The following is a 60,948-nucleotide window of genomic DNA, read 5'->3' on the forward strand; positions in this document are numbered from 1 at the left end:
GATGTATGTATTATGTATATTATATTGTTTTCTTACACAAATAAATTTTCATTACATTGTATTAAATTAAAATAATCACTATACCCGATTATACCGTGTGTTAATTAATTGGAAAGTCACTAACCCTTTAGTTCAAAATGTAGTGCAAATATTTTAGTCCAAGTTGTTTTAATGTAACATATGAGTATATGACTAACGACCTTTCTTTTACTATAATATATATGTCAAATATTACATTAAAAACTGTACTAAAATATCCTCACTATGTTCATGAACAGAGGTTACTGACTTTCCAATTAATTAACAATGTGTATTATACTATAATACTGCAACTTCCATGTAATACATTCAATAATATGGCTCAAAGTATTATCTTCGGTATTGAAAACTAAAAAGTTCAGTTTGTAAGAAATATATTGTTATATAGAATATGGATGCTCATTCGTAAGTATTATGTAATTTTGTGATTTATGCTTAATATGTGCTAATAAATAAAAATATTGATGAAATGTATATTAAGTGTTACATTTTGAACTTCAATATTAGTGCCAGTCGTGAAATTTAGATTAAATTTCATAATAATTAATAATCGTTAGTATAAAAATGTGTGGTTGAAGACGTTGAAGTACAATAATGAATGATTATAATAATTGATAGTATTTACCTATACGGCTATGCATGCCTATACATTTATCAGGTTGTTTGATATGCATATATATTATATACACTCAAATGTTAAATTTTTAAAACAAAAGGTCAATACAATTTATTATTATATCGTACTTCGGTGACGTTTAAGGGATTTGTATTTAGTAAGAAATTATTTGAAATCAATAATAACTAGGTAAGTAATAATAATTATAAATATGTGATCATGGTATTGTGAGTTTTACTAGGATTAAATTCTGGAGATCTGTTCGTTAAGATAAGTCAAACATAAAATCAGTCACCTATAATCTATGCTTATAATATATTATTATAATATAAATATAATATAATACATGCATAAATTTTTATAGCTGTATTTTTTTTAGTAAGTATAAAGGCTCAAATAAACTAGATATTTGCTTCACTTACCTATGCGTTGTTATTATATAAATATACATAGAATCATTGAAATCTCATACAGTCAATATTTCCGAAAATATAATAGTTACATATATGACACTTAGAAATATAAAATTACATTTTTAATTAATTATAATAAATAGGTATCTAGTATAAAAACATATAATGGCAAAAATATCAACTAGATTTTTTATGTTTCAATTGCACAAATTAATAAATAACAATAACAGTAAATACTAAATAAGTACCTATGATAGGAAAAGATTAAAAATATAAAACAAAAACCCCATTTATTAGGATTATACAATTACATTTGGTATTTAATTACCTATAAACTTACAAAATAATATAGAAATAATTAATAAACCCCATGAAGAAATTAATAGGTAAATTACAATATTTTTCATTGACTGAGTTTTTCTCAATAAAATTTTGTGCGTGCAACTTTCTGAAATCTATTATTATTTATAAATCTATGTTTGATTAGCAAACTTCTTATAAAATTTGTTGGATTCGGTATTGAAACTGGTGACTTATTAATCTTTACATAAGCATTAGACTAAAAATCTATGAATGTTAGTAACGGAACCTAATAGGTCTGAACATATAAAATGCATTTGGTTTAATCCCCCTTTCACATTCCTCTATGGAAATAAGCGATGTTTTCATTAAAATGTCCAAATATTTTAATTCTCTATTGGTATTCATCATCCTGTTGATATTTTCAAAATCCTTTAATCGAATTATCTGTTTTTAATAAAAATAGTCCATAACTCCGAGTGTTATTTTCCCTCAATTCATCAATAATGCAACAAAGTAATTGAATACATTTTTAATACATTCGATAAATTTAACTATAGTTTAAATTTTTTACACATTAATGCTAAGTCTAACACAAATTCTGGACTCCCAATCGCTTAAAATGTATATAAGCTCTACATAATCCAAGATATTTATAGATCTAGATTTTTGATCTCTTATTTTGATGAGTTAAGTAAGTGATTATATAATGCCACAAAATGTTCCATACGATTTCTACAGCTCTAACTATAATGATGTTTTGATTATGGAAATCGATAAGATTTGTTCAGCATTTTTATTTACACATGGGATTGATGAATTTATTGAAAACATGCCTTCATATACCCATATTGTATATACTTATCTGCCATCAAATATTCACATATACATATTATTTTATACTTATGCGTACTAACGAAAATTAGAGAAGTGTATTATAGTCACATATAGGCCCCACTATAGCTGCATGTATATCAGATTATTATGTAAGTCAAGTTTGTAGATTTATTTATTAATACTTGCCTAATTGTAATTGATAAATATTAATAACGCATTTAAGTTATAATATATCTTAACACATAACCTACTCATTAACCATTCCTCATTATGTTAATACTATTTATATTTAAAAAATTCTACGATTAGAATATTGTATTTAACAGTGTGATAATTTAAATAATTAACTTTTGTTGTAAAACAATGGAATATAATAAATAGTACCTACGTGATTACAAACACATTTAACCTTTATGATTTATATACTATTCTGTTCAATACGACAATATCTAGTATGATGTTATAAAGCTATACAAATAACAAATTATATCATTACAATATATAATAAATATATAATACCTATTTAAAACCAAATATTTTAAGTTAGAAGTGTAAACAGTGTTGTAATGTGGGGAGCGAACGATCTGAGATTTATTTCCCTGCCTTTCGCGCTCCTTTCCAATCTCTATAGACTTAGATTTTATTGGATTTTTTAACTTTCAAGATCTTAAAGTCTTCATATAAAATTATAAAAATCCTGTGTACAGTATAATAAATAATAGTTACGTGCTTGTAAATTAGTAACACGCGCCGTATCATACCTATCCTTCAGTCTACTCCTATTCCTACCCTTTTATTTCTTATATGAAAGTAGGTACTAAGGAGTGATGACGGTCCGTGATCCCACAACTTGATAAAAATTCTGGAAACTAAAAAATAATACTAACTACAACTAATAAAAATATAACAAACGACCGAATAACATAACGTTTTTATTCATTCAGTTGCTTATAACTTACATAAGTCATAAATATTAGTCTTATGTATAACCGAAACTCGTAGGTGCTCTTTATAAATTATAATTCTATACGTTTTATCCTTGGAACGAATATTACATCATGTTTCATGTGGTACTGGTACTATACTAAACGTATAATATAATTATGGTAGATTGACATATTTCAATTTCAATTCATATTATATATATGATTAATACAAGACACCATATAATTAAGTTGATTATTGATGATAAATTAGCACTAGCAGATATAAAATTATGAATGTTTAAATAATTAAGTATAATATCTTGACATATTGCATCTCGTAGTCAGAGGGTTAGGGTGTTAACCTTCAACCCATCCCACGTTGAATTTTTTATATTATTTATGTATGAAAACTATAAAACTTAACTCCCTCCCATATCATAATCATGACTAAGTCATCGGCATCCTTTTATTCACACTTTTCAGCAGGACAGCTGAAACTTTTGAGTATTCTTAGATTTTTTTCTACACATCCATAAAATATTCTAAAGTAGAAGGATATTTTGTGTAATTATACCATGTTTTATATTTCCTATACAACTATTAAACTCAATACTCAAATAGGGGAATAGGGAGCTTAGGAGCAAAGCGCCTCAAATGGTTTTTGTTGTATTACTTTTATAGTTTTATGTAATAATTCTTTTTCAATAATTATTGATGAGTATTATCTATCGATAGATTATAAACAATATAAGCCATATTTGTATATAATAATACATCATTGTATAACTACTTAATCAGTACATGCATCGCTCCGTTAAGAATCTATAAAAATTAATATAAATAGGTATTAACTACAGATTGTTATATACTATATTATGCAGCTCCAAATTATTACGTTTATATTAAAAATATTTACCCTCTTTTAAATTATAATGATAATTTCTATTTCCTGGATATGATTCAACAATTCCATATGATATTACTATATTTAATATTATAGTATATAATACCATTTATCATCATGCATATATTAGTTATTATATATTTATTCTGCGAGTTATATGTTATTTAACCCTGATTGCTGGTTTAATCATGGAATTATCTTAACAATTATACTAAAATTAATATCCAGTATTTTTATTTATATATGAATTAATAAATAATTAGAATTAGAATTGTGTAGGTATATGCATATTAAATAAAATATTAACATTTATTATAATTAGGGCCAGGATTGAAATGGAAAGTGCATCTTTTTTGGTTGATCATAGACAATGCTTTCCAAGTACATAATTTGTTTCATGAAACGAGTGTTTCAAAGCCTTATTTTAATCTGCATTATTAGCATTATTGGGTTATTTTTATGGTTTTTTAATGCATATTTTTTCAATATATACCTACTATAGCAATTTAGCGTATTTATTAATATGTATTTTAGTATCTAGGTTTAGAATGAATAATATTATACCCAAAAACATCATATGCGTGTCAACATCATAGCAGCATCAAGTCAATTTTTCAAATTATTTTATTTTATTTTTTATATTTTAGTAGATACAGGATATTTTTACTTTAGATTCGTTTAATATATAAGATATTATAACCCTGTGTAATTTGACTGTATAATACCTACATATTTTTAAGTAGCCCACCCTGCTGCAGCAGAGTGCAGTGTAATTTGTATTATGTATATATACCGTGACGAATAACTGTGTGTAGAGGGCAGTTTGCAGTACCCATTGTACCCAAAAGACCGCCAATTTTGTATGTCCTCCCACGCACTGTAGTCTGTATAGGTACGTACACAAAAGAATACCGATAGTACTGCGTGTATATAATGGGTTCAGTATATATATATACACGAATACGTGCCGATGTTAAGTATGTGTGGCCATTATAATAATACGAAATAATACGAAATATTATAATAGAATGGAGAGAAGAATAGAAACTAACATAGCGCCGGCACTGACCCTATACAACATGTACACATCTTATAGTGTTCGCTATATACGTAGACGTATAGATATTAAACGACTACGTCACGCTGGGGTTGTTCCAAATAACAAAAACAAAATATTTTATACCTGGAAAAAGGGAAAAGTGATTTATTGAAGGGCCCATGGATAGTGGGAATCGTTTTTATCCCTATTATATATATATATTATATATATATTTAAACATGTACCTTCCTCTCATTTTTAAAATTTTCATATTTCACTGTTTTAATGGACCGTCTAAAATATACCTACTGTCAAGATTTATATCTCAACTATTTTCACACGTTTTTTTTACCCATTTCAATAATTTTTACAATACAACGGCGTTCAAATGTTCAATATTAATGTATAATAATATATATTTTTGATGTATTGTAGTATTTATGTTTTTGTAAGCATTTGTTTAATATTCGCTTACGACACTAGACTAAATACAAAACATCATGCATAATACATGTAGGTATACATCTACATGATTATTTATATGTATATTATATATATATATATATATACATAATACATTGAATTATTGTACCTAGTATAATACATATATTATTAGCTGTTTCATTGTAAGTAGTAAGTACCTATACCTATCACCTATGTGATACTATATGTTATGTTAATAAATAAAGATGTGATTTCATAATTAGCTATCGTCTAGAATTCTAGATACTAGATCTAGAACAGTCAACAACAACATATTGAACTCGCGACCGACTTTAATTATTATTTAATTTTAGCGACCCATATTTAAAAAAAATAATTGATTCATAAATACTGTTTTAAATGTGTAAAAGTTGACCAACTTATAATCAATCAGCACCATTATTTTATTTATTTTATTTGCATCGTATAACTAGGATACTCGTTAACTGAATGTATTGTTTTAAAATTATTTTAGGTACGTCGCGTTACAAGCCAATTTTGAAAGTTACTCAACTCACCGGTTGACGTGTACAAAATCCAATATTTCAACACAGTGCCCACAATTATTTTCCGTTTATAATTTATGCCTAATGTAGGTACTATGAAATTTGATCCAGTATTATAAATTTATAAAGCTTAATATTACATTTTATAAAAATAAAATTGTATATTTGTATAATACCTATATATTATTGGTCATATATTAGCGCAACTTGAAATTTGAGAAATGTTATGTTGTAAGCATATCAAATTTCATATTTACTTCAGTTTTCAATTCTATTGTGCTACCAACATTCTCTATCTCTTATATTTAGTTTTTGATTAGTTTAAAATTAATTAATCAAAAAAGTTTAAATATAGTGAATAGCAAACAGATTCGATGGACCATAACTCCCTTACACCTCCATCTGTGGACTATATATTACCGTAACAATATTTTACTTTTTTATAGAACTTTAACTAATGTTAATGATCGGACCTAACTAAACAGAATTAATAAATAATTTTATGGAATTAGACAATTACATTCTAATAATTTCTATAGGATCTCACCTAATAAATTATTCTTTCAATATCCACTATAAAAACACAAAATGTATGAATACGACTTGTATACTTGCACCTATTATTGTAGTAAAATTTCTGTTGTTTTATGAGTTTTGTCTTTTTAGTAATAGACAATAGTTTAGACTATATCTATTTATTACAATAGTTGTGTAAGTGTGAATATAAAAAACAGAGAGGGTGAGCATCATGTAAGCGTCCGCATAAAAGCAATTTTTTAAAATTGAATCATCCGTTTATGAAATTGTAGGTACCGTGGCTAAAATGTGTTAGAATATGTATTTATATGCATTCTTTAGCTTAAACTTATGGGATTTAGCTATAGCTTAAATACTAGGCAAAACCTTTGACTATAGGGCTAGAGGAGAACCATGACCTCTAAACATAAATATAAGTGGCATCTCTTATACTTGGTGTATCTTATGTCATTGTACACACGGTTTTTTTAATGATTATGGATCGATGATAGGGAATTTAAAAAAAAGAAATATACCATCTTTTCATACACTTCAATCAGTAATCTAATGGCACGTTCCAAAAAACCTAAGAAAAATAACTATGATGTAAAAATGTACAGTAATTGATTAATTACGATAATAATAATAATACACAATAATATTTCTGATTTTGATAGTTGTATGTTAAAAGAAAAATAATTAACTTTATATTTGGCATTTGCCAACAATTTTGTAAGTATTTACCCCATACATTTTTTTGGAGCGTGCTATTAGATTACTGATTGAAGTGTATACAAAGATAGTAAAAAGAAAAATAATATTTAAGTCTTGTAAATTAAATTTATAAAAATTATTTCAATTCAAAGTATTAAAGCATTCAGTATTCACTAAACTTTAGAGAACCATGGTTAATTAACTAGTAAATCAAAATTTATGATTTGATTATCAAGATATAATTGTTACCATTTAAGAAAAAAATTGATTTTGCTATTTATAAAACTGCATGTTTAAAATTTTTGGAATCGTTATAAAAAATTACCAGTTAAAATTAAAGAAACATGTCTTCTTTCGTTTTTTTCGAGATTCTTTAGGTATCATTGATATATAATAGCTAAAAAAACCCCACGTATACAAATACAATGATATAAGATATACTGTTATATCAGTCATATACTTTGCTACTAAGTAACCAAGCATCAATGTTTATTTTGATTGATTTAAATTATTGTGCTCACAGAAAACAACAAATGTACTATTGTTTTGAAAATAATATCAAAATATAACAATGTTGTGTATTGTATAATAATCCAATCAAAGGCAAATAGTGTAATAAAATATAAATCAGAACTATAATAATTATTCAATTTTTAATTAGTATAACCAAGAATGTTAATTTAATTGATTAGTTTATAATGTTTTGTAATAACATTATCAAGTCTTTTATTAAAAAAATAACTGATATAAAAGTGTAACAGTAATATTGTATTTAACTTAGATAATTAAAATGACAAAATTTGCGATATTCCTGTTTATATTATTACTGTAACTATATAATAACAATTTATATTATGTAGACTAATGATTAATGATAATTATTTAAACATTTTAAACATAATATTTACTGTAAAACAAGTATAAAGACTATAGAATATAGTTAAATGTATTATAATGACGTATCCAGTTATTTTGGTAATAATATTATTAAACTATTAAATACTGATGTGTGATTTTACTACATTAATTAATCTTGTCTTATGTTGCCATCTGTAATTTAAACTCAGATTGTAACATAAATTTGTTAAACTAATGATGAATATAGGTATTGACCGTTTATCTAAATGTCAATATGCAAGTATAAATAATCAGACAAAATAATAATTTAACAAACATAAATTTCCTTCTAATAACGTTTGTATAATTTTACACGTGTCACGTACATTATTAATGTGATATGTATTCGATCACTTGTTTGGGTTAAATCTGATATGAAGAATATACTATTAATATTGAATTTAATTCTTCAGGCTAAGATAAAATTTAACATCTATTATTATTTATTCAAAATCGAACACAATAGTTTATAGTATCACGTTGTCTGTCGTGGAACTCACTGGGTATAAAATAAACTATTTTTGTTTTCGTAATAGTCATGATATATACCGCAGACAACCGGTGGGATCTGGGACAACACGAAATATCGTAAAATGACGAGGAACCCCCCCCCCCCCCATGAGAAAACCTGAAATTTGTAGGCATTTTGCATATTGTGTCCGGGCGGAACAACAACAGTCCAAGAAGTCTAACAATCGATTTACGCGCGTAAACAATATCGCCGAGACGTGGGGAAATTCCTATGCGTGCCAAACACCGTTTTGGAGCCACATCAATCTATTTGCTCTGACGGTGCTCAGATGGTGAAAATCGGGTGCGCGTGCTCGCACTTCGGGGAAATCGTTCATGGCGCCCACTCCACCACGCACCCGGCTGAAACGAACAACCCGCTCGCCGATCCACCGACACGTCCGCGGCCGGCGACGACGCGTTGGAGCGTCTCGGGAGTGTGAATGGACCGCGCTAACCTGCGTACCGTTGCGGTGGGGAGGAGGCGCACACACACACGGTATTTCGATCACGGCGTATGGATCCACCTGCTGTACGGCGAGCTGCGTCGTGCCGGTGTCGCGGCCCGCAGTCGGTCGGGGTCGGGGCCGGAGCACCACTATGGTCGGGTATTCGGGCGGGTGGGTTACGATAGTGGAATGCCGTCGTAGTCGTCGAACGCCACCGCCACTCTCCCTCGTCGCCAAAGAACGCGCCCGCACGCACACCGAGCACGGTCCATTGTGCGTATGCGTTTGTGTGCGCGCGCGCACATAGTATTCTCCGGCGGCGGCGGCGTCCCATAGGAAAACAACACCACCGGCCACAGCCTACCCTACCCAGTACCCACGACTACCCACTGACGCCGATACGTAAACGCGTGTATACACACTCCACCGGCCGTTCATCGTGGTGCGCGTTGTTCTCTCATCGTTATTTGCGTGCGCTGTCACTGCGTCGCGGTGTACAGTGTCAGCGCGCGGGCGCGCGCGTGTGTGCATACGTGTGCGCGCGCGTATAATAATACACTTTGTTCAATCCGGGAGCGTGCGCTGCGTGTAGAGCGAGTGGCGTGCTCCGTCGCCATGCGCCGTAGTATGTAACGTAGTAGTATATCGTTGTTGTAGTAGTGTAGTAGTTGTAGTAATAATAATAGTAGTAGTAGTAGTAGTGTAGTAGTAGTAATAGTAGTAGTAGTAGTAGTGGTGGTGGTGGTGGTAGTGGTAGTCGTCGCCATCCAATGCAAGTGACCGTGTGTGTACTCGCGTGTAGGTCTGTGTGTATGTGTCTGCCGCGTCTTTCTCGCTCGCTCCTCGACGCGCGCGACCTTCTCTCCTCTGCCGACGGCGAGGATATATACTATATAAAACATACTAACGTAACGTCGTAACCGCCGTCGCGCGAGTTAGTCGTTGACCGGCGTTGTAATTGTCGTGACGCGTGTGTGTTCGACGGAAAATGCTTATCAGCACCAGTGGCTGCACGACTATTAATATTATTAATAACAACTTGTCCGGTAAGTAGTGGCGTTATGAACGGATATTATTTTTAAATGTTGCTTTATAAAAATAGTGTTTCTCACGAGTGCTGTTGCGTTTAAATTTAATTTTATCTCTTGTATACCACGGTATTCGTGTGTTTTTATTTTTCTCTTTCACGGATCCGTGTGTGGTCGAATGCTTTGAAAGTTTGAACACGCAAACCGACACGGCCGTGTCGTTTACGAATCTTTCAATCTGTCATTGTCCACTTCCAGGACTCCAGTCCAGCGTACCTGTACGTACGCCAGGTTAGGCGTAAAGTCAGGTGTACGTACGGATAAAAATAGTGTACAGGTGCTAAACTCGTCCCGAGCTCTTAGCCTTGGACGTTTGGGACTGGTTTCCTGCCGCGTTAATTTTGAAGACTGGTCACTGAGATATTATTAAGCTAGGAGCGTAAAATAATTAGTGTTTCAGCCGTCCTAAAAACGAACGGATATCGGTTTTCGCGTGTCTTACGGGTGTTCGGTAAACATCTAACGTAGTATTTATCTGCCCGTAAGTGTTAGTGTGTGTTGTGATTGTGTAGAGTGCGTGCGTGCGTGCGTGCGAGCGTGTGTAGAGTGTCGTTAGTGGAAACGAGCTCTCTAATCGGCTATTCATTGACACTTATGCACAACTATTTCGCGATGAGGTGTTGCGCGCCCGAGTTTTCGGCGGTTGTTTTTCGTTCCGCCTCAAGGTCGTCGTCGTCACTGCCGCCGCCGTAGTGCGATGGTGGTGTCCCGTTTTGCACGCCGAATTTGTATCGTTTACGGCGTTCGTGTAAGTTTTCCGTTTCGCCAATCACGATAAATAAAATCAACCGATTGTATTTCTCGTGCGCGCAGTCGCTGTGCACGTATCTATACTGTATCACAACATTTAATACGGCTCTTTCCGATGACGTAAACAACGGTTCTGCTCAATTGTTTATTATAGTACGCGTACTCGAATCGCTGTGATGTAAAAAAAAACCAGACGAACGCGGCTCAGTGCTCGATCTGAATGTAAATAATAATATATTATGATTTCGTTGGTCGTCCGTTTAACAATACATATTCAATTAAACAAATCGAGTGCGATAAGAGCGGAGTGGAGCAGTCTTTCTGTTTAGAGTTAATACGAGAATCGGACACGTGGACTATATGCAGTTTCCAAACACAATACACTATGCACACGCAGTGTTCTGTTTTAATTTGTTTAAATGTATAGCAATATGTTATTATCGTCGTCAACTGGTGCGTTGACGTTTATTTATTTAGTTCGCCAATTGTCTGCAATAAACTAATCAGGTATAAAAATAATACAACTTTAAAACGTATTCCGTCCCGAGTGTGTTATGTATATTATTAATAATATTATACTCTATTATATTAAAACCATTAACCTTGCAGCCGACAGTCCAGTGCATCTTTAATTAGTCATAATGTTATAAGTCACTTTACCTACGTGCTTGGTGTAGCGTACGTTATCGTCTATATTATGATAACAATATCATCCGCGTAACAGAATACTACGAAAGAAATTAGCGCAAACAATGTTGATGTTGCCAATATCATATCCGATTTCGCCCGCAGGATCTTGTATTGAAGCAACGTAAATAGGAAACTAATGGTGGTTGTGAATGCTGAGCTATTCAAAATTTTTTTCGGGGGGATTTGACTAATTTAAGTGTTTATTCCAGTACTCTTATCGTATTCCTTTTGTTATCCGTATCGATAAGTCGTTATTCGATGATAACAGTGGATGAAACGTTAATATTAATAATTTGGATATAGTGACTAATGAGTCCGTCACGCGACGCCGTAAACGGACGAATAAGTGCGTTCGCGGGCGAGTGGCGAATGTGTAACTAGAGGTGTAAATGTGTAATGTGTATATTAAACACATCGTTTGCGCGCGTACAAAGGGCAATTATCTATCAGTGTTGTTCTTATCGTAGATAAATTGGCCCGATTAATACTAATAATTGTTGTAGTACGAATATTTTAAGTGCGTGATGCATTTATTGTGATATTTGCAAAATACTCTACTCATTTCCAAGAATACAATTTTACAGATAAGGCTCTTCGCTCTTATTGTATGTTTTTTCTCCACACATTGAATATATATTATTATGTTCACAATCCTGCTGAACAAGCCTGTTTTCGAGCCTATTGTGTACGATGTTTTGTTGTGTACGGTTTTTTTTTTTATTAATTTTTTGCCGTTTATTTAAGATTTGTTTGAAACAAGATAAGCACGCCATACAGTAAAGTTGCTGTTGGCGTATTGTTCGAGAAACTGTGTGTATAAAAATTATTAGCACGCACGTGTCGAGTACGACTCTTTTTGTCTTTTATTGTTGTGGTGTTTTACACTACAGTATGTCTCCGGTATATACATAATAAGATATACTATGTACATACATACGCTTAATAATGAAATATATTATAATAATAATAATATAGTATAATGTTATGCCAAACTCGTTGAATGAAATTGTATTTTATCAGTTGATACTTGTGTGTGTGTCGAGAGGACGTCATAACAATCTCCCAACAATTATTTATTGCTTTCTTTGTCTTATTTCTTGCACACGCGTGCGTGCAACCAAGTCAACGGAAAATTTACACCAACTGCATAATCGATATAAAAACTTTATTAAATCTTAAATTATTATCATTACTGATGATCACTAATTCTGTCGACTACTATTACTAACAGAAATTCATTGTGGATTTTTCTATACATTTTATAAATAATGTAATTAAATCATTCATTGTGTTTTTTAAGTCCATATTCCTATGTTTAAGACGTAAAATAATATTTTAAAAATAGTGACAACTATCACATCTTTCAAATAATTCTACTTCTTATTGATTTTACCATGATGTGTGTTTTTTAAATTTTTTTATTAAATTTTTTTTTTGTCTGCCATCACGTTTTAGGGCAGTAAAAATGATTCGAATTACGACTTCAGTACCTCATTCGATCAAAAAGTAAATACAGTTGGTACTTTGGGGGGTCAAAAAATTCTTTTTAAATCTAAGATTTGAAAATTTAATACAAGATTTCTTACAAGTTTGTCAACCATTATCATAAAATGAATATCCACCGGAAGGTCAAATTAGGTTTTTATGAGCTTATGAAATTGAAATTTTTACAACATCAGATTTTCACTAGATTTCTTATTTAGCTATTTTCTTATTTTGGGGTAACTCTAAAACAAATTATCGCAGATAGGTACTTGAAATTTTCACTGAAAATTTAATTTTTCAACTTTTTTAGTTTTTTTTCTATTGTCAATATTGTCCTTATGTCAATAAAATTGTATTGGTTAGGTCAAAAAGCTTCACAATTTAATACAAGGCTTCCAACATATTGTTACAATAGCAGTTGAAAAATATTAAAAATACATAGGCACAAATTTTTTTTAAGCATTTATAAAGTTTAAATTTTTACTAAATACGTGAAAATTACGACAATGTTTAAATTATCTTAGATAGAAATTCATAAAAAACTTTCTTTTTAAATCTAAGATTTGAAAATTTAATTCAACATTCCTTATAAGTTTGTCTACCTTTATAAAAAAAAAAAAAAAAAAAAAATGTCCACCTAACCGGAAAGGCAAATATCTTAATAAGTATTAATAATCTATAATATATATTCTAAAAAGATAAACCGTCTCCGCTCAGAATCGCTTTTCTTATACAATGATACAATATCATTAGGTTCAAATTTAATTTCATCCATTACAGTAACCCACTTGTAACCTACTGTATAGCAGAGCGATATATCCACTTTCCCGTTTTTTTTTAGTACTGAAAAAAAAATTAATTTAATAAAATTTTTTTGGATAAATTCAAAATAGCCTATTTGTGAATCTGACTATAAGAGCAATTTTTATGGTAAAAAGATTTATCTAAGTCGAGTAGTTTATTTTTAGAATTTTTTTTTAAATTCAATATTTTTAGATGTCTATGCTGTTAATTTAGCCTCATTCTAATTTTGTAAACGGAACCCATTTTACGTTTAGTTTTGAAAAGCCTGCTCGTTATTCTCGTGGTTCCTCGATATATCGTGGCATTTTCATTTTCCATAAGAAATTACCGATGAGAAAAAGACAAAAACTTGTACACACAACTCGTGCTCAAGTAATTGACTACGTTTTCGTTGGCTTCTTTCATAGTTCATTTTTATTTTTTTTTAATGGTTTGTCGCGCATGTAATGATACGCCCCAAGTCAACAACATTCGCAAACACACGTACACACAATGCATGTCCCGTGACAATAATTCTGTTTTTGATATCGCTCTCAACAGTTTCCGTTATTTTGCTGTCTTATCAATAAATAATTTTTAAATAATATATAGCGATAACGTGGATTAAAAAGTTTCCCGTCCAAAACTATTTACTATACATTAACTTGTTTTCAAGTTAGATTCAGAAGTCTGTGACTTTACTATTATCGCATCGTCATGTCAATAATTGTCATAATGATATACTATATTATTATTTATTAGATTTTAATTTCTAACCTGTGTGATTGGATTTATTTTAGGTGTTTCTCAAAAATACGTGTAATGATCACCAGCGGTCTCGTGGTGGACGGCGTTAGCCACGGACTCCAGGCCCATTTGCCGTATAACCACCAGGCTGTTCATAACCACCACCGTATGTCATATGTAGAACCGTCGGCATACATGAAATCGGTGGGACCGCCACCTCCTTCACCGCAGCAACAGCAGCAACAACAACAGTCTTCCGAGCTGCCATCCACGCCAGAGTTCCTGCGGCCGTTGCCGAAACCGGCACCCGTGAACCCTCTAAAGGCACCTCGGGCGTCCTCAAAGTACGCAGTGGATTGCCGTCCGGTCAACCTGACGGCCCCTAAAGAACCGTTGCCGCCACCGTCAGTTGACCACCACATCAGGTTGGACGATCGGCATCATCCATACCCAGTGTACGGACATCCTCGGCTCTATGTCAGTACGACGCCGTACCACCCGTACCATCCCATGCACCAGCCGCCGGCGCCATACGGTGTGTACACTAGCCCGTACGCACCTGTCATCCCGCGAGATACTAGGCACCATCTTATGCAGCCACCGCAAGAACGGAGATACCCAAGTCCACCGAATAAGAACGGCAGTGTTAGCGTCGGGAGTCGGACTAGCCCATCGTCGTCGCCTCCCGAACAGTTCAAAGTTCCAAACGGTAGGGACAATAAACCACCCCTACAGCTGCAACACCAGCGAATCCTACCGCCTCCTCAACCGGTCACTACAGTGGCCGCCGCTCCTGCCGTCAACCACAACAACAACATCAACAACAATAACAACAACAACAACAACAACAACAACCACATAGGCGCAGCCGCGGAACCATCGCCGAAAAAACTGCGGCGTATCACGCCCGAACCGCTGTCACCGCCGACGCCCAAAACGTCAAACTTCACCAAGGGTTCGCTGATACGGTTGGCCAACGGCAATATAAAAAAAGTCGAAGACATGAGGACCGAAGACTTTTTGAACTCTGTGGAAAACAGCGACCTGCACAGGATCGATCCTAGTACGGTAGTGAGAATCGAACCCGTGGCGGATTCGGCGGTCAAAGGCAACATAAAGATCACACTTAGCTACGGTGACCAAAGAAATCATCAGGTAAGCGATATTTCAAACATTATTACTATTGCACATTATATTTTTCATCGATAAGGAAGTCGTCGTAGTAGTTTTCGTAATAATAGTAATAACAGTAGTAGTAGTAGTAGTAGTAGTAGTAGTAGTAATATAGTAGTAGTATTTTCGACCGACCGCACTCTTCATCACTCCCACCACTCGGGCTGTACCATCCCGAGATCTCGTCGTATATTAAACGTGTATAGTAAAATAATATGGTCTCTACATGGAACCGGGTTTGGCGAAAGACGGCGTAGTAGAAGGCGGTGAGACTATAATACGAATAGTAGGTGGATGACGTTGTAGTGGAGTAGGAGTACCATTAGCGCGGCGGTTTTAAAAACGAACCACTCGTCGCCGCCGCCGCGGTAAATTCTGTATGTAATAATAACTTCTGGAATGCAACCAAGACGATACGGGTTTTTTATTATTATTATTAAATTTTATCATGACGACGGTGCGCGCAGTGGGTGTCGCGAGGCGGTGGTGGTACGAGTGCAATGGGCATGTAATCTTGCTACGACCTTGGGAGTCCACGAGAGGAACGCGGCGGCGGCCCCCGTTCTACGAGGCGAGTTGTAATGAGTGACATTGTTCCGGACTGGTTCTAGTTCAAGAGGTGTGGAAAAACCCGGAGCTTGTGGAGGCGGCCATATTGCGTGGCACGAGTTTGGCTTGGCGTGCGCGAGTTTGTATGTGTAAAAATGTTAGTCTTAGTTTTTGTGTGTGAGTGTAATAATATTATACTACGCGCTCGTTGGAATTCCTTGTCCGCCGACGACCACACGACAAACCAACGCGCGCGCGTGTGTATATTCGACGCCGTTTTATCTCCAACTACCTTTTTAACGAAATTGAATTATAAAGTGTAATATAATTATGCACGTATCACCTACCTATGTAGTATTTAAATAATTTTTGAACTTCGTTTTAAGGCCACTGCCGTGCGCCGGGACAGATTTTCCCGACATGTTCCACCGGTTGGTTTTGCGTAATATATTGTTCACAGTCAACACTTCACATGTGAAGTCTTCTTGTACGACCTCCCCTCTCACACACCCACGACTGATACTCAACGACTATTGCCAAACGACGTTGACTCGGTGGCGCATACGTCCGTCGAAGTATAAACGAAATTTGTTAACGGTTAACACGTTTTTAGTAGTTTTCCTACGATCTCCGAGAACGAACATAATGCGTCCCTTCAGTCCCTTGTTGTTGTTGAAATGTGCGTGTCTGGGGTCCAAGCATCACAAACATCTGGTATCACATGTTCAAATATCGAACACTATTAGTGTAAATGTACTGCACGTTTTTTTTTATTCCTGAATTTCGAATTATATAGAAACGAATTTAAAATTATCGTTGTCTAGATAGAACATATTGTATACTCTTTCTACTATATAATATTGTAATTATAATTTTATATTCTTTGAAATATTAAAATTAAATTATTAATTTTCAATTATTGTTATTTTTTTAATTAATGACTATTATTATTATTATTACTTAATATTATATAATTATTTATTTATTATTTTATTTTTTAATATTAATTTAAATTATTATATTATTATATAATATTATAATTATTATTAAAATATTATTTTGTTTTATTCATTAACCCACTACAACATAGGTCAACATACTTATTTGGTTACAATATCATATTGATATCGGTATTTTATTAAATTTTTCAAAAGCGTATAATTGATATTAAAGTATCGTGACGTTTACTTGCTCGCAGTTGTTCGAAAAAAGAACGAAAATTTTAAACACTTATAATAACTTATATACATGAAACTATATTACTGATTTTTCTTATATTTTATCGGTATTAATATATTATATATTTTTAATGCTCTAATTTTAATACACTGGTAAAATTATTATTTCGAAGACTTGAGTTTGTAATATTTTTTTATGTAAATTTGTTAAACAAATTCAATAATAAATACTATTACACTAAATTATTAATACCTGTGTTCCCTGAATGCGTAAAGTGGTAAAAAGTGTATTATAAGTGCATACGTGTTAAAAACTAATCTGTTCATAATAATTATTTTAAGTTTTTAAATAATTATTGATTGGATACCGTTTGTACTTTGTAGGGACATATCTCACGACAATTACAAATTACATCACTTGAATTTCAAATTATCCAAATGTATAGTTGTGTACAAATGCGTGCAAATTTATTTCAATTAATAATTTAATTTGGTCCGAGAACTCTGATGAATTCGGAGAATGTTTTAATGTTTTAATGATATATAGTATTAAGTCGTAATTGAATTATAAATGTACCTACTAATATGATATTTATCAATTTATCTACGAATTTGTATGTTAAACCCATTCAAATGACATTTTTAACTATATGCAACGGTCTTTGTTACATTATTCAATTTCAATCGTGTTCATTGTCCAAAGCTAATTAATACATATTACATAGTACATGCCATACAATTTTATTGGAAGTGTTATAACCGAATGCTTGATTTCAAAATATTTCTAATTAGTTCAATATTGTTGTATTATTATTTATGAGTGTCGTCGGAAACATTGGAGTAAGATTGTAAAAATGTAAATTCTTGATTTATTTGATAAGTCTTCATTTAATATTATAATGGCCCAGACTTTTTTGTACGTCTATCATCAACATGATAAAATCCAAATATAATATGATGTACTTTCTCATTTCGTAGAATTCTTGGTGCCGAGAATTATATTGCATGTTATTTTTTTATCTTGTGCGTAGTGTTCATTTTCGTCAAGAATTCCTATTAAGCAATCACAGGACCGTTTCCACTAACTCGTTCAAGCCATATAACCGAGCATTTAATAAAAAAATGTTTATATCACAATTTATCTTAATAGATGTGTCGTTTTAACCGATTATCATTTTTAAAAATCGTTCCCCGTAATTGTTTTTGCATTTCGCATTTCATTATTTTTGATTTCTAAAGAAAAATAAGTACACATGTTTAATGCACATACAATATACATGTTTATCTGTACATGGTATATTGGCATGTGCAGTTTGCACTGTGGTTAGTAATGAATAATGACAAATGAATAATAATGATAATGATAGTAATATGTGTCGACCAGGTTTGCGGCACGGCTAAATCGTTGCCGATGGGCGATAAATAAAATCCATTCTTCGGCAAGCGTTTTATTATAAGAAAAAAAAATATATTATCCAGTTCAAAGAGCAAATAATTAATGTAGTTTAGGTGCGTTTTATTTTTTTTCAACTCATTTATTTCGACGGCGGTGGCGCCGGTCGCATTTCATTACGTAACACGTATTTTTCTTACTCCGGTAGGTGCGATCTCTATGGCAGTCTTGCTATCGAAAACGCATAAATTTCATTCAGTAATAGTAATTAGATATTACGCACGGTCGCGTTTTCGTGATACGTGGTTACCGGTTAGCGCGGGCGGGCGGCGTGCAAGTGATGTATATAGTCACCATCGTTTTCTCTAAACGCGCAACACGCGCTATTCGCGAGTTGCGGTCAACCCTCCTCTACATTCGGTTGTATGCATACTCCCTCACCTCGCCGTCCACTTTGTTTTTCTCATCGTTAGTTACGCTTTTTTTCTACGTTCGTGCAAACTAGTTTCGATAATGGAAATAAAAAGATGCCCGAGAAAGGAAAGAACGAGTAAAACGACAGCAGCACACGTATATAGAGAAAGAAAAGATGGCGAAAAAAGCTGATATTAAACACAATACCTAAACGAACTCGTTGCCCCTTCTAACTCCCTTCACCATAACCCGATTCAGTGCTATGGAGAGTATTGTTTGTGTGCGTGTGTGACCTTTTTAAGTCTGAAGGTCGGAATGTAGACATCGATTGGAAATGCTAATACGGTGCCCCTTCCCAACTCCTCCCGCGTGATAATCGCAATGCTCGAGTGCACCCGCCGCGCATGTGCACCAAATAACTTCCCTGCCGATGATATAGAGGGTGAATGCGTGTGACCCCTTTCGGTACCCCCTTCATACACTCTTCAGCAATAGTGTAGTGAAAGATTGTTTTTCTTTTTATACTCAATGAACCGATTCTAGTATTCTATTATGCAAAAGCTAAATACCTTATTTCATTATGCAGCATTACTACTTCTATATACTTATATCTTTATGTATTTGCATTTGGATTTTATCCGGCACACGCAGTCACGACTTGAATACATACTCGTAACTCCACTAATATTGCCATTTGCCAATCACGCGTGCTGAGTTAAAAAAAAATGCAAAAACCATGGTCATAAATTGTAATCGATAATCATGGCGGACAAATAATAAACGCGTGCACTTTACGTTCAGACGAGATCAAACTACTCGATAGTCCATATAGTTGTCGAAGTTAGGATTTTAGTTTATCTTTTCGACATGGGTCATGCCAGGGAAGTGAGGATTAAATTCTTGAACTTGTTCAGAGTTCTAAACTATAAATAATATTATATAATATTATTGTCTTGCTATTATCAAACTCATGGGTAAAACAATAAATTATATTATATATATCGAACCATTTATGGATCCTATTAGTATCATCTTATTCTTAAAGGTTGGAGAAATGCTAAGATTTCAAACATATTTAAATAACAATACAATTTATAAAATTTATAACATTATTGGACTCAGGACACGGATCAATGGTGATTTATACGGTTTATAACTGTGTTCGCTTAGATTTCTCAAGACCTTCTATAATCGTTCGGGCAAATTATGAATCCCTATTTTATTTCACGTTTAATAATGTAAAGTTACACGTAGGTATAGCTCCATATTCCTATTTTCTACTGTACAAAAATGTACCTATACATATCGTTATCGCACACCGTTGACGTCAGTCGCCGTCCGACTAGTACATAATCATCTGAGACAACATACAGATAACGCACAACTCGGTCAACGTTCGTGTAGAAATATATGTTGTGAGTTGTTTCCAAATTCTTTCATTGCTTAGAATTTTTAATACTTTAAAATGTTTTAATAAAGATTGCTCAAAAGTCGTCATTAGTGGAATTATAGGTAGGTAGTAAAAAAAGTTAAAATCATAGCAACTATTTGTAAGAGCATTTGAAGTTTAAATTTTATAAAATTGTTAAATTATAATTTTTGCTCTATCTTTTTCAGAATGACTTTTTTCCAACTGTTCTAAACATTAAAACATGATGCTTTATTCGTTATATGCATATTAATCCGTATACATACACGTGATAATAATATAATAATATCGTAGTAACGATGTGCTACATTGTATGGATGGCCGTTTATTGGTGGGGGCATCGGGTTATGTGGAGCAATGTCAGTGTTGTTGTTGAAGGGGTGCTTGAGTGATGTTTTCTCGCATGACACATGGTTTAGACACAAACATCGCATGTGTTGGTCGTAAAAACGAAGAGAAAACATGTCGTAAACGATCGCGGTGCCGCGGTGGGTTGGTTTTACTATATTATATTGTGTATACGTACTATACGTCTTGTACTGAAAAACAATGTCGTGCGAATACATGACAGTCACTCGTTTCAACATTTTATAAGTTATAACAACTCGACGATCACACGTTTTCTAGTGATGACATACAAATTGTTACTAATAATAAAACTTGTAGCGGCGTAAACGAAATACTGATAGGCGATAGTTAAGTACTCATGTCTTATATCGAGACGGTGAGACATAATTATATTAATCCTCGTATTTTGCTGATATTTTTAAAAGAAAAAATGTATTAACGCAGTCAGAAAATCAAAGAAATTTTGGAAATTTTAGAAAAATGCATAGCACACGGAGACGGAGGTTTGGTGGTGGTTACGAAAATTTTGTGTGGCGTCGACAGCTTTTCTTTGTTATTGTTCACCCTGCGGGACCGACCAAACCCTGGCAACAGCAGGTTGCCCACGCATGCGCCTCGTCTGTTGGAGCTTATGAATTGTGTAGGGGAATTCATTCATACAACCCACCACCCGCGTAATTTCCGCGACGCCGCTGTTAGTGCCTGGTGGTCGTGACTCGTGCTCAATGGCGGTCGGATAGCGCGCCCGCCACTTTAACGCCGCGCTTGCGTGTTTATTATTATTATTCTACACGCCGGGTGCTTTTTCTAATCACGTATAACGTTTTTTATACTCCATCTCGTTCCGGTTAGCGTTCGATGATTTTAAGTTTAAAACAATACTCAAACATATTTTATAATAATAATAGTATAATACAAATACAATACATTGAATATAAAATATTAATACTATATATACATAAAATATGTTTGACGCTGCGATCTACATCCATAACACAGAAAACATACTTTATCATCAAATTTCCATAAGTACGATTCACGCTGTCTGTAATGTTGTAGCGTCAAACACAGTTTTACTAAATTTTCATTTTATGACCCGTTGTATATTAGATATAAACACAATATATATAATTATTGTTGAAAAATTAAAATATTAGAGTAAACTATATGTTTTAGTCTTTTAGATAAATTATATTATTATTATATATGCATAATGCATATATCTTATTACCGTAATCAATAAATTGTAGAAAAATGAAAAAAAGTGATATTAGGTTAATTATTAAATGTTAATATTGACCTAGAACTCTTGTAGTAATTTTCCTAGGAAACAACCCATACATATTCATTGATAAAACCGTGAATAAGTTATCCGTATCCGCATTTAAGCTTAATGGGTGATAGATGTTATAGGTACGATTTGACGTGTTAAGTTTTAAATCTATTTCAATGGTTTTCGGGTGTTTCATGTTTCGATTCGACTGCTGAAATGACATAGCAATGATAATAAATAGTATTAGCAATGTATGCCTAATGCCTATAATACAGTAATAATAATATACATATACAGCAATACCTAACCGTCTGATACAACCGATGAACAATCTAATTATCTACTGATTAGTAATTTATTATATTAATGATAATGTAGAACACTTAAAAAACCCATTTAGTTATATAATTATTACTAAATTACATATTACTTATATAATATGAGCTAGGTACTCTGGGTACTTACGTTCCGGAAAATTTGACATACCTACTTGCCATACTTATATAAGGTTATGTACCTTATATAAATTGTAATAGGTACATAAAATCTATTTGAAACGTTAGAAGTTCGAAACGTGCAAAACATATTTATGTAAAGTTTCAGTAAATAACAATGAATAACTAAAACATACTAAAAGAACAAACATGTTTAGCGTATGCTAAAAAGTATAAATTATTGTATAAATAGTAGTCGGAAAAATATATTTAGATATTAATATCAGACTAACAAATTAAATAATAAAACAAACCCGAAGTGAAATTGAAACATATTATAAACTGCGATACGAGCCAGAGAAAGAGTCGCCTCTCTCCGCATTGACCTCGGCATTGACGTTTTCGGCGTAATCGGTAATTTGCTGTCACACGTCATTCATAAAAAAATGTATAATAAGCTCTCAAAACATCGTATACAAAATGTATTATTACATATATACAGGTTTCTAGTCCTTAGCACTTTATCAGAACCCACACATGCGTGTTTCTGAAGTTCTTCTTTATTTTCTCCGTCGTTTCCCTTACTGTTCAATTTGTCATGTAATTTTGAACTCGAGTTTTCGATTGCCGAAATCTCATTATCTAGTGGATGTTGTTTATGCGTGTGCGATATCTCGATTCTCGATAGCTTAAAATTTGTATTGTTATTATTTCTTTTACAACATGTTCAGATAATTTATTAATTATTTTGGTAGTTTAGTACCAAATTCGCTTTTTATCGGCTATCCGCTGAACTTCACAAGTGTGCTCACCACATATACTCATCAGTTATTAGCGTATTACTTATTATTAATTACCTACAAAATAATAAGCTTTAATGTTAACCTTTATGTGTCTAGTCAGTCTACAGATATGATTAATGTATTCTGTAAATGTTTGGTTATGTGTTTTACTAGAGCCATAATTCGCGGAAATCGTTTTCAGGGTAAATATACTAGCTATAACCTAATAGGTACCTAAATATTTTAGTTTTTAGTTTTTTTTTTTATACGAAAAAACTTGTATTTTAATTGTATTAAAATATTATACACTATTACCATTTCCAAGTTACATTTTATTTTTTTTTCGATTCATAACACGCGTTGTTGAAATCATGCCAACTGGATATTAAGTTAAATGCATATAATGCAGTTTTCCTACATATGTACTATACAACAACAATTTACCATTAGCACTTGGGTCAGCTGTCTTAAAAGTTAAAATGTAAATTTTTAACGAACTAAGCGTGCTTAAAAACAACTATCTGCTCAAATACAATGAATTTGATTTGTAAGCATACTAATAACAAACTGTTGTATACTCGACGTGTATACAGCGTGTGCGTTTTATAAACTCTATATTAAGTGGGTTATTAAATATGAAAAGCAATAAAACACGTCTGTACTTGGTGTTGTAACTTTGTAAGTGGTTTGATTTCGTATGATCCATTATAAAAAGTATAGATGTATATGTATACAATTTACATTAGGTGACAATTATAATAATTATTATTATTACTTATTTGTTATTAGTTTACGTATGAATGGACGCCGAACATGTTTAAATCCAATAAAATCGAATACTTTTTACTATCCTATTAGTATAATGACGCCGAACCGTACATAATATGTATAGTACATTATAGTATACAATAATAATACGTTCCGCCGAGTATTTCGTATATTGATTTCAAAACCGTGTGGTGTTTAGATGTGAATCTTTTCTTTGTGTACAATTTCAAGATTTGGGCTTGGCTGTTTTTTTTATATAGATGTCACAGCCAGCCATACAATATGATATTATGATGGTTACATGTTAGCAACTAATGTATTTTACTGTCGTCAAGATTGTACCTCGAATCATGATTTACGGTCAGAACGTTGTTTGGACACCGTGTTGAGCTATCGTAAGAAAACAATGATTTAAATAAAAACGCAGCCGTGATCACGATAATATTTTATTAACTTCGAAACGATTATCATAATTTATTTTATTATTATTATAAATTAAAATATAATTGAAACGATCGTTGGAGCAAAAATGTAATTATTGACGGGTGGTGTCATTTAATCCGGGCGAGGCCGTGTCCGAAATCTCAGTGTTGTGTCGCATAATGTCGTATACTCACAAGTGTCACCGCCGTTGCATTCCTCCGATGCAACGTTTGGGATTCAATATGAGAACGCTATTGTATGCACATTTTGAAAAATGTATGCTCGGCGAACATGCGCGCGTGCTTTCATACATTATTATTTTTTTAAATTATAAATTCGCGTTTATTCGATGTAACCTAACACATAGTAGGTACCTAGATACTCATAATGCACATCGCGCGCACGAGCTGACATCTTCAAGCGGTAATTGCGCGCGGCGGTGGGGGAATTTCGTCCTTGAGTCAAGGCAGGGTCATTACTATGTAGGCTAACGTATTCGTTGTAGTAGGCTTATAATATTATTATTATATCGGTCTACCGTCTCCTCAGCTCCGTCGTTCCCTCTCACCTGCCCGTGCGTTCCTCACCATAACCGACCGATTGATCGCCTCTTCACCGCGCTCGCGGTATAACTTCACTCCTCGTATTCATCTTTATGAAATCTTCGTGGTTGGACGAAAAAAATACACACACGTCACGTATAAAATATGATAGAATAATGCTATTTTCAGTCGCCGACGACCATCTCTCCGACTCCATCAACATCTTGCTCGCGCGCCGAGTTTGTTGACCTGTTGCACTCCCGACCACTGACCGACGAGCGATAGAGACGGCAACCGCCGCATATTATTACACGCGCGCACGCGTACACGCCCATGGTTATTGCCAAAAAAATAATAATAAATAAATAAAAGAAGTACAAATCCTGTTCAGAGTTGGCCTTGTTCGAGGACGAAGAAACGCACGCACATTTATTATATGTTCATAATTCATATACTAGTCGGTCGTCACACGCACACCAGCCGCGTTAGCGTTTCTTCCTATACAATTTACATAATCGGTTTTTGTTATTATTATTTTCCCTATACGTGTGGGACCGCCGTCTATAATAAATTGGTACCATTAGAGCAGTCGCTCAACAGTCTGCAGCGACAGTGTTATCATAAACTTGGTAGACAGTATAGTTGGTTTCATCGAAGTCGTCCCCGCATCATATTATAATCTTCGCAAGATGCGGCCGCGTGTTCAGTTTACCGAAATGGCGGAATGTGTTGGGGAATCGTACGTTGTAATCTCGCCTCTGACCGCCGTCGTCAAAATATATTATGTGATGACATCCGCCATTCCTTTGTCGACTGACGTGGTGGCCGTGGTGGTGCCCCGCCGCATTGCGTGTTACAAATTACAATTATAAACATCCGTGGGAGTGGTTGTTGTCGCGTATTGTTCCCCACCTCCTCTATATAAACACTGTATTGTCACATGTATTATAATTATATACAAAAAACAATATTATGTGATCGTACATTATAGTAGTTTATCGTCGATAGACATATTGTATAATATTTATACGCGTTCATTATAACATTGTATATTTTTATGTATACGTGTGCGCGCGGATATCTCGTCTCAAGGGCGCCGCGGGGGGGGGGGGGGTGCAATTGCACCCACCTGGCTTAAAAAAAAAAATTTTATGGTATTGAAATGATTTTTTTTGCATAATTATCTGTTAAAAACTTTGTATCCGACGAAAAAACAAAAATAACTTTGTATCGTCATATAATTTGAAAAAAAATTTCTACGTATTTAACTAAAATAATTTAAACATTATTTAGAAATCAAAGTATACTATGCACGATGCACCCCCCTGACAAAATTCCTGGCGGCGCCTATATGTCTCGTCTTATACAATTGTCAATATAATAGGTACGGATTCGAATATCTTTAGGCTTTTAGCGTCCGAGTTGTCAGGAATAATTCGGATTAGGAAAAACGAATCGCATCTTCGGCTAGATTGGTTGAGCGTTGTAGCTGCTTATAATATGCACATAGTAATACTCACCTACACCAATTAAAATAGGTACAACGAAAATAATGAAATGTAAACGCTTGTCGACGGAGGTTCAATTAATAATTGTTTTCATTGTTTTTAGATGGGCAGTGACAACAAAAAGACGAGTTCAGTTGCGGCCGTTACAGCTGCGGCGTCTAAGTCACATCAGGTGGAAATGGAGAGCGGCGCAGAACACCCGTACTTCGTGTTTGGCCGGGGCTGGGCGTCGTGGGACCCGTCCAAGACGTTGGCCAAGTATGGGCTGACTTGCCAGCGACTGCAGGTGGGCGACGTGTGCGTGTCGCTGACGAAACGAGCGTCGGCGGTAGCCTCTGACGCGACAACGACCACGGCCACGACGACGCCACCGCACGGTAAACGACGACAACAGCACAACGTCGCTGTAGCCGTGCAACAGCAGCAACAACAACAACAGCACAACAATCATCAGCAACAAAACCTCCATCATCTCCATCAACATCATTCGGCAGTCGTTCAAAAGGGTCAACTGCAGCCGCAGCAGCAGTCCGTAGACGACGAAAAGAATAGCAGGAACAAGAGACGGTGGTCCGCCCCTGACCCGGAACCCGGTACTTAAGAACACGGTTTACTATGAAGAAGACAACAATCCTGTGTGCCTAAATGTTTCATTTCCGCGTCTCGGTCTTCCTCAAATCTTATGAAAGCGTTAACGATGTTTACGTCTTAAATACATTTATGTAATCGTTTCGCGTTGGTTTTTGTATAATATTTTTATTGATATAAAATATTTATACGTGCAAGATTTTACGGGACAAAAACGACGTTAAAAAAATCTTCTAGTCCCCTACCCCATCCATCCTCCTTATTTCTTCCATCAACGATGTGACATAATTTTTCGTTTTGTTGTTTGTATACTTTCATTGTTTTCTCCATAACCAACCCAAATAGAATTGATTCCAATCTCTCGTGGCGGTGTTTAAGTTGAAATTTTGTTATGTTGGTGTGTAATGATTCCCAGCTTTGCAGTTACTTTTACTTCAATATAATATGTAATCGTATTAAGACTGAAAATTCTCGGAAGGTTTTTATAGATTGTTTTGGATATTTCATACAATGGTACAAAAGTATATAAGTACATTATATAATTATAACCACGAGGTGTTTGGAATGTGAGGATCAGGGCAGGAAAAACTAGGAACTGAAAAAACAAAACGCAATGATAAACTAAAGGATTCACTAGTTTTCTCTTAATGTGAAACATATTAAATTATAATTTGTTATGTGTAAAAATGAGAAATACTTATTTTTATCATCGTTATTTTGTTAAAAACTCAAACAAAAATTTAGATACATGTTATACATTCACTATTAAAAGTCTATAAAATGTATTTTTTTTTCTCGGAAAAAACAATGTAAAAATCAATACCTATATAATTCGTATTTAATAATTATAGATAATAATATTATGTAAACCACCTTTTAATATTAATACGCTTAAAACTTAAATGCCATACATTACGTGTTATTATTATGTATAAGTTTGCAGTATTTCAAAAACTTTAAATTTATTTCTGGATAGAATGATCTCATCGCGCGTAAATGAACAAATTTTTTTCAAAAATTTTAATTTCTCCTCTTTCTAAATTAAAATTTTTACGCATGTGATATTTTAAAAATGAGGTGAAAATGACCTTTTGATTTTATATTAAAATAATTATAATAATATATCTATATATTATATAATATATATATATATGTATTATAAAATAACTTAAAATAATATTACTATATACGAACATTTGACTCTCAAGACTATAGTTAAAAAATAATATATTTTTACTATGATAATTTTCTTTTAATTATTAATTATATACTTATAACTATTTTTGTTAAAAATCTGATAAGTTGAAGAGACTGACAAGTACATGATAATCGCGGTTGAGTATAACCACTTAATTATTATATTTTTTCTCTCAGGTCTAAAGACTGTAGATGTGAAATTCTTTTTACCTCTCAACAATATGATATTTATTTATTTATATTTAGCCCATGCTTTTTCATGCACATATCCTCATTTTGTCTAATGTATAAATTATAATATTTAAATGTATTGATGTATGATTGAAAATAAAAATTGCCGAATTGTATTTATTTTATTGTATAAAGTTATACAAAAATGGCAATAATACTTTGAGTTTACCAGAATGTTATTTTTATTTTTATTTTTTATTACTTTACCAATATATTATATATGTATTATATTGCATACATGATTATATTTTTATGTTTTTTTGACTATTTCATATTTTACATGTATCGGATTAGTTAAAATGTTTATTACCTTTTGAAACGTGAACTTTGATTGTATTGTGTTAAAAAAAAAAAATAATATTTTGTTGAGTCTATATATATATTATGTACAAATCTTACATTGTTTTTCTTTTTTACACTCGATTAGACCTGAATATATTATATATTTATATGTATAATTTAATTTATAAAGTTGTCCTAATAACATATGCCATAGTTGTCTTACGGATGATTATATATTAAGTTTAAAATTCATAACCATGTGCGTTTGTTGTAAAACGTTTCGCATCACATGGTTGAAATTTAAAACAATATAAGCACTATTTGTTTTCTCTCTGACTTGTTACGTCGTGCAACATGGCATATTATTTGCATTCGGGAGTATAACACTTGTATTATTGTTACCTTTAATATTAGAATGAATTGTCTTATTATCTAACATAAAGATAGAAATATTATCTATGTTTATTCGTTGAATTGTTTACGATGTTTCAATAATTATTAATAAATTGCTTTTTATAATCGTTATGACTACGAGTATGTAAAATATAACAATTTAAAAATGCTCATACATAGATTGAAACATTTAAATATTGTAAAACAGGCGACTAAAAATACAGATAATATTCTTGAATTTTACTTTGAATAAAGATTAATACTTCAATTCACTTTAACATTAAGTATAACAACTCACAAGATGGTTCTACCGAACGGAAATTTTACGATGTTGTGCACGGGTCAGAGAAGAGGCTCAGACAAATGGTGCGCTAACATGCTCATACAAACGTGGTAGTGCATGTATCAAGTTGAGAGTTCTGATCTTTTAGTACATTTTATTTCAATAAATTATGAAAAATTGTTTTTTTGCGTATACTCTAAAACTGTCCCGCAAAAAACTAATAGTAATCAAAGCCTGTGCATGTCTTAAATGAATCCTGCAACCATAAGCCATAAATTTGTCAATTTAGTGAACACCTGTATTTCAATTTTAAAATGATATAGGGTATGATCTATATGTTAAATCGAATGAAACTACAAAAGATAAATTATAATTCATCCTAAAAAGATTATTATTTTTTGTTTTTCTAAAACTTCGGTCCCCAAAAAGTACAATTATTTTAAGCTTTTATACCTATTTGGTTTTTATTATATTTATTTAACAATGTTAATGGATATAATATTTGTCATAAATCATAATAAAATTTATATTTAATTGATAATCCACAGTATGTATCTGTAATTTATATAAAAACTATTTTAATTTATTTTAATATTTTTGTTATGTTGTGTGACTTATAATTCACTTATTATAGATTAAGTTTTGATAATAGACATTTATTATATTATATTATATGAAAATATAAAATTATACAAATTCAGTATAATATAGTTTGCTAAATTAAAAATGTTGTTAACAAAATATGATATAATTGATTTTTAATAAATATTCGGATTCATTTTTAAATTTTAGTCTAGCTGAATAATTGTATTTGATTATTTATGTTATTAATTTATTATATCCACAAATGTTCTCCTATTGAATAATTAAAATTTCAAAACATCTATTTTTATACTCCTACAACTTTCAAGTACGTATGCAGTTATAATAATTTGGTGTTCAGCATAATTTTTTGAAAATCAATGATGAGCCATAAATAATAAATAATTTGTAACATTTTTATAAAATATAAATATTTGACCGTTTGACTGTATTTGTGTTTAAAAAAAAAATGTTAAATGTTCGAAAAAACGAGAAAATGTTACCAAACAAAAATATAATATATAATAACAAGTAGTAATAACACAAATAACTAAAAGATAACAAAAAATTAGATTAACAAGATAACTTTTTATTCATTTTTTATACACGTATATAAGTTAAGTTTAATCTGCTGAACGTAAATTTTGGTATGTTACGCACTTGTAAAGCGGAGACAACAAATGCCTGTAATGTTACGCCCTATTAACTCCAAAGTATAGGCTTGATCAAAACAATTTACCCGAAATCACTATTAATGGTGATAGGAGCAGATCAAAAACGGCATGACGTGTCGGTAGATAATAAGTAAATCGTATACAAAAAAAATACAAATCTTCAATCAGTGGCGTGCAGTCGTGCAGATTCCTTTTTCCATGTAGGGCAAAGTTAATTTTTTTACACCCACCCAAAACTAAAAGTTATAAATAATATATGTTTTATTAAGGGCCTTTATACAGTTATATATGAAAACACAATATTTATTAAATTTAAAAAAAAAACCACACCCACCCCATTTTCAAGTGGGGCCTAGGCCCCATTTGTGTCTTATCTGCACGCCACTGCCTTCAATATATAAGACTATAATAACTATAGGTACTTGATATGTTCCTTGTTCCGATCTATAATAGAGTCTGAAATATACGTAAGAAAATGATCGATCTTCATGTTATATGAATATAATATTAATAATATGATCATGTTGCATGTATTACCATATAATATATAATATATTTTTGTTATTAAATCGTATACCACCTAATATATTGTATACGATTTAATAACAAAAATAAAGTCAATCTTACATTAAATTTAAAGGAAATATGTAAATTTGTATACAAATACTCAAACCTCGGTTTAAAATAAAAATATGTTCTTAACTTTAAGTTTGATAATAGGTCAATTTAATCTAATATTAAAGCAAGGTTGGTTCTACTCCTGAACACCAAGTTCAACATTTTTGTACCAATTTTCACAAGTTTATTTGAAAATATTTTGCAACGAAATGTTTTGTAACTTACTAGAAATTTCCGAAATCAAGATAAATAAATGACGTTACCCCAGCACCCAATTAAGTTTTAAATTTGTGGACTTTCTTGTAAGTTATCATGGTTTAACAATGGTTACATTTCGTTAAAAAATGGTTACACAATCTTGCGAAAATCGAAACAACAATTTTGAAAGGTTCTAACAAAGTATATTTTCTATATATCGCATTTGAGTCAAAGTATACGCTACATTACTACCTATACACGTCTACATAAGTATGTATACAGGGTGATTCTTTTAAGTGGGTACACTAATTATCTCAAAAAGTATTTACTTTTTTCAAAATATTTTTTTACATGGTTTCAAGTTGTTAAAAAACCAACGTTTTTATTAAAAAATTATATTTTTAAATATTTTTTTATCCTTATAATTTTTCAAGTTTTTTACTTTTTTAAATGACAACATAGAGTTTTAATTTCATATTCCAAAGCAGAATATTTTTCTAAGTATTTTGATTTATAAAAATCGAATTTAGGACAAGTAGTTTATGAGTTATATGTATTTAAAGTTTAGACAAACGGAGTAGAGGACAAACATTTTGCGGGGTAACCCCGTACCACTCCACTCTGCCAATCTAAACTTTATAAATACTTATAACTCAAAAACTACTAACCCTAAATTCGATTTTTATGAATCAAAATACTTAGAAAAGTATCCTGCTTTGGAATATGAAATTAAAACTTTATATGTTGTCATTCAAAAAAGTAAAAACTTAAAAAATGATAAGGATAAAAAATATTTAAAAATATAATTTTTTAATAAAAACGTTGGCTTTTTAACAACTTGAAACCATGTAAAAAAATATTTTGAAAAAAGTAAATAATACTTTTCGAGATAATTAGTGTACCCACTTACAAGAATCACCCTGTATATAATATGATCTTGATTGATTTGATTGTATTGGTGACGTTCAGTGATGATGTCCGTTAACACGACGCTGCAATGTATATATTTTTTTAATATTTTCACCTTTACATTTATCAGGTGTTACCATTATCAACTTTTGATTTTCAAATGACAACCTATACTTAAAATTTCATAAACTAAAAAGGCTATTTTTTCAATGAATTTTCACGTTTAAATTTCATTTTTCGTTAATCCGTTTACAAGATATAGCTTCCCAAAGTTGGGTGGTTTTGGGTGGTGTTTGTGTGTTATAGGTATATGTTAGGTGGTATTTACATACAAACACCATATAAGTGTTGTTTGATAAAAGAATCACCCTGTATATCATATTGTATTTTGAACGGGCGACGAAGTGCACGAAGATCAGCTAGTATAAAATAATAATTTAATGTAGGTTAAGTAAAAGTATAATAATGTATACCTATTTAGGTTTATGTATATAATTAAATTTTAAATAGTATGATGACTTTAAATACTTGAGTCTTGAATGTATGGTAGTACTTTAGTATCTGATATATTTAAGAACTATACTTAACTGATTTTTTGAAAATTTAAAATTTAAGTTAAAGATATCAGGAAAAGTTTGAGCGTGATTTGAACCTCTTTCGATTAATATATATAGTAATAATATTAACTAAGTGTTATATATCAAATCTGACACAAGCGTATTATTCTGAAACGAATTAAACTTAAACCAAAATACATCTATATAGCGTTATATTTCATATTTTTTCATTTTTTCACTGGTGAAGTCGGATTATATACATATACAGCTAAAAATGAATGCTGGTTAATCTGAAGTTAATCATTATTCATTAATATATTTACTTAAAGACTATTAGACGGTTTTCAATCAAAGTTTTATAAATAGATTCTTTGAGATTTTAAGGGTGTTTATAGTCTATTTTTCATCCTATATAGATGACTTATATATTATGGTAACTCATCCATCATGAATTTTGTTCAGGTCACGGAAAAAATAATATTTTTGTTTGTTTTATAATTGGTTGCCGTTGGTCATTAATCATTATTTACTTATTATATTAGAACAATAAAATATAGTAGAAATATGGCATATACATTTTTATAAATATATATTCATAAGAAAAATAATTATTTGCCACAAAAAACACTGAGAAAGATAGCTATATAGTACCTATTAACCTACCTATTACTTATGTTATATAACAACGAAAAAACACAGAAAAGTAAAAATCGATATCGCATTAATATTGGTGATAAGTGAAGATACGATTTCTGATATATTATTTCGTTTATTATGAATAAATATTTTTTTTCTCAATATGTAGGTGTATAAAAATATAAATAAAAAAATTATATATATACAAGATTTCAAGGTTAATACGCACGTACGTAAGTACATTAGCTCATAAGTAGTTATAAGTAATAACTAGTATGAAAAAATCTACTTTGAACATTTTCCTATAAATATTATTATCTATTAAGCAGAGCGTTTAGTGTTTGTATGCGTATAAAAAAAACTGGTTAACGTGGAAGTGCGCACGTGCAAAGACTATAAGGATGTAATTTTTTACCTAACTCAATAAAACCGGTACGGACTGGTGTCTGGTACAATATTTTAATATAAAAATTAAATAATATAGCTATTTTATATTGAACGTTCAATGCCCGGATTCAGTAATGCTCTGCAAAGTATACTGTGCACTGTAGTTTGTCGTAGTGTGCCAGGACGAAAGTGTCCGAGCGATATATATTATATTATTATATAGGTGCATGTATCGCTGGTGTAATTGCCACAAACCTATCGTTTTTTAATTATCACGTAAATAATTGAATTATTTCGATTTTCGAGGCTTTTTCTTGGATTCAAAACCATATTGCATATATATAAGAGGTAAACCGAAAAACTTCATTGACGAATATAAAATACAAATATAACATAGAATGGCGACCAAAATTGACTCATCAGCAAAATTTTTCGATACATTCATCAATTTGGGCTCGAGAATTCTAGACTGTCAAATGTATCTGGGCGCGAAAATAATTTTCAACTCGTTCCTGGAAGCGTTGTTAGCTTGCGCCAGTAGCTGCTTCCCAGCGATAGACACGTTTGACCACGATGAAGATGACTATACACAAACTGAACAAAATAAGGTAATACAAAATTCCACTATTATAGGGAAAAAACCATTTGTATAGGGCAGCAGGGATTTAGGACAATTCGCCGTGGCCGTTTCGACATGGCCATTTAGCTGAAAGGACATTTAGCCATGGTCATTTCGACGAGGCCATTAACTATTTTCGTTATATTCATAATTCAAAAATGATAATAATATTAGTTTAAAAAATACTGATACATTTATACTATAAATAGCTAGGTATTTCGTCATATCAATGAATTTAATAAATATAATAATAATGGTTAAATATAAGAATATAACATTTTTCATTCTATATTTCGTCATATTAATAATAATAATAATAAAGGAAATAAATAATCATAGTACTGGGGTATTATATGCTATGCCTTTTAAATACGTAATGTAGTCTCTACTGTCATATTGTTGTACTGTTTTTAAATTGCGTCTATCTAGATCGGCACATTTTTTAAATTTTTAAGCGGACTTTTCCCTACAATTAATTGAGAGTAACAATAATCACGGCCGGATTTTACTTTTTTTAAACAATTAATAAAAGCCCAGATTGATGGATGGCTGTATACTCCTATTTAAACATTAATAAGTCGTCTATTCACTGCAGCTTCTTCGTGGTTCATTAGTTCTATCTTAGGATTTAACTCTATTATAATAAATGTGAAAAATATCAGGTGAAAAATGTGCTTGGCGTCGACCTCTACCATTTCTATTTATCCTCCCAATATAGGTGTCTTCGAACCATTATAGTAAAGTAGTAAATTATGTAACTCTTCGTCAAGGTATTCGGCAAACGCGTCAACAGCAGCATCAAGATTTTCTAATTTAACAAACGCTAATGCAACAAATTGCCAACAATCATTTTTATAGAAATTGTTAAGTCAGATATTATATTGTTATGCTGAGAAATAAGATATTAATCGTCGATTTGTTTACCTACTGACATCTTCCGTCAAATGAAATAAACAGTAAACACCCAAATATTTTAACGTTTATTTTTATTAATTTTATAGCGGCTTGTTCAAAATAACACGAAATAGAACTAGGATTTAAATTTAAATTTGGTCTTAAATTTTTTAACATTGAAAACATTTTATCATAGGTTTTCGATTGTTTATCTGGTAATAAAATATATACTCACGGAAATGCACTGTCTAGATATTTGACAAATATTACAAATACTTGATTAAACAAAGGAGGAGCAATTTTAAATGTACCGTCTACATACCATATTTTAGAGTTCTGTAGTATATCAAGGTTTCGAGAACGACTAAAAATTAATATTCTATCCGGACTCAATCATTTCCTGTTGATGAAGTGTACATACGATATGAAACTGGTATTTCTAACATGGCTGAATTTTCCGGATTTTGAGGTGCAGCTAGAATTTCTTGTTTTTTGCGTCGTACTTGTTTTTTTAATGCAGCACTATTTTATAATGTTGCTTAATAAATAAATAATAGTTATATAATATAATGTACACCTAAATTTAAAAACATTTTTTTATTATTTACTTTGGCTGCTTCAGACAATGGAATAATACACATGTTAATCACAGTAGAAGTAGGCTCCATACTTTCAGTAACTTTTCTTTTTAGATGTTTTACTGCAAATTCTTCTTATTAATAATTACTTAGTAAATATTTAGAGAGCCCTATTTATATAGAGACTAATAGCGTAACTTAAAAATTTCCCACTACGTAAATGTATATATAATATACTCATGAAAATCTAGTATAGCTTTCGAGCCCCTAAAACGTTTGTGCCATGATACAACAGCACCCTTTGAACCTTCTTATTTACGCAACTGATGCGCTAGCTGCACCTCTATATCATATTAATATCTTTTATTTATTAAGAATACATTATTTCAACTTAGAACTTGTAATTATATAAGTTGTCTTAAAATATACTTTTATACTTTTATCTGTATTTTTTATGTAATCAAATACTATATTAATATTCTAAAATATTATTTTTATTTTTTTTAAAGGAATTATGTTTAGGTCATCTTTAAACATTAAATTAAGAAGTTGTTGTATCTATATTTGTACTATAAATATGACTCTTGTCTCTTTTAATGCACCTATAATCATAATATATAAAATTAATTAGATACATTTTGTTGTGATTTGTTACAGATTAAACAAAACTGAAAATGTACTTACTAAAGCAGTCAATCAGAAAAAAAATTAAAAACCTTCTGATAAACAAATACAACTTATTGTTTCCTAATATCTACCTATTTTAAGGTTCTGATGTATCAATTTACTATACATTATGGATTTTTAATAAAGTATCAGTTACCTATTTCCTTGTAAATACATTTACCTTTATCTTTACGAAAATTACCTAACGATTTAAAAAATCCCACCTTCTTAAACAGTACTAAATAAAAACAATCTTCTTAATACATATTTAGGTACTAACTAGTTGAATGATAAGATATACTAATTGATAGTATTGCTATTTACTGATGCTTCATATGTAAGCCGTTGGTACCTATATCGGCTATATATATAAATATTAAATATAATATAATATTTTATACGTAAAAGATACGGGGAACTAGGGAAACCCATGAAGAAATCGGTTACAATTTTTTTATAGGTTGGTCAAGTCGTCAAGAATATGACATTAAATTTTATGTAAAATTATAATATAGGTTATCGGTTTTGCTTAAAAATCTATAAAAAATGTTAGTTCGTTGTGGGTAAAATGCGATAAAATTGTCTGATGATTGTAAGTCTCGCATTCAAAATTGTGTGAAATTGTTTGAGGGTTTTGTAACTGAAACCGGATACAATCTAATAAATTAATATATTGAATTTATTATAGGCATGCCAAGAATATGAGTGTAAGAATTGTGTAGATTTATATTGTTTATTGATTTTTTGTACAAAACCTGGTAAAGTTGTTAGTTTGTTGTGGGTAAAATGCGATAAAATTGTCCGATGATTGTAAGTCTTGCTTTCAAATCGATCTGAAATATATTGATAGTTTTGTAACTGAAAACAGATACAATTATATAAATATTTCATATCTTATTATGTAACAAATAAAATTACAGAATAATAGTGTATAATAATTTATTATTAACAAACAATAAATCAAATATATTAAACTCAATTAAAGTATTAAAAATAAATCTATGTTATTGTGTACACATAATCTAGATAAATTTTAATATATGTTATATAACTATATTATTATAAGCAATAAAACTATTTAAATATCCATAAGCCATAAAAAATTAATCCTTAAACTGGGCATGACTACATCACTACATCAGAGGCGTACTCAGGACTGTCAGGAGTTTTCGATGGGGGGAGGTTGAACATTTTATTTTTTATCACTGGGACTTTGTCACCTTCTTTTTAAAAATATTAAATATGACCATGGTAATGTACTCAACAGAAAATAAATTACAAAAATAAAACATTTTTATTCAAAGAACAAAATTAAGTTTTCTTGGTTTTTTAGCTAGTTCATTTATAACTTCATCGGCGGTAAGTGACACTTTTTACTAATCTTACTTACCTATCTAATCTTACAGTTCTTAACAGATAATGCATGCAATCGTTGTATATTGCATGTTGACATAAAATTTAAAATAGATATATATTTTGTTTATTTTTTCCCTTAAAAAAAATTTTTTTTTTAGAAAATTGCTGCTGTGAGTTATATTATATATAAGTACGAACGCACAAGATTACATAGGTTAATGAGGTCATGGGGGGGGGGGGTTCAAACCCCACGCCCCCCCCCCCCCCTTGAGTACACCTCTGGCACTACATAATATCATCATATATAATAATTTAAATTACTTTTGATACCATTTTAAAATACCTTTGTAGATATTAATGTTGTTAGAAAATAATTTAGCTATTTATTAAAATTGATAAAACATTTACTTTACCCCAGTTTTAAACTAACAAAGACATCACCAACATAAAATAATCTTATTTTGCATAAAAATATATTTAATTAATAAATACAATATTAAGGTTAAAACAAAATAATTAAAGACGTAAGTGTCATCGGTGGGTGGCTTCTTCATTCAAAATTTCATTATATTGTCATTGTTATTAGCTCATACTCTTATTGTGCCGATTGCGTGTAGATTGTGTATTTATTAATAAAATAAAAAAAAAAATGTATAAATAAACAAAATTGTTCTGTAATCAAAATGTTATATTATATAGGAATACGGTATTCCGAATACCGAATAGTTTTATGTAGAAAATTAATTAGTATAATATTTTATTTTTTTATTTTACAAAAAAATTACATATAGTATTTATATAAACAATAGATAAGTTACATTAAATATGGTAGGTATACATTATAATATTATTATTATTATTATTATAATATTTTTTATTTTATATTTATTATTGATTTAATTAGTTAGTCACTAAAATAAGAACACTCTTCTTTTCTTTAACAATAATGTAAACAGCCGTCAGTGACAACTGAGAACTTGATCGGTTTGTTTTTACCAACTCGTGAGACGTATTTGTCCTTAAGTTCGAAAAGCTTTTAAGTTTTTCAAAAGTAGTTTTTTCAAAAGCTCAAGTATATATGCCGAAATCTGAAGTCATGTGTACCAATGCCGACGAAAAAATTATAGAAATGGTTCGTTCTCATGTATATAACGATCTTTCACACCCGAAATACATGGATAGTGCACATAAAGATAACATTTGGAGTTCTATAGGAAATGAAATAGATCTAACGGGTAAATGGTATTTGTTAGCACTTAATTATGTGTTATTTAGTATAAATAACATATTTTTACTAAACAACTATTAAGAATTTATGTTTAGATTATTATTTAATTTAAAAATTCATAAATTGTAAAATTGATAAATTTTATTTTATTATATTCAGGTTATATTTTAATAATTGATATACACTTTTTAAATGAACAATTGCTAGTCGCTAATGACAATAGTATGTAATTTACATAAAAAACTTCAAGCTAAAAAAAATAATAATAATAATGTTAAAAAACACAACTGTTAAAAAATAACTTATAAAGTATTATTTTTGCTGAATTAATTTTATAATAAGTACCTATAAGACGCAATATACAGTAAAATTAAATAGTAGTAATAGTAATAATAATAGATGCGATTTTATGTCGTTAAATTTTTTCATTTTGCCACGATACAGATCCTGCTGGGGAATTAAAAAAATCTTTATATAATTCTCGTGTTGTGAACGCTGCCCGTCCAGCTCCACCACCTTGCAAAGGTATATTATTCAGAGTTATATTTGAAACGGGTTCATTTATATTTTGAAAAACTTCATTGGCACAATTGCTCTATTTTTTTATGTAGTTGTGAAGAACGCAAGTCGTTAAAATAATATAGTCCACGTTTTCTGGTTTAGACTGTATCCTTCTGTTGTAAATACGAAATTTTTGTAGTATAGAATTCCAAAACAAGTTTCGACTACTCTCCGCGTTCTACAAACACGATAGTTATAAATTCGTTTGGACAGTCGTCAAGTTGCTTCCCAGGATAAGGTCTCATTAAGTACGTTTTCAGTGGAAACGCTTCGTCGCCTAGTATAACGTACGGTGCAGGGCTATTGGTATTTAGTAGAATTTCATCATTAGGAATATTTAATGAACCATTTTCTAATGATTTTCCTAAATTAGAATGTGCCAATATGCCACCGTCGCTATTTTTACCGTAAGCACCCACATCTGACATCTACTGCTATAAAATTATAATTTGCATCCACTAATGCTAGCAAAACAACTGAAAACGCTTTTTTGTAGTTAAAAAAATTTGAAACAGAATTTGCTGGGGCTTGGATAGTGACATGTTTGCCGTCTAGCGCTCCCAGACAGTTAGGAAAGTTCCAAACGTTCCAAAAATCATTGGAGATTTGTTTCCATCGTTCTTCAGTTGGTTGAGGCATAACTTCAGGCATCAAATTTTTTACTATACTTTGACAAGTGTCAATTACTATTTTATAAACCGTTGCGTGACCGAGACGATAACTGAAGGAAATAGTCTTAAACGAATCTCCCGTCGCTAAAAACCTAAATAAAAAAACAAAATTTGTTTAAAATTATAAATATATTATACTTATATTAGATTCTGAGAAATATTAGAAATATTAAAAATAAATAGGTACATTTTTTTCGATTTTTGACAACATTTATCAAATTGAAATCAAATAAAAATTAATTTAATTTCAAACAATAAATTATAAAATAAATATTTTTTTATTGTTTTTAACAAGATATGTTTCAAAAATGTGGGTATTGGTTTTAAGATATGAGATTTTTTTGATCCGATTTAACATTCAATGTTAAATATTGTATAATATTGAATAATGTTCATCTTAATACGATTTTAATACTTATGCTAATGCATAGCATATTTTAACATACAAAGTACGGGGCACTAGTGCCCCCCAGTGATATTTTAATGCTACTCACTGGTGGGTGATCGTGCCACAATGCCACTGACTAATACATTCTCATAACGATCGATAGGTACCAATGTCAATTATTATGTATATAATATATGTATAAAGAACATAAAACTATTTTAAGCTTTCGACTCTTGTATAGTTTATCCCATACTATATAATAAACAATAATAATATTTTATTGAATGTAGAACATGTCACATGCTCACAACTATTTTGTCGGAATTGTTTATGTTTATACTATATATACCTATTGATAATATAAATTATACAAATAGATATAATTGTACTGATGTAGTACGAAAATAGTACACGTAATTTTAACAATGCTATCAATTTCTTCAGAAGTCGTCGATCGTCACCGTAAATTGAAGGTTGGGTGGGAATAAGGTGCTATATTACATTTCTAATTTTCTACATATTTTGAATTTTCGTCCTATACTCCTGATAAAAGACAGGAGAGGCGACCATACACTGTATAGGTAAATTTTATATTACTTTTATACAATTGTTTAGAAGTATTCATATTTCATACCATTGTTCTGTGATTGAAATATCAAATACTTATACTCGTCCAGGTCCGGATTGGATAGTCTCGGCCCTTCGAGAAATATTTTTCAATCGGTCCGTAATTTGCTATAAAAGCCCATATTGGACGAATTTTAGTATTAATAAATAGTAATAGTCTTTTTATTTTTTTTATTTTTTTTATTTATCTAATTATCCTGTTTATTGACTGTATACCTAGTGTATACTATTATAATATAGCTGTCATTAAAATGCTAAGTTTCTGGAATCTAAAGAGAAAAGAAGGAAACTACCTGACCCAGAGCTATACCAGAATCAAGAATTTATACAAACATTTTTTTCCATAGATTCAAACATATAATTTTAAATTTTAACACGTATTTTTTTAAATACAGATACTGATAGAAATATATATACTCTGTTCTACTTATTTTATCAAAGTTTTATTGTTGAAAAATTGGTTATTTTGATATAATAATAATATCTCGAATCCCGGAAAAAAAATTCCCGGTAAATAAAATCCCCGGAAACAAAAAAAATAATGATAATAAAAAATCCCCAAAGCAACTAATTAGTATTTAAATAATAATAATAAAAATAATAATATTATCTTATATTATATCTTTATACCTATATTATTAATTAATATATGCAACAAATATTCATTTACAAAATTTATATTTAAAAATTCAAAGTTGTACTAAGTATGAAAAAAATATAAAATAATAAAATATAAATGTATAAATTAGAACACGTATAAAAAATTAAAAACGAAATTGACGCCGATCGAGCACAGTTAGCATTGGATGCTTTAGGTGAACCAAGACGTACAAAAAGAGGACAAAATCAAACAATAAATATTCGCTTGAAAGAGTTAGTTATAAGACAAAGTGAAGATAAATTAAGCATTGGAGACTTTTTGACAGCTGTGTCTAACAATATACGAAAACGAACTGACTGAATCGAATCTGACTATAATTTTACTATACCTAATTATATATATATATATATATAATTTTTTTATTGATTAACTAACTAATATTATATTATTATTATATACACTATAAAAATAAAAACAATATATACAATTTTTTTCCAATTTTTAAACTACATATATGATATAATAAATATAATTTAAATGCATTTTATAGTGCATTTCTTATAAAATAATAATATGTTGGTACAAATTAAAAATTCATGTTTATTAAAAAATTTTAATGTTTTAAATGTAATTGTATAATTGTATAGAAATTAAATGTTTTATGCTGTATATGTATATTAATGTATCATTATTATTATTTATTATTTTTTTTTTTTTACCAACTAATATACATACTCTAATAGTCTAATATACTAATTAGGTATATTATTATAATTATGTAATTTTTTAAATAGTTGCTTTGGGGATTTTTTTCCGGGGATTTTTTTTCCAGGGATTTTTTTTCCGATTACCTAATATCTCAAATTCTAAATAAATAAACCTATATACAACTTGTAGATGTATTTTTCAGTAGAGTACAGTTGTTAATAAACCTATATCAAAATTGTTGAGGTAGGAGAGTTGATTTTCTTTCTATGTTCCTCTGGTAGACAATTTTATTGAAGTGCCACCCAGTGAAAATTACTTAAAATATGCTCTGTGCTATTGTGCTAATGTATTTTGAACCCAGAGGATTATTTTAGTATCTATAATCTTAGATAACAATTTCTGTTTATCAGAAACTACAGACTTAAAGCCATGAAGATTAAATATCTATCTTATCTCTAATCTTCATGCTTTAAGCAAAGAGTACTTCGAGTTCGAGAGCAGCTGCTGTTAAGCCGTTAAGCGACTACTCGTTAGTTGTTGTTATATAGTCTGATAGTCGTTGGTTGTTCGTACTTCGTGAATCTTGTCGGTGAGAAATGGCCAAGTTGTGGGAAACTGGGAAAAACGTCTCGCAAAATCCGTTACAAAACACAAAAATAAAATGCAAAAGGGCGCGAATACATAAATACATCATTGATTTGTATTACAAGGTGGTGCATGTTTAGGAATACTATAAATTCTGATTTGAAAATTTTAATTTATTTTGACCAAGTTCGGTTATCTTCTTTTTTTCTTTTTTTATTGTCATCCATGAAATTTCGGGACAAGACGTACGTATTATATTTATTACTCTGAGGACGTACCCCAATTTCGTCATGGGATAGAATAATTTGTTACTAACATCAATATAATAACCGTTTGGGTTTTAATCAGATGTCGTTTCTTAGTTAATATAATAATACATGAAAATTTTTCACCGACTGGCGACTATCAAGTTTACTATCGAGGGAATGAGATGTTCCAAGTTCCAAGACGTGCTTCCTGTTCCTTCTTTCCTACTTCCTTCTTCCTAACTCCTAAGCGTTTCATCATATTACGTTATTCAAATAATTTCTTTTTCGTTTCTCTATAATATATTCATTGTATTCCGATTTCATTAATATTACGCATAATACGTTCGATTCATACACGAAGCCATGTACGCCGTAAAAACACCCAGCAAATACATGACAGCGAAAACTAGAAGAGGTACATTCATTTTATTATTTAAAATACCCAGAAGATTACCTATTTTGACCCAAAACTCTATGAATAATTGTTGTTAACATTTTTATCCAGGCATCCGCCACAGTTTTGATCGATTAGATTCTTTTCGAGAAAACTTCAAAAAAGTCAATGGGACAGAAGAAGAAGAACTACCATCGTACGTATTTATTCAAATATTTTAAACCAAAATGCCAGTTAAATGTGTTGATTGTTGGTTATGTCTTAAAGTCCTGAACCAAAGCCGGTATTTCATTCAAATGGCCATCGTAAGGCTTTAAACAAGTGCCCTCCATCACCCCAAGATGTCTTAAGTCCCCAACATGAGAAACTAATCCATTACATCAATGACTGTAAGTATAACAAGTATTTATTCTAAGTTATCAAACTATCTATGTTTTAACACGTTGACTGCCATGTGGCTGCTGGTGGTAATTTATTTTGTTATTTTCAAAATTTATACTTTTGCGACTGCCGCCAACCACAGTTGATCAAAACTACCACACCATATGACTGCTGACAGCCATAACTAAATATGTTTTTATATTATCAAATTATCCATGGTGCTACAATTATGCACTAAAAAAAACGTCATGGAATAGCGGTAATCATTACAATTTTTTTGATGTAATACATATATAATATTTACAATTTTTTTTTATATTTTTAAACTTTTTTTTAAATACATAGCATAATTATAGTTAAAGTTTGGATTTGAAGGCAATATAATCAATAAAAAAAATAATTTAAAATGTAAAATTAGGCAAAAAAATTATTTAATTAATATAAAAATCAATTCAAAAATATGCTACAAAAATAAATACACTAACTATTTGGTATTAAAAAAAATCACTATATGTTCTTTGATAAACTGTCATTAGTGACAGTTTGGCCTCAAAATATTTTTATACATCAAAAACGAGTACTTTTATGGCAATATCAAATACTTGATGACGAGATGCAATCCATCATAACATAGAAACATAACATTGACAATGCACTGTCTTCACTCTTCACAAGCTCTTATAAATTTGTAACGATATACGTAAGCTGTGTATAAAATTATTAAATCAACTGAAATTTAAACATAAAAAAACCATATATACCCAAAAAAGGCAAAAAAATAAATATACCCATTGTCTTAGAATTAAATAAAATATATTTTTGTGTTATGATTATTAAAAGAAAGGCTTTTGCCTTCAAATCCAAACTCTAATTATAATATACAAAATTTGAAATGACTCTGAAAAATATACTTGGCACATACGATGATAGAATATTGTGTAACAACCGGCAGGCGGCAGCCACATGGCAGTCAACAATATATTATATTTGATTTAAAATGTTAAATCTCTATTTTATATAGATGTATCACTTTTTGAGTAATCCACTTGCTACTTATAGTATTTATTTCTACAAATATTAAATTCATCATTAATACGACTGTTGGGTACTTTAAACCAACAAATCCCAATCTTTTTTCCACAGTGCTCTGATGTGAATACCAATAAATACAGGCAATAATAGTTTTGATATAATATATTTTAAAATCCAGTGCATTAACTTATGAAAAATCTTGTATGTACATTTTCAAGCTATAAGTATTTAAATAAAATATTTTTATATTTTTAAAATGAAAACAAATTTAACAAATTATAAAAATTAAATATATTTTGTTTAGATTCTAAAATATTAACTTTTTACATTTATTTATCTGAAAAAGCGTGATTAGTATTTAGTTTTTGATCCGGTTTTTGAGTTTACAAATATGTTAACAATATCATTTTTGAAGTTAAAGGTATTTATGGAATCAATATAAATTATAAGATAAGAAATTCAAACTTATATTAATAATCCATATTGCATAATTAGATTGATTGGTATTCAAAACATTGGAATGAAAATAGGTGTTTTTGTATGGAAAATCATCAATAAAATGTCCTACTTTTGAGTACTGGGAGTCAAATGTCCTAATCTTTGTAAGGGTGGGGGGGGGCATTAACTAAATGATACTTAATACATTAAATAATTGTTTTTTGTACATTATTAATTCTTTCATAATAAAATGTGTATTCTTCAGTACCCATTGGCCATTGACTATGTATATAATTTGTGTGTTCAAATTATAAACAATTTGAAAAGACATTGCTTACCACATATACTTGTAGTGTCAGGGATACTATTTTTTTTTATTGATTCCAAACAGATCAGTGAGAAAACATATTTTAGTTGTTCAAAGCAAAACTTATCAATATGAATATAAAATTTTTGAGTTTAATACAGGTATGAAATATTGAATAAAATGTATAGTGTGGTACTAATAGCTCTAAATCATAATATTCAAAATATAAAGAGGTAGATCAATATATTTTATTAGAAAAAAATCAAATAATTTAATACTTTCACTTAATATTATTTGTATTGTGCTTTATTCACTACTTTAACCTCAGAATTATGAATTTCAGCTTGGCACTCGGTTATAGAAGATGAAGAATCATCTATAAGTATGTTTGTTTTATTTATTGCTTTTGATTAATTTAAATTGGTATTAAGTTATAATATTCTTCTATAATTGTATTAGGTTCACAAAAAATAATTTACTTCCAACCTGAAAACACTGCAGAAGTTCTAAACGGTATATTATAATACTTAAAATTAAAAATGTAATTTTTATTAGATTTGTATTCTTTTTTTTAGGTTTTCAGGCATTTGATTTAGACACATATTGGATCAAGCGTTTATACAATAATATCACTAAGTCAGTGCCATAAGTTTTTGGTATAGTGAATTATTTTTTTAGAAATTATTTTACCACTCGCCCATAACTCACAATATATTGAAGACACATGAACACTTGCGCGAATGATTAGTCATTATTGTGTCAAAAACCGTAGAAATGAATCTATGTCTTTAAACACTGAATGGGACAGGAGGGAAAATATGGCAACTAGTAGTTAAGTAGTATTACCTAGTAGTAGAATTCAATGTTATATAAATATCAATTTTAAAATATTATTGTAAAAGTATTGATTTTAGTGAATTGTTGTTTCCTTATAATGAACTTTTGTTTGTTTATAGTTATTATTATTTTTTATTATTATTATTATTACTATTATTATTATTATTATCACATTATACAAATTTATGTTGTGAGTTATCTGAACAAGACTGAAATTTGTGTAAAAAAATTACTTAATGTGCGATCATTTTATTTTTAATCCTTATTGTTTTGAATATATGAGACCTAAAGCCAATATTTATTGTTTGTTAAAGTTTAATATTACGTTTTTACTGTATGTAAAAATATTATATAATATTTAATTCCCAACGATTTTGAATATTGGCCTTTTGTCTCATTTATGTAAAATTTCTGTATGAAAAAAAAAATCTTTATTTATCTATTATTTTTAAACATAAAATAATTGAAAGGGAACATGCAAAATAAAAAAATAATTTCAACTATGAATTTTTGCCTGATTAACAATTACTTGCTTGGTAATAAGTAACAACAAACAATTAGTTCCTAGGAATTTGTTTTTGTGTATCAATTCAATTATTTTATAATACTAAGCAAAGACTGATGAGCTTTTACAATACACCTACTTAGTCTTGTGTTATAAACCAAAACTTCGTTTGAATTGGTATACTGATATTAAATTTGTTTATATAAATTGTTATTAGCTACTGTTACTTGTATGACTATGATAGGTGTTAGATAATCAAATTATTTTGTTTAATTGTTGGTAATGAGAATGATTATTGTATTTAGTAAATAGGTACCCAAAGTTGCCACATACTTCTTATAAATGAATGCATGAATTGTTTTATGTACAACTGAAAAATGTTATATATTAGTATGCTTTATTTGAATGAATAAATAGTAATTAAATGTTATTTTTAGTTCTAAATTTTTTTATATAGTCACGACACTAGCATACTCCCAAAAACAACAAAAATTATATTGTTATATTGGTAACCTATTTCAGCTATTTGTTACAATTATAATTGCTACAACGCTTAGTAAATAATAACATACGGTATTTAATGATTAAATAAAATTTTAAGTTTGGAAACAAACCATAGTAAATATTACAAATGCCGAAATTTTTATTTTTGAAAATTGTCTATCTTAATCTCTCAAAAGTATCAACTAAGTTCTATTTGTTGTTGATAACCACTCTAAAAGTTGGAAATCAAAGCACCGTTCGCTATACTTTCTTCAGCATGATAATAATATGTTGTGTATCAACAAAAATCAATTCTGTGCATACCCACGCCCCAATGCCATAGTTGAAATGGTATCGATAGCAGCGAGACACAGGGATGTGCAAAAGAACCAATTTTCATTGGTCCACGGTGTGTTCTCTTGTTGGACAATGCATAGCAGAAAGTAACAAGATAGATATCAACCTTGGAAAGTGCTTTAATATTTTAGGGTTATCAATTTTATATTATAAAATAACGAACAAATTGCAAACATTTTTAAAACAAAAGTTTCTAAATCCAATATTATATTATAATGTGAATTACAGAATACCTAGGTACAAATTTTTTTTAATAAAATACATGTTATACTTAACAATAACAAATATTATATTAACCTAATTAAATAATACAATAAATTAAAAGCTCTATTTTAAATTTTGAAATTCTTTCAAAAAGCACAATTCATATAAAAACACTGTAAAAATTAATGAGCAAGCATATCAAGTTTTTACAATAGAAATAGATGTTAATATTTAAGTTATCATTATTGATACATAGGTATTTTATGTACAACAAATAATAGGCTAGAAAATAATATCACTTAAACTATTTTAATTTTAGCTTAGTTTTAGTAAATATTTCACAATTTTTTTTTATCCAAGGATGTTCAATGACATTAGTTAGTGGTAATCTAGACTTGGGAATTTTAACCAAAAGCTTTGAAATTAAATTTCTAGAACTCTCACTCATGTAAGGTTTGAAAACATACATTACAGCACGAATTTTTCTAAATGTCTCTGCTTGTTCTGAGCTCTCAAAAGGTGGTGATCCACATAAGAATTCATAACACAGCACTCCTAAACACCAATTATCAACATATTCGTTATATGTTTGAGAGTCAACCATCTCTGGAGGTAAATAGTCAATAGTGCCACACATGGTGCTTCGACATTTAGATGGAGCATGGACAGACCATCCAAAATCTGCCAATTTTATAACGTGATGACTAAATAATAGGAGATTTTCTGGTTTTATATCTCTATGAATAACACTTTGTGAATGACAATATCTTAAAGCATCAGCTACTTGTCGTAAATAATAGGCAGCTGTTGGTTCATCGAAACGTTTATGTGGCTGTGAGTTCAATACTTTAAATAATTCGCCTTCTTGGGCAAATTCTAAAATTAAATATATTTTTTTTTCATCCCAAAAATAAGTCAGCAATTTTAGAATATTGGGATGAGTAAGATGTGTTTGAATTTCAATTTCTCGTCGCACTTGATGTTCCATGTGATCTTTTACTAATTCTGATTTAAACATCATTTTTAAAGCTACCATATATTCTGTATTTTTCTCCCGAGCAAGATATACACGACCAAATTTGCCACGACCAAGTGGTGTTCCAATTTCAAAATCGCTTAATTTCCACTGATGATTTGAAGGACGTTTAGAATAAATTTCTTTCATTGTTTTTTCTATATGTTGAGCAACCTCATTTTTAGATTCAGTTGTATGTTGTTCTTCAACCACAGCCATTTTAAGAATAAAATTGAAGCTTGACAAAAGTACAAACTGAAACAATAAAAATAATCTATTAGTCCTTGGACTTAATATTATATACAATAACCAAGCAACCATACAGTATTAAATCTAAAAATAAAGATACCTAATTTTGTCATGATATCTACTCAATTTACTCATAAGCGACAAAATAAATTTAAATGACCAATGGTTATTAGCAGAGCTCTGAACTTAGTGTCCTTCAGTTTAAAAAATCTTGTGCCAAAAAAAATAAGACTTGCACTTCAATATAAAACTGTTTTAATCATTCACATTTAAAGAGACTTACATTACAAAATATTTGTATGTTTTACTAATAAGTAGGTAATCACTATAATGCCACAACAGCCAATTTTTTATGTCTTTTCAATGGCTGTATTTTAGAAGTTTCACTGTATTACCTATGTTTTTCATCAAATGGCTATAAGTCATAACCCATTGCTTATTGTATTAATAATAGACATAGTACCTACATACTACAAGTAAAACAAATATATGAACAATATATCAATATGTTATAAGATAGATAAATCGATTTAATGATTTATTTAATATGTTATTTTGTCAAATATTTCTTCTGATTTAAATAATAAAAAAAAAAATATATCTACTTAGGTATATGTTATTTATGGATAAATTCAAACCAATATACAGTGAAACATTAGTTAATGGTGATTTGGTTTGGTTCCATTGAATTATATTTTATTTGGACCGTAATACATATGTTCCCTCATAAGTTTCACTATATTTAAAAAAAATATACAAAAAACGTATATTCACAAATACATAATATTCAATCATGAAAGTTGGAAAAACATATCTAATCATAGTTCAAGTACAATATGAGTATAGACTAATGAAAGGTATCTAGTAGGATAACTATGAACTGTCACCAGTCAGGTTTTAAATCAATTACGAATTATAAGTACTGATTGGAATTAAAAAAACGTGGAAATCGAGGACTTTAGAACATTCTATACCCGTACATGAACAACAATATAGGGATTAATACATTAATGCTCTCTCCTCTCTAGACCATGCCTATTACGAACAACCTTCTCAATCTGGTTGTTTTCAGAGTGTCTGCCTCTGTAGAATCTAGTTGAGGTCTATGTTTTCATTATTAAATAATCATAATTTATAGTAGCAAAACTTAACCTGTGTTAATCGTGTGATTATCCGCGTTTCTTTCCAACTAGTCTTCTGAAGTTTTGAACGTTTAAGTTAACTAACTTGTGAACTTGACACTATTTACACACTCTACTTAGCACCAGGGACAAGAATGTTTAGTGCTTAGTAATTACTAGTGACTGTCACGTATTGTTCTACTGGAAGTCCGAACTCCGGAGTAATAAGTTGAAAACTTTAAACTACTGACTAACAAGTAATAACTATTAACAAATAACTAATAATAAGTCAAGTAGTGTCACTTTGATGAATGGTGAGTTAGTAATTACTGAATTTGTGAGTAGAGTCGTGGAACGGTTAAAAATTGAAAAAGCCGTTCTACAACGATTTGAGTCGGCGGCCAATGAAACGGGATTGTTCGGCTGCTTCGAAATACTGTGTCCCCGTTGGTCCACGACTCTTTAGATTTTTACACTTATCACTCAGGCTGTTTCGCTTATCATTATTTAATATTTAGGCTGTTGAATTTTTGTTATGCAGTTGCACCCGCGGACCCGCCACCCGGCTACTTGTTTTTACTTTTTACACGGTCAACACATTATCAATTATCATTTTTATCGTTCACCGTTCACCATCGTCATAATTTGTGCACTTTTTTCCGCAATATTGTGAATTGTTATTGTTAATATTGTAAATCGTAATACGCAATGACCAAGATTAACGGTCGACCGATTAGTACATGACAGTGTATGATGTTGAAACCGCCGTCATAATTCTCATGTGATCGCCGCGAGCTGTTTGTTGAAAGTCTCGCCATTACAAAGCTGTATTGTGTATTGTTTTTTAATATCGAGAGTGCAATATTAAATGTCCATAATGAAGGCAACGATATGTATTTTATTGCTTGTGCATTGCGGCACAGGACTCAATAATGGCGATACCAAAGTAGTTCCACTAGATCCCTCCCATCCGTCTGCGGTTGACAACGAAGTCAAGAATTTTCCAAGTACCTCATCTACCCCAGAATTGTCAACGATCGTTGCAAATGAGACGAATTCCAATATGACTGAAAAATCAACAGTTGTCACACCCAGTGAACCAGTATTGCCGAAAAAAGGATCGGCTGAAGAAGAACGCAACAGTTCAATCGCCATTTTCTTTGTGCTTAGCGTACTTGCTCTAGGCATACTGCTCATTCATCTCATGTTGTCCACTCATTTTCAGTATCTACCTGAAAGTGTTGTAATTGTGTTTCTTGGTGCTGTTATTGGTCTCATTATTAATCTCATGTCTGAACAGCATATTGCTAATTGGCGCAATGAGGAAGCATTCTCTCCAACAGCATTTTTTCTCGTACTGTTACCACCAATTATATTTGAATCTGGTTACAATTTACATAAGGGAAACTTTTTTCAAAACATTGGTTCTATTCTAGTGTTTGCTATTATTGGCACCACTATATCAGCTTTAGTTATTGGTGCTGGTATCTATGTCCTTGGCCTAGCCCAGGTAGCGTACAAATTAAGTTTTGTTGAAAGCTTTGCATTTGGATCGTTAATTTCAGCTGTTGACCCTGTAGCCACAGTAGCTATTTTCCATGCGTTGGATGTAGATCCTGTGTTGAATATGTTGGTTTTTGGGGAGAGTATATTGAATGACGCAATTGCCATTGTATTGACTACATCAGTATTACAGTCCAATGGCCCAGCTATGAGTACTTCTGAAGCTGTATTGACAGGCATCAAGCAGTTCTGTTTGATGTTTTTTGCTTCAGCTGGTATTGGAGTAATATTTGCCTTAATCAGTGCATTGTTATTAAAATATGTAGACTTGAGAAAAACGCCCTCATTAGAATTTGCTATGATGTTGGTATTCACTTATGCACCATATGTCTTGGCTGAAGGCATTCATTTATCAGGTAAATTATTACCAAATATTTCATATTCACTTATTTTTACTTTTTATATTTTATCTCTTCATTTTAACTATCATTTTTTTTTCTTAGGAATAATGGCTATCCTGTTTAATGGAATTGTCATGTCACATTACACTCATTTCAATTTATCAACAGTTACACAAATTACAATGCAACAGACAATGAGAACATTGGCATTTATTGCAGAAACTTGTGTATTTGCTTATCTTGGGCTAGCATTATTCAGTTTCAGATTACACTTTGAACCAGCTTTAGTAATTTGGAGTTTAATTCTGTGTTTGATTGGGCGGGCTTGCAATATATTCCCATTGGCTTATTTGTGCAACAAATTCAGAGAACATCAAATTACAAAACATATGATGTTTATTATGTGGTTTAGCGGTAAGTTTCATATCAATATTGAGTATCATCTTTCATATAATGTTTAAATTTATTAAAATAGGTAATGTAAATTATTTGAGACATGAATATTCCTTGATAATGAAGGTACCTAACTCAAATAATTATTATAAATTGAATGCATAATAAAAAGTGTTAATGTTAGATAACCTTAGATAATAATAATCACTAATAATTAATAAGATATGCAGAAAACCTCTTGAAAAGCTGTGCTTTTGTTTATCAATCATCAGTATATTTTCAAATGTGTTACTTTCACCCCTTCATTATTTTGCCTCTGTCAGAAATGTTTAAAATATTAAAATGTCAGCACACGATTGGTAACAAATTTAGTTAAAAAACTGAAGGGAAAGGCTAGAAGCTTAAAAATATCAATTAACATTTATCATTAAAACTTATTACTAGGGCTCGAATTTATATGTATTTATATAACCAAAGTATATATTTATTCAACAAAAATGTCATAATATGTATTATATAAAAAAAAAATAATAGTAACTAATAATACGAAATATAATAAAAAAATATTTATCCAACTATCAAATTATCTTGAATAACGGGTTGAATAACGAACAATGAACACAGAAATGGCCCGTTCGTTAACTTAGATATACTGACTCACTGTCTGTAGTTCAAACTCAAACACTTATTAATAAATCGTTATCTATCGTTTATTGAGGTCATAAATATCAAACATATATCGACTGTAGATTAAGTTTAATAATTGGTATTATTTTGTTACTGTTTTAAACTTTTGGAAACATAGGAAATTTGAAAAAAAAAATTAAAAATTCAATTGTTAACAATATTAATATATTAATAATCATTAATAAATAATAAAATATTGTATATGAACAAATTTTCAAAATATGTAGGAAAAAATGGAATTATTGAAAAATATGTAAAAACGTGTACTTATGGCAAGATGTGTAAAATAAAATGAGTTCATTTCATTGAAAATACCTTGAAACTAAAGTCACTCGTTAAATATGAAATCACTCAAGTAAAGAAATATTTTGGGAGACTAAGGCCCGTTTCACATGGACGCGTATCAAACGTGACGTATCGTACGCTCACGTTTTTATTTTACATTGATTAAGTTCATATGCGTCATACTGGCAAGGGAAACGCGTCATCGTCGGAGTGGCGCGTATGCATTTAACCCGGCGTTAATCGCGCTATGGTCAAAATGACCGCACTTTTTTTCCATGCTTAATAAAACATTTATATTTTATATTTCAACCATTGATACTCAGTACCTTTCAAAAATGTTATTAAAAATAATATAATAATATTCCAAGTACATTTAATTCCGTATATATAAATTAAACTAAGATAAAAGTGAGATATCATAAATTGCGGTCATTTCGACCAAATGGCGACTAATGATGTTATTATCTTTATTATTACAACTAACATTGCCGGTTAGGTTATTATTACGGCTAACATTGCAATAACAATTTATAATTGATGCTTTAGACGAGGAAATATTATCAGATGATGATTTTAGTAACAGTGACTTAGATTCTGATATTGTCGTGAAATTTAAATAAAATTTGTACATTAATTTTTTAAAATTAGGTACCCAATTTCTGTATAAGGAAGTAGGTAACTTTCATTTTCGATTTTTTTTTTTTTATAAATAAAACCATAAGTTATTAAAGTTATATGAAAATTGATTTGTTTCAATAAAATTACAAAACATATTTATACCTATGAAACAACGTTTTTTTTATAATTATTTACTTGAAAATTATAACGCGGTCAAAAAGACTGCAGTGCGACTAACTACGTAATATACACTAGTGCGACTAACGCCGGGTTAACTAATGTAACTGAAAACGCGGGCGTCCATGTGAAACGAGCCTAAGGCTTCCCAATTTAATCCTTTGATTTGTTCTATTTATTAAGTAATTAAATTCTACACTATTTAAGTATTCCATATGGTATTGTATTGACTACAATATTTATTTATTTTTTTGGCTTTGAAAGAGTGTAATATTTTTACAATAATTGCTTAGAGTTAAATCTTAGCTAAGTTTCCTCTACTTCGCAAAATTATCAAATAACAATTGTACACATAATTCTTAGAAATTACACTTTAATAATTACATATGATATAAAATATATAAACATAAAAATATTTAAAAATTTAAATTTCTTTCTATTACCTATTTATATTCTCATTTATTTGGAATATTTAGTATTAAAATTATTTATTTGGTTGCAAAATTGATTGTTAAAGTAATAAATAAAAATATATGAAATAATACTCATAAAAAAAACTGTTACATTTTTATTAATTGATTAAGTTAAAAATAAATTCTTTTGAGGGAAATGACTTATGATAATTTTTATTTTAAATAATTATTTGTTTTAGGTTTAAGAGGAGCTATTTCATATGCATTGTCATTACATTTAGAATTCAGTAATGAAACAAGACATGTGATAATCACAACTACATTGTGCATAATATTAGTCACAACTTTGTTGTTTGGTGGTTCAACAATGCCACTAATGAAGGTAATTTTTCTTGACTTAAAAAAAAAATCAATACTTAAATTTTTTTCTCCAGATTTTGCAATCATCAAAAGCTGGGAGAAGCACTCGCCGTCGAAGAAAAGACAAAGCCATATCTCTAAGTAAAACTAAAGAATGGGTAATTTCAATAAATTCTAACTAGTTATTTTTAATTACCTAATATGTGTTAGTAATTATTTGTACACATTTATGTTAGGGACAAGCAATTGACTCTGAACATTTATCAGAACTGACTGAAGAAGAATTGGAAGTTAATTTTATTCAATCACGAATCAGTGGATTTGCCAAAATGGACATAAAATACTTCATACCATTCTTCACTAGACGTTTTACACAAGAAGTAAATTAAAAAATAAATTTATTTATGAAGTTTTTTTTATTATATGAAAAATTTTATATTATTTTAATTAAATTAATTAATCTATATGATGTGCAATTGTTCAAAAAACTGAAAAAATATTATTTTAGGAGCTGAAAGATTGTAAAACACAGATGACTGATTTAACTAATCAATGGTATCAGGCAATTCGAATATCACCAACTGCTTCAGATGATGATAAAACTGCAAACAATGTACAGCCCCAGACATCTAGCCGCCAATCAAGTTGACAATTACAGCAACCACCAGTTGTGAGGCAAAGTAATGGAGGCGAAACGCAGTCTTTGATACACCGACAAAACTTCAGAATATAACGGTTTTATTTTACAGGTAATAATTTGTTAAGTGACATTCAAAGCTTGTCTGCATCGAGTTTATCACATACGACCAGTCAACCACAATAATTTTAACAACATAACTATTCAATGTACTTAATGTATACAACAAATATAAACAGAATTTATTCCATTTATTCTGATAGTTAGTTCACAAATCTTTAATGACCATTGTGAATTAATGATTTGGAAAATTTGGTTTGATTAAAATGTACTTTAACACTTGAAGTCTGAATATAAACAACAAATGTAATTGCACAAATTTATACTGTTAATGTTATACTCTAGAATTTTTTAAAACAAGTGTGATAGTGATTATAGTTTATGTACTTTTGAGAAGTTCATAACATTCTATTTATTTTTTGTTTTGTTTAAATATTTAGTTTATCTTATATTTATAATTATTTCTATATGATGAAAGTAACTGCCTTGAAATTAATTACTACATATTATATACATTTTTAAAAGAGTGTGCCATTTAATAATTATTTTTGTATAGCTACATAATAATGATGTATAAAATGAACATCTTAATAAGCACACAAGTATACTATTTTAGTATGTGCTTGTGCTTGCATTAATACACAAATGTAAATATAACAACTGATTTTCTGGGCTTCTGCTTTAATGACATGTATATTTTTTATTGATCCAATAAATAAAATATAAATACATATTCCGGGTATTTTCCCAACTATCATACTATGTATACTAGTATGCATGATATTTATAAAGCCTAATATATATTATTATAATGAAGTATTTACAGATATCAGTCTTATAAATAGCTTTTTTTCTGATTAGATTTTTAAATCAAATTAAACAAATTGGCAGTACTTTTATTCATACGTTACCTTTTTATTTTAGTTTACTTTGAATATAATGAATTAATAATGTATCATATTATTTTGTTGGTATATTATTTTGTTGTGATATAAAATAAACATTATCAAAAAAATGATTTATATTGTTTGTTTTGTTGTATTATTTTTTTAATAGTCAGATTACAGTAACTTGTTGAATATATGTGTGATTATTGATTTTATGATTTATATTAATGCAATTAATAGTTTCAATTTATTATGTACATCATATTTTGTAACACAATCATATGTATTATTGAAATGTAGTTCTAACTTCTAAAAATATTATCTTGGCTCAATAGATGAAGAACAATTTAATTTATTTACAGATTATTAATTTAATGCAAAATAACAACATTTTCACATTTATAGATGTAATTTAATGTCTATAATCATAAGAACGAATGATTTTGGTATTGTAATTAATGTATTTTACATAGAATTTATTTATCTGTGATATACGATATGAATATAAGTTATTTTATTACAATATTAAAACTACAAGTTCAGAAATCTGATAATGTAATTTTTTTTCCGTCTTCCAGACCTCACAAATACTTATAAAAAAAAAAAATACACAATGTATTGCTTTAATATTTATTTACATATTTTTACATGTAAAAAAAAAAATGTATTATAAATTATATCAAGTCAAATCAAATATTTTCATATAATCTGGTATTTCCAAGCAGATTTCCTCTAAATCAGTAATTAAGACTTTAAATGCAAGTATGAAAGTTTTAAAAGATAATTTTGATTGGAATTTAATAATTTGTTAAACCAATTGACATAAGTAGTTGAGACAATGAAAATTGATTGAACATTTGCCATTGAGTACCTAGTGTTTTGTAATGTATGTTTCAATTTGTATTCAATGATGTACCATTGAATATTGTTATAGGTATGGAAAATGATTCTGAATGTCGAAAGTATGTCTTGTGTGATGTGATGTAATCCTACAGTAAAATAACCTATTACAAAAATTTTAGAGGATAATATTATCCTCATAATTTTATCACTAATCTATTTTATGTTTTATCATTGTTTGACTTAGTATTCAACTTTCAAAACAATTTAAATTATGTTTAAATTGTTTTGAGACTGAGATGACTGAGTTATTTTTGAATTTTGATACTGATTGAAAAAAACAAAAATACAATTGAATTTATTACTATAGAAATATGTTATTATCATTAACAGGAGAAGTAATATATACATTCAATTTAATAGGAATCATAAATGATTTGGATATTATTATTTTTCATGTTTCCTTTGTTGCTGTCTAAAAATCAAATTCTAATTGGAATTCAAGGTAAGTAAAGGTAATTTATGTTTAGGACAATATAAGTTAATTATAATTGAAATGAATTTGTGTATATATTATATATTGTATTATGTCTTCTTCTTCCTCAGCTTATCGGCCCATTAAGTGCATAGGCGCGACTAGGGGGGTGCTTGGAGGTGCTTCAACACTACCAGCCTTTAATTTAGTACCCCCAGATCAAAAATACCAAAAATGGAAAAATTATATGAAAAAGTTTTTTTTTTGTTTAAATATTGAAAGAAATGTTAATGAAATTACTTCTTCAGAAATATTGAAAATATATTCCAATTCCACTAATAAAAGAAAAATAGTATTATTACCTAACCTTTGAGATGATTGTGCCTCATGTAAGTGACTGCTAAAAATGTAAATTGTATAATTATTTTGACATCAGTTATTAAAAAAATAAATATTATTTATCTGTTTATACTAGGTCTTGCGCTATGAGCCTATAACGTCCACCCATCGGGTCCTTGGTCTTCCTAGTGGACGTTTTTCATTTATTTTGTTGACTAATACCTCTTTTATTATTTGTCCATCCGTTCTCCAAACATGGCCAAACCATTCTAGTTGTTTTATTGTATTATATAATTAAAAATAAATGATACAAGTAGGTAAAACATTTAATTTTGTACAAAGCTTACAAAATGTATCTATTATACTATTTACCTAGGTGGCTAGGTTGAAGTCTGAAATAATTTTATGGTTAATGTCGAATTTTAACCATTGTTCGATACTAGTTTATATAAATAGTTTAAATGCAAATAAATAATAATATCAATTAATATGACGTGTTATAAAAATGTACAGACATTTTTGTAAACACTATAAAGTGAGCTATTACAACACTTCAGTAATTAGGGGTGCTCTCAGTAAATCTGTTTTCGCCGCAAGGGCTCCTTGACTAGAAGGTTGGCACCTACGACTCGCACCACAGGACTAAGGTAGATAGCAGGGGATGGCCAATCCACCTGAATAAATATAATAAAATAAATAAAATATAGGTTTTCAAAGGTAATTGAACTAAGACCAATTAACAATATATATAGATATATAAAAGGCAATTAATAACAATATATAATAGACATAAGCACATATCATACTTAAATAAATATAAAATAATGCCAGAGCTACTAAATACAAAACACTAGCGAAGGGAAGGACGCTGAACTGCAGATGATTAAGATGAACCTCGGTGAAACGGGATGAAGTCGAACTGACGATGCTGGTGATGTGTGGACGATCTGGCCACGTGTGGACGACCTGACCACGTGCTTCTTTCGTGAACAACGACAGAAAGCAACGTCGAACAACTAGACCACTTGATCAACAATTATTTGCTGTACCTCCTCAGTCCTTTGTTATCTCATCACTTACCACTTCCATCGAGTCGATGATGGAAAGGTTTTGGCAAGTCGAGGAACCTGATGAAGCTCCATCATCATTCACTGACGAGGGGAAGTGTGAGGATATCTTTGCTAGGGAGAGCTATCGCGACGAATTCGGTAGGTTCGTTGTTCCCCTACCGTTTCGCGTATCGCCGCCACCCACGTTCCAAGGTTGTCGTCAGATGGCAGTCTCACGCTTTGAGCGTCTGGAGCGCAAGCTAGCTCAGGATCAACCGTTGTACCTAGCATATAAGCAATTCATGGTGGAATATGAGACTCTCGGTCATA

General features: G+C 30.3%; 4 protein-coding genes, 2 long non-coding RNA genes and 1 pseudogene across 8 annotated transcripts; 5 read left to right on the forward strand and 2 right to left on the reverse strand.

Annotated features, from left to right (window-relative positions):
* The first annotated feature begins 9,569 nt into the window (after positions 1-9,569).
* Positions 9,570-29,729, forward strand: Atx-1 (Ataxin 1). 3 transcript variants are annotated; one of them, XM_015510956.2, is made up of 3 exons: positions 9,570-10,195; positions 14,746-15,847; positions 27,010-29,729. In XM_015510956.2, the coding sequence occupies exons 2-3, from the start codon at positions 14,768-14,770 to the stop codon at positions 27,505-27,507; spliced, it is 1,578 nt and encodes a 525-aa protein (XP_015366442.2). In that variant the 5' UTR covers positions 9,570-10,195; positions 14,746-14,767; the 3' UTR covers positions 27,508-29,729. The 3 variants fall into 3 exon arrangements, with proteins under 3 accessions (XP_015366442.2, XP_015366443.2, XP_015366444.2); XM_015510957.2 differs by lacking the exon at positions 9,570-10,195 and adding an exon at positions 10,216-10,985; XM_015510958.2 differs by lacking the exon at positions 9,570-10,195 and adding an exon at positions 11,229-11,494.
* On the forward strand, positions 15,854-17,838 carry LOC149056051 (uncharacterized). The gene is made up of 2 exons (XR_016191348.1): positions 15,854-16,733; positions 16,801-17,838. It is a non-coding gene; the product is annotated as an uncharacterized LOC149056051 (long non-coding RNA).
* Positions 29,730-34,539: 4,810 nt separating the features above from the next.
* On the forward strand, positions 34,540-37,358 carry LOC149056052 (uncharacterized). The gene is made up of 2 exons (XR_016191717.1): positions 34,540-35,049; positions 37,190-37,358. It is a non-coding gene; the product is annotated as an uncharacterized LOC149056052 (long non-coding RNA).
* Positions 35,762-36,773, reverse strand: LOC149056053 (uncharacterized; annotated as a pseudogene).
* A 6,941-nt stretch (positions 37,359-44,299) lies between the features above and the next one.
* On the forward strand, positions 44,300-48,495 carry LOC107163490 (uncharacterized). The gene is made up of 6 exons (XM_015510947.2): positions 44,300-44,586; positions 44,677-44,761; positions 44,833-44,954; positions 47,067-47,105; positions 47,183-47,236; positions 47,299-48,495. The coding sequence occupies exons 1-6, from the start codon at positions 44,535-44,537 to the stop codon at positions 47,370-47,372; spliced, it is 426 nt and encodes a 141-aa protein (XP_015366433.1). The 5' UTR covers positions 44,300-44,534; the 3' UTR covers positions 47,373-48,495.
* A 585-nt stretch (positions 48,496-49,080) lies between these two features.
* LOC107163489 (aurora kinase C-like) lies at positions 49,081-51,932 on the reverse strand. Its single transcript, XM_015510946.2, has 2 exons — positions 51,526-51,932; positions 49,081-50,379 (listed from the first exon to the last, which is right to left on the reverse strand). Exon 2 carries the CDS (start codon positions 50,341-50,343, stop codon positions 49,414-49,416), a length of 930 nt encoding a protein of 309 aa, XP_015366432.1. The 5' UTR covers positions 50,344-50,379; positions 51,526-51,932; the 3' UTR covers positions 49,081-49,413.
* Positions 51,933-52,043: 111 nt separating this feature from the next.
* Positions 52,044-58,048, forward strand: Nhe1 (Na[+]/H[+] hydrogen exchanger 1). Its single transcript, XM_015510962.2, has 7 exons — positions 52,044-53,413; positions 53,501-53,812; positions 56,211-56,353; positions 56,406-56,489; positions 56,568-56,711; positions 56,840-57,011; positions 57,081-58,048. Exons 1-6 carry the CDS (start codon positions 52,363-52,365, stop codon positions 56,978-56,980), a joined length of 1,875 nt encoding a protein of 624 aa, XP_015366448.2. The 5' UTR covers positions 52,044-52,362; the 3' UTR covers positions 56,981-57,011; positions 57,081-58,048.
* The last annotated feature ends 2,900 nt before the right edge of the window (positions 58,049-60,948 follow it).

Source organism: Diuraphis noxia, unplaced genomic scaffold (assembly GCF_037042655.1).
Source record: "Diuraphis noxia isolate RWA-SAM2 unplaced genomic scaffold, SU_Dnox_SAM2 contig0004, whole genome shotgun sequence".
NCBI classification, from domain to species: domain Eukaryota; kingdom Metazoa; phylum Arthropoda; class Insecta; order Hemiptera; family Aphididae; genus Diuraphis; species Diuraphis noxia.

Excerpts from the sequence above, each read along its gene's own strand:
- Atx-1 (XM_015510956.2), top strand. The coding sequence starts at position 14,768 with ATGATCACCAGCGGTCTCGTGGTGGACGGCGTTAGCCACGGACTCCAG. Across the intron at positions 15,848-27,009 it reads GTGACCAAAGAAATCATCAG|ATGGGCAGTGACAACAAAAA; the intron begins GTAAGCGATATT and ends CATTGTTTTTAG.
- LOC107163490 (XM_015510947.2), top strand. The coding sequence starts at position 44,535 with ATGTACGCCGTAAAAACACCCAGCAAATACATGACAGCGAAAACTAGA. Across the intron at positions 47,106-47,182 it reads AGATGAAGAATCATCTATAA|GTTCACAAAAAATAATTTAC; the intron begins GTATGTTTGTTT and ends TAATTGTATTAG. Across the intron at positions 47,237-47,298 it reads CACTGCAGAAGTTCTAAACG|GTTTTCAGGCATTTGATTTA; the intron begins GTATATTATAAT and ends TCTTTTTTTTAG.
- LOC107163489 (XM_015510946.2), bottom strand. The coding sequence starts at position 50,343 with ATGGCTGTGGTTGAAGAACAACATACAACTGAATCTAAAAATGAGGTT.
- Nhe1 (XM_015510962.2), top strand. The coding sequence starts at position 52,363 with ATGTCCATAATGAAGGCAACGATATGTATTTTATTGCTTGTGCATTGC. Across the intron at positions 53,813-56,210 it reads GTTTATTATGTGGTTTAGCG|GTTTAAGAGGAGCTATTTCA; the intron begins GTAAGTTTCATA and ends TATTTGTTTTAG. Across the intron at positions 56,490-56,567 it reads TAAGTAAAACTAAAGAATGG|GGACAAGCAATTGACTCTGA; the intron begins GTAATTTCAATA and ends CATTTATGTTAG.